Raw genomic sequence first — 72,089 nt, forward strand, 5'->3', positions numbered from 1 at the left:
GAAACCATAATACTTGCCGAAAAACGGAAGAGATTTTAGAGGTAAGACGAATGTGTTTGCATTTTCTGAGATAAGTTATACATTGATCAAGTCAAATGGGAATTTCATTAGTAAAAAAGGGGAGTTACAAGGAGAGTTTAATGCTTAATCAATTTCCAACGGTTAAGATAATCAATATTGTAACGGACATAAAATTCTCCGTAACAATGACAATCAAAATGGATATTTACCAAAAGAAGATGTGGGCCCACGACCCCCACGCATGACCCTAGCCCGAGTTCGACCCGTTCAACGTGCGTGTGTGAGTGTGTCCACCAAGACCTCTCTTCCATTTTTTCAAACAAGTAGTACACTCAAACCCCATATATGAAGAAGTTGGTATTTTATCAATGTGGGACATGTACCCCTTTCAATTTTCAACTCTTTTCTTTTGCATTTCCTACAAGAGTAACGTTCTATGTTTGATACAAAAGACATACTGAGTAAAGCCGACAGATTAACTAAATCGGATTTAATTGAAACAAAATGATTCACAATGCCCTTCTTTCAGCTTTATACACTCTGAAAATCATACCAGCAGAAGAAAATAAAATGAAGAATTCCCAGATTTTTTTTTCCTGTCAAACATGTAATCCTAGTCATGGAAAGCTGTGTTCTAAGAAACTTTACTTTTCTTGCCACTCCAACCATGCACTCTAAGGTATTGCCAGAAAAAATAGAAATTTAACAATTAAATGAAAGAATGACAAACTTTCTCTACAATGGTGTTTTCTCATGTACGCTTGCTAGCTTGTATACTCTCTCACTGAACTCTCTAAGGATTCATGATCTTCTCCGCCAAGTTCTTTAACCATCGAACCACTTCTGTATATCCTGAAGGTTGGTAATGAGCTAACACCCTCGGATTTTACCAAGCTCTGATAATCTTCAACTTCAACCTGAATGCGAGGAAAAAGATTGAAATTCAGATGATCATTGCAGTTCTTGCATTATGGCAATGGAGTGTATACTAGAATAGATCAACTTTGACTCAACCTAAATGACTCGGTTCTAGTGTATACCATGTAAGACTCTGTTCTCTTCACCTTTTCCTTATTGCTTATTAGATTACATCAGATCAGATCAGACCAGACCAGGAAAATCAAAAGACACTCACAAGAAGCAATAAGACCAAATCAGACCAGACCAGATCAAAAGTTAGATAAATCAGACCAGACCATGTGAAGAGAACAAGGCCTTAGTCTAATAATAGTGCAACATCAACCTAAGTGACTCAGTTCTAGTGTATATATAAGACTCTGTTCTCTTCACCTTATTCTTATTGCTTATTAGATCATACCAGATCAGACCAGAAAAAGCAAAAGACACTCACAAGAAGCAATCAGACCAAATCAGATCAACAACTAGATAAATCAGCCCAGACCAGGCGAAGAGAACAAGGCCTTAATCTAATAGTGCAACATCAACCATTCAAAATTTGAGACGGACCTTGAGGAATTTTATGGTTGGGTATCCCTTGCAGAGTTGTTCGATGAATTGCAGTGTTTGTCTGTCACCTGGCTTACTACAGAACAATGCCACTGATAAACCTGCTCCAAGTTTAAAATGTTCTATCATATATACAATTTGAACCCTAATTTAAGGACTTTTATACATAATTGAGAAAAGAAGGAAAAAAAAAAAAACAGTGTATAACATCCAATTTACCAGGCCAGGATATCACATTTCTGAAGTTCTCTTCACTTTGGATTTTAACAAGACCATCATTCCCAAATCTTATGTTTAATACATCTTCTCCTCGCTGCTTCTTAACCTGCGTCTCTGCCTCAAAAAACGCCTTCATAATGTCCTCGTCTCCCGGTGATTCTTGCAATAGTATCTCATAATCTCTTGCAGCAGGTTCCCATTTTTGCAACTGACAATATCACAGTAAAGCAAAATTCAATCACATGCTCATAGCCTGTAGTATAATCCTTAGCACCAAAAAGACGCCTTCTTATGTTGGAATAATACATGGTAAATTCCATACGACTCTGTGAATTACTCGAGCATTACCCTTCTCTAATGTGCCAATTACTCAACTTGTTCATTGTTAAACAGGTAGTATGCCATCATACATAATTAGGAATAAACTACAACTAACCTATTCCCTCCGTTCCATAATGATGTTCCAATTTAGAATTTTGACACAATTCACAATTGAAGAAGTTCTTCTAAATTATTTGCAATCATCATTATCATTACCCAATTGCCTCAAAAAGGCTCCCGCAACAATCGGGGTAGGGGGGTCGGACGTACACAACCAGTTGTTTCCAATCTTCTAAGTTATTTGTAAAACATAAGAAAATATATATTCATATGAGGCCTTGTTTGATTCGTTTTAATGAGTACTTTAATCGTATCAAAATTTATAATTTTTTCTTCTAATGTATAATTAGACATATAAATAATACAAAATGTGCATTGGCAAACGTGAAAAGTAGAAATTAGAAAATCGTTATGGAACGAAGCGATTAGAACACTGGAAAAGTATGTGAAAGTCTGCAAACAATTTCTGTTCTTAGGAAGCATAAACAAGAGAAAAATCCCGTACCTTAACACAGCAGTCGGCTCTTCTAAGTCTAGCCTTAGTATAAGAGGGACGTGCGTTAAGTGCAGCAGTACAGTCCTCAACTGCTTTCTCAAACTGCCTGAGTTTGGTACGACAAGCAGCTCGGTTGCAAAGCAATACCGAATTGTATGGATCATGCTCAAGCCCTTGGCTATAAGCAGTACAAGCTTCTGAGAATCTGCCGTCTTTGAACATGTCGTTCCCATGAGCTCGAGCAGTCGACACAGCTCGGGCCCTTCGTGTTACTATGCCCACCTCTCTGTTAGATGGGTTTAATCTACCTGCATGTTGGATTGCTTCTGTTGCAGCATCAAACCTGCAATGCCCTTTTAAGAGTTTAAGAACTACTTGGAACATATTTTCAGTAGTTACACTCCTAAGTCCTAAAGTTTTGATAGTTTCCGCCAAACAAAGCCTTAATTGATTAATAGCTGTAAACATGGTTGTAGCTTAGATCTACATTATGATTTATTATTACACCCTTGAGTGTTTGTCTTAGGCTATGTTCTATTCACCTTATTTCCACTTTTTTCAGGAAAAATAAGTCCAGTTAAGTTCAGGAAAAATAAGAGTCACCCAAATTCCACAATTTAGAACTGAAATAAATACCGATAAGTTTAAATAAGTTCATATAAGATAAGTTTAGGAAATAAGTGAAAATCAATGAATAGAATGCACCCTTAGTTAACTTTTACGAGTTTTCACATACAATTTAGAAAAGAATCAATAAGATTAATTTTTTGTTTTAGTGAACTTGTGAAAAATGAAAATAGAAAGAAAAATACGGAGTAATACAGTAGCAGATTAGCACAAAAGGTGTAAGATTAAGACAGGAGTGGGTGTTTGATTGAATAACAATAACAAAATTTAGCCCCTGGTATTACAGAAAGTTAAACAGCCGCATCAAAACGAAAATGGATTTGACAGTGACGGATTTTTAATATTCAGATCAGTTGCTTGCTAATCTTGGTTGACAAGTTTATGAGTAAACCAAATAAAGCAAGAACTATTCTGCATGACATAATCATCTAGACCAGTTTTAAGCCTTGTTGGTGTGATTAGTTGGGATTATGAAAAATTAATTTCACTTTCTTCAACCAACATTTTGAGCTGTCTTACAATACGTGGTTAGCATAATCATCATGGCTAACAATAATCAATGCTACTAATTGACTTTTTTGGTTTTAAATAAAGCATTCCTTTTTACCACTCTTTTGTCATACATTAGCAATTGCCTAAAAGAGGGAAAACAACAAAGACATGAAACGATTTAGACTAACCTTCCGGCAGCCATGTCAACTTGAGCCCTGATCACTAACAACATAGCATTCCCTGCAGGGCCAAAGAACCTGGTACATTGATCCACATCTAATTTTGGACCGTTTTCCAATGTTGTTACAGCATCTTGAGGCCGATGGAGCTTTAAATATGCCTCAGCTTGCAATGCGAATATCTTTGTTCAAGTCATAAACCATCATCGTTGTTAAAAATTTACATTGGACTTGGGCTCCTTTTGGTAGGGTGTAAAACGTTTTCATGGAAAACGATTTTCCCTTTTGCCAATCATTTTAGGTTGTTTGGTTTGGCATGGGACGGAGAACAATTTTCCATAACTCCCTCAAATGTGGAAAAAAAATCTATACTAATATATTAAAAGGCGTTTATGAAGACGTATATGTGTCACGTATATCCCCTCCTTATTATACAACCAAAAAGTTATGTAGCAAGGATCGAACATCAAACCTCGTGGATTAAAGTTTTACTTTCTACCATTTTAACTAGCTACAATGTATGTTATATTTTCCCATATAAATGTAAAATACAATTTTAAAATTGGGCACATTTTTACAAAAAGTAAACCCCACTAAAAGTAAAACCGGAGCAACGTCCGGGCCACACACTAATTTTCCATTTGAAATTGAGGTAAACCACTTTTCACCTGACCTCCTTACCTCCCTCTCACTTCTTCCCCTCAATCTTCACCATCTTCTCCCATTTTCTTTTACGGAACCACACAAAGGAAAACTAGTTTGGAATTGTGTTTTCCATTAGAAAATGTTTTTGCACTGAAAACGTTTTACACCAAAACAAACGGAGCCTTAACTAATCAGTAATGTTAACTCATTGCAAAAAAAGATAAAGGGTGCTAACCATAGGTGCAGAATCTGCTCCGGCAGCTATGGCATTAGCAGATTCTCTAAGAACGGTGTGCCAATCCTTCAACCTCTTAGCATCCTCGCACTTCTTCAGGTGTGCTAGAATAGCCTTTGCTTTACTGATTGTATCTGGATCAGCATCTGGTCCTGCTTGTTTGAAGTGAGTCATAGCCTTTTCTGCTTCTCCTAATCTGAAGACATTTCACATGAAACACATATCCAACAATATAATAGAATCAAATTAATCATATTGTAAATTACCTTAGATAAAGATTAGCCAAACGATGGTGAGCCCTGTGGTAATGAGGTTCAATACCAATGGCTTCTTTGCACTCAAAAACAGCCTCTAAAAGTCGACCAAGTGCTGTCAATGCAGCACTCTTATTACTCCGGTAGGAAGCCTTAGACGGGTCTAAATCAATAGCTCTTTCATATAAAGCCAAGGCTTCAGCAAAGTTGCCATTCTTGTAATCTTCATTCCCCAATATCTTCAACTCCTCAGGGTCCATCCTACAAGACAATGCTCTGCATAACGAAGTCGCACCACCTGTTACAGTCCCTGCATTTTCTATCTGTTTCTTGTTCACAATGTTTCCCATTACACTATTTGAATATTTTGATGAAAAGTTATTATTATTGTTATTATTATTAGGAGGTGGAGGAGTTTGGTATTCTTCTGGCTTGCCATTGGAGGCTGGTTTTGTATATGTATAAGTGGTTCCACCAGGCTGCCTCAAGTTACCCAAACTACTATGGACCATCACATTGCCTGATGAAACTCGAAGAAGATTAATCCCTCCTCGGCCCCTTTGGTGCTCGGCTATCATCATCTCTAATTCACCTGATATTCCCATCGATTCCTTTGGAGAAATCTTCCTTGTATTATTATTATTACCATTACTTTGATTCTGATTCTGATTCTGATTTTGTACTGGTGCTGGTGCTGGTCTTCTACCATGTTGTTGTTGTTGTTGTTGTCGAATAGGAGGGACTTTCTGGTGAGGTTTAGGGCCAGGGCGGGTGGAGGAAGGTTGAGGGGACGTCACACAGTTAACAGCATCGAGGTCATCAAAACTGCCTCGTCTCTTCTTGGAATTGTGGCCAACACTAGGAATTCTTTTGGGGCTGTCGACGTCAATGAGGCTATCATTTTGGCTATGGCTAGGAAGAGAGCCTGTCGATGTGGTTCTTCTAGGCCAAAACTTTTTCCCTCCTCCAAAAACAGCCCCAAACAGACCACATCCTGATTTCTTTTGATCTGGTGATGAAGCATTGCTCATGTTTTCTTCTTGGGTTTTGTTGTCAAACAACATGTAACGACCACCTATTTTCGACGCCTTTCCGAATCAAACAACCCCATCTATTCCACCCTACTACAGGAAGAATTTCCAGCATCCATGCATGTAATTATGTATGTAAAACCGTGAATGAAATGATATGAAATGAAATGAAAAGAAAAGAAAAGGATGAGAAGAAGACAACCCTCCCTTACAAAGTAGGGATGTTCATCTTATGTAATTATATCTGTCATCTCATCTCAAAAATACCAAAAAAATAACAAAAAGGAAAAATGTCAACTTTAATTCCTTTGATTTTCTCCTAATTTGATCAGCTTTTTATTGTTTGTTGAAGATATGCAACAAAATATTGCAATGCAAGAGATGGAAAATAATAACGGAAGGGAAAAGGTGGGAGCCAACTAAGGATTTGAAATAATAAATAAAAATATAATAATTCCAAGATTTTTGCCCAAAAAGGTTTTTACTTGGGGGATTTTCTATTTAATATAAATTAATTATTGTAGTGTAATGTAGTAATATTAACTTTATTTTTTACCCCCTAATTCTCTTTTTTCCTCTATTGTCAACTTAATTTCCATTTGGTTTTTTTTGGAGTTGGTGGGTGGGAAGGAGAAAAGCCAGGAGACCCAGTCATAGGAGAAAATCAGGATCTCTAGATTTTTAGAAACCCAAATTTTATTTTAAATAAATAAGAATACTTTGATATTAAAAATAAAAAATAAACAGCCCCATAATTTTTGGTGTGGGTTCCACGTTGTCCTCAAATTACATACAGAAAATTTAGGGAAAAAAACAGATGTGATACGCAAATTTGATGTTCGAGAACTTCCACATAAGACTATAAGAGTGCCAACTTGGAATCAAGTACCTACTTACCAGCCACGTCCGGATCCTCTAAATTTGAGTTTGAACTCTATAAGTTTCTCTAATCTTAAACCCCCATCACTATTAATAGAAATTAACGGCAACAAATAAGGGGAAAAAATCTCACCAATTTAACTGATCCTAAACGCTCGTGGTAAAAATAAATACTCATAAATGAATCTTCTTGAAATACTACATTTTATTTAATTAGTGTAAATAAACCACGGAGGACGTCAGTAGTTTTCATTTTTTCACCGTGTTATGTTATTTTTGATCATCCAATGTAATTTTCGTTCCAGGAATATGTCCAACATAACAGTTTCAGTCTCTATAAGGCCAATATAATCCTAGTTAATGTTCAGTTGTTTCTTTTTCAATATCAAACAATTATGATGTGTCTTACCATATTAAACGATTTCTTGCCAAAATATTATGCCCACATTAATCCCATCTTCAGTTGGCCACATTTGGCAATATGATTTCTTACCATTTCCATCATTCATCATTAAAATCATTAATCCTCACTCATTAATCACTATCCCTTAACCCCCATCCACTCGGCGACCCTCCGTTGGACATGGATCTCACGTTTTCAGGTGCAACCTACCACCCAGATCCAAGACCCGCACTCTCAAAGACACTCCACCACAAGCAGACAAGGTGGCGCGAGTGTCACACGCAATTTAACAATCCACATCCTGTTGCTGTCCACACCTAGATAGACACGGTGAGAACAACTGCAGAATATTGAGCATCATTTTCATTCTACCAGAACCCGACCCAACCTTGAACAATCAAAACAATCCAATTATTGTTGCGAGTTGTCAACGTTCAAAACTTAAACAAGTTGAATCGTTTATACTTCGTATTTGACAACGTTGAATATTTCAATAACAATTAAACATTACCATCTGAAAGGAATCAAGAGCAGTCAAGTCACTAGATAAACAATACTTGGTAAAACCAGGATGATTAGAAAACTCTACAATGGGATATAATGGGTCAATGCCGTAAAGGGAAAGTTCTCTATAATATTATATAGCAACTGAAATCACATATGATTCGTCTTTTTACTTCCTTCAACCATCGTTTATGAGATGGCAACTAAAAAAATGCCTTCAAAGATTCTTTCTGCTAATTATTTCAGAAAACAGAAACTTAAAAATCTAAGACCCAGCCACGCCGTCCAAAGTCTAGTCGGGAAGCTTCTGAGAAGCTAAAATCAGAAAGGTCGAAAGATCTATCAATAAGATCATCACCTAACTACGAGCTTGTAGCATCCGAAATACTTGATCCCATCACAAACAGTATCTTTTGCCTCCTAAAGAAACCAAAAAAAAAAAAATTGAATGAGAAGAATAGAAATAAAATTATAAAGTACGAGTGAGAATACACAGGGGCTTATATCTGGAGTTCTACTGAGGCAGATATAAATATATTCCCTCCATCCTATATTTATCATCCTATTAAGGCGTAAGTTAAGAAAACTTGTAGGGATGTAAAAGTGATCAAATGTTTTAAAAAAATATTAGAAAATGGACAAAGAGAGAAAAATGACCGATAACAAAAAAAAATGGTAAGAGAATAAGGGGCCCATATCACATTAGATGATTATTATGTTTACCAGTGTACGTAACAAGAAGACAACTATGCAATTAGGGAGTATATATAAAATTTATCATTCTCCCATTAAATACCTTCGTCAACCATCCCTTGGTTGATAGGACATCTCACCAACATTGACATTTCATAAACAAAGAATTGGAAGTCAAGACCAGGCCGTACACTGTTTTGCAACAACGTGCAGGTCAACACTATACCATAAGCAGATAATTTGAAGGAATTGCAGACAGATCTACATTGTGAAGAAAGAAGTGCCAACTCGCATTCCAACACAAATGAACACCAGAGCATTATTTTGGAAACGACTGAGACACACAAACAAACATCCTTTATGATCAGGTCAATTGCATCAGCAATTTACATGTAATGTTGATACCAGCTATTATTCTGGAAGGCTTCACGCCAGAGAAGAAACTAAAACGCTATTTACTTTTTCTTTCCCCCAAAAAGAAAGAAGTCCATTTGCATGAGTGGATTGATGAGATTGATGAAGTCCAGTCGAAACTAACACCTAGGAAGTTAAAAACTTAAAACGCTATTTACTTTTTCTTTCCCCCGAAAAGAGATTGATGACTTAAAACTCCTCAACTCTTGCCAAAAGAGAAAAAGCCAGCCTGCTTAACACAAGTCAAACTTCCCAAGTTTGGAAACAAGTGTATCTAGACAACTCTGTACAACTTCTTAAGTAATTGAATCTGACCTTAGGCTATTTAATTTCCTACTTATGTACTCTACTTTCCCACTGCTGCCTATGATTTCTGAATATCATTCTTTCAGAAATGAAAATGACATGATCAACTACCCAACAAGCTTCTCGTTGTCGGTACTTGGTAGTGCAAATGTAAAGATATCAAATTTCCATACAAAGATTACCTAATTTCCCTTTTAACATATTCAGCCACATACTGAACTCCGCAATTCCTACGTTTCTGGAAAATGCCATTTCTTCATCTGCTCACTCCCTGCCATATCCCTTGTATTGTTTACATATTCATGCAATTTTCGATATCATATGAAAATATTGCAACCACTAGCCTGCAAAAGCTTTCATCCTACACATCCTTATGAAGTTGACACTAAAACCTCTGATATCTTTATCCCCAAACCTAAGAAAACGTAAATAACCTTGCTTTAAAATGGGAGTCACTCGTAAGTTTTAAGGAAAGGTACCTAAGTATACCTATTTCAGTTAAAAAGATATACCTGGAAGCAAAAAAAAAAGACAGAAAAGTGAAATGCTATTTATAGAACTTCTGCAACTTCGGCCTGCCACCCACCCACCCACCCCTATACTCCAACCTCCTACCCTGTTCAATAAATGTAAGATGCATTCTAAACTATAGAGTCTTTAAAAATAGCGAAGTATCTCTCATTTTTCAGAACTTGCTAGGGCAAGGGTGTAACTTTATCTCTAAGTTCAACTTTAGTCTATTTTCTATTCTGAAATACATAATCCTACACTTCCCTGATCCAAGACAGGTATATTCAGCACGCCTCGCATATAGAAACTCAAATGTCGTGTAAAGAACTTTCGAATCACAGCATCACAGGACTTCAATTCGACTTGTTAGTTTTTTATACCTTTCTGGTCAAAACCACAAGTACTTGAGTGCAAAATACACTAATCCACTCATGCAAAGGACTGCTTATCATCCATACTTTATACAACCAGCGCCAAACTAGTGGATGCAGATTGTAGAGAGATTTTAATGAACAAACCATGAACTACAGTTCTCACACAACAGTATAACCCTCTAAGTTCAAGCTACTTGTAAAGACCATGCCAGCCAAAAATTTTAAATGCTTCGGAACAGGGATCCTTAAATTCCATGAATCCTAATTTAATACGGCACACGTGTCTATACCCAAAAAGAATATACTCCCGCAAGAAACTTAAAGACAGGCTTGCCATGTTATTTCCTCGCAGTAGAAAAATGAATAAAAAAATTACATATACATGATAGTCAGTCAACTACCCAAAGAAAACATCACTCTTACCTCTAGCCCCTCTAGGAAGATTTAGCATAGTATTTTAAGTGGCACTTTTCTTCAACTCCTTGTCTATAGCTTCTGCTAGCTCTGTGGCACTATACTCTACTCCAAAGCACCTCATTATTTCCATGTTTGGGCTCATCAAATACCTACACATTCCATCACAAATCACAATCATGAAAATGCAATCCCATTGATACAAACATACAATATGGAATGGAAACCCTTAGAGAAAATAAGTTTTACATATTATGAGAAGATTCAATAAGATAGTCACTCCCGTCCTCTTCAATCTTCTTAAAAAATATCCGATACTCCTGTGCTACTTGCCTTATAGAGTTAACAGATCCAGTTAACCCCACTATTCTTGGATCAAACTCTGCATTCTTGAAAAATGAGAAATAAGGCATTAATTGTAAGCTAATTTCAGCTCTCCATATATACAGTAGAAAATAAAGGATGGAGACAGTAAATGGAATAAGAAGATTCACCTCTAAGATAACTTTTTAGCTGTGAAGGAGAATCACGCTGAGGATCAATTGTGACAAAGACAGGTAGAAGCTTAACATTCCGTTTTGACTCTAGTGACATAAAATAGACCATGTCAGAGATTTATCACAATCAAGAATGAAAAGGCATTAATTTTAAGGTGAATGCAACGAACCTAATATGTCGACGGCCTTTGCCATTTTCTGCACTTCTTCTGGCCCCACATCTGGTGATGATGTATAACCAAAGTACAAGAGCACCCAGTGTCCTTGAAGATCCCGTTCAGTAACTATTTGACCCTCAGTATTAATCAAATTAAGACCACCAATAGCAGGCCCCTTAACCGGTATTTCTTTTTTTGATCCTTCACCTGATGAATGGGAAGAGGAAAACGACAGACTTGTTAATAGAAAACATTTCATTTCACTCCTCCAGTTAGCTCTATTGTATAATGCATAAGTGGCTCAGTTTGAATAGAAACAGACAGCAAGTCGTGTTTGCCACAAATCGACTTGATCTTGATGTTATCAACAAGTGTATGTGAAGCTACCCTTTCGGCCAGATTTTTACTACGTAATGAACTCAAGGAATGGTAATGAAGTTTGTGGCTAATTCTAGACATGCCAGGTGCACATCAATCATAACACATCTCCATAAGCAAACTTCTTCAAAAAAAAATTATTATCCCTCGTAAATACTATTACTACCGCAAAAAAGATGTGGAGAATACCAATGAAAAAACACAAAGTGACAGTAAGATACCTCATATCAAAATGCACATAATTTTAGTTGTCATTACCTTAATAGTTAATACAGTACCTCACACCGCTCCTATCAAGTGGGATCATTTAGGTGATGTCAAAATAAAGCACGGCTGATTGAGCAAAGTCTAAAAGTATAGGAATACTTATAATGCTAAGTCTATAACAGAAAACTCGTGCAAATCAGTTAACCATACACTTAGAAAAGGAAGAAAATCATTTGATACTATGTGTTCATCCTAAGCCAACACAATTCCAACAAGAAAAGTGTCTGACCCCAAAGCTAACTTTCAGTCTCTCAAATCTTCTGTTCAAGGACAGTGAACATATATTTAAAATGTAATAGTTGATAGTTATTGCATCAGCATTCAAAGTGGTCAATAACTTTGCTATAGAATTCTAAAGTGAAAAATACTACAGAGTACTATAGAAGTATTCTTCTCATTCATGTTTAGTAATAAATACTGTATATCTACAACAATAAATAAAAAGACACAAGCAAAGAAAAAAAAGCTAAAGCCAGAAATAATGATGTGCACGTGGTATAATTTATGGAAGCAGAGATTTTTCAAGTCGAACGTATGCAAAGTATTAGTGAATTAACCACAGAATTAGAGGAAATCCTTCAAACCTTCTCTCATTTTCAAGACTAAAGTTACAAAATTTACTCCCTCTATCCCCAAAATATTGTCAAAGAGGAATAAAATATACTGGCCTCAATCTGCCAATCATTGATGATGAGGTTTTACAGTAGACATAGTATATATCTAAATAGTCATCAAAATATAATACAATAAAGCAATGGTGTGAATGTGTGTGTGAGTGTATCAAATACCTTTCTGGATTGCTCTTCTCTCATCATTGTAACGAGCATAACCAGCCACTCCAAGCAAAGCAACAGGCTGAAAAATTTATTTAATTCAGGCAGGATGAGAAACCTTCAGACACAGAAAAAATGACAAGCAGAGAAAGCAATCTAAAAACAAAAATTATGGTAAAGATCCGCAACAAATAAAAGCCATGCTTGACACTATATGATGAGTTTAAGATACATACAATAGCAAGAACTATCAATGACTTGTAGTTAGTAGTCTTAGTACTTGGACATGTCTCTGACAGTAATTTCTGGCCATTTGGTTTTTCAGAAGTGTGTCTTGCGGATTTAGAATAACCACGAAACTGGCACCTTTTTTGTGGATCAAGCCTAATCACGAAAAAGAAACATCTTAGTTACTTAAAGATAGATACAGAGGTAGAGCATCATATATCAGAACCTATACTAAGCTAAATTCATCTTGTAATGCTTTGAATCAGATCATCAAACAGCAGAAATGAAGATGAAAATGAAGCCATGAAAGAATTTAATGAACTAGAATAGGCAACAAATAGAGGTCACATTGTTTAACATTGGTGGGTAATCATGAGTTTGCTCTATATTGCAGGGGAAAACAAACTTTTCAGACAACATGACCAGAAAAATAACCTGGGTATTTAGAGAAAATTCTAATGATAAAACAGAAATGAATAGATAACGGATAGTCTAGAAAGAGCGCAAGTCCGAACTACAACCTACTAATAACAATCCAATTTTGTCTAGTAAGCATGACAAAATCTCAATTCATCTCTAAAAGAGAGCTGCAACTTCAAATCTCAACAAAATAGCAGTGTTCTTTGCCGCAGAAATGTCTGAAGTGTACATTCTTCAACCACTGATGGCAAAAGATCATGCAAAATCTATAAAATAAAACATAAAAAAAGGAAAACTTCCAAACCATGAAAACATTCAGCTAATAGCTAGAGGAAGTAAGCTGAACACGACCAAGTACCAATTCACCAAGCCTTTTACTCATTTAAGGGTTTTGGCATTATACATACTCTGCTGAAAAAATATCATACCCCGCGCGCAGAAGACATAAATTATGATGAAGAAGAGCAGCTGCTCCAATATAATTCAAAGACTTTGAATTAGGAGTACGGCTCTAATCTAGTCCCATTTGAACCTCTGAAGGGAAATCATGTCAAATTTGAATATCAGACCCATAAATTCACATATGCAGTCATTGTATACGTAAAGAATTTTCATCATGACAGATTATGAAGAACGGGTTGCTGATTTGGTTCACTGACTAGTTACTACATGTCTACATATCTAGATTTCAATCAGATATAACATATAGAAGAGTAACTGTTGAGAAATGAGAATAAGTAAAAGTATAAGGGGGAGAGTGTGTCCCTCATTGAAAAACTATACAACCTATAGCACATAAGGCTCGTGCAGTAGTACCCTACAACATATAGCACATAAGGCTCGTGCAGTAGTACCATACAACCTATAGCACATAGGGCTCGTGCAGTAGTGCATTACTCCAACAACTAGTAAGACCTAAGGTGGAACCTCACTTGGACTTGTATATAATCAAGACGCCGTCGAATTTTGGTCATTATCTATATTAACCAAGAAAATGAGATGAGCATCTTTGATTGTCACAACGGATTTTCAAGTTACAAATTTTCCAACCCACAACCTCTTGTAGCTTGGATGTGTCAACCAATGTATAAAAAGGCTCAAGGCGCAACAAGGCGATTTGGAGTTCCCAGCGCCTTAGGCGCGCCTCGGTGCGCCTCATTGAAGTGAGGCGCCCTAATAAAAAGTGAAAAAAAAAAGTGAAAAAATGGTATGTCTCTTGGTAAGTGCGCCTTTTTTGCGCCTTTTTGCGCCTCAAAGTGCGCCTTTTTGCGCCTTAGGTGCGCCTCATTGAAGTCGCCTCGCCTACACAATAAAAGGCGCTGGCTCCAATCGCCTTGCGCCTCAGAGCCTAGGCGCGCCTTTTTATACACTGGTGTCAACATGTTAATCCTTCCAAGCTTTACACTCACAAGGTGATTAATTGGTCCAAAACTTGGATTCTACCAAGCTAGTCTCTCTACAAAGCCACTTTGCTTCCCAAAGCTACAACCTCAATTCTACTCCATTGGTCAAGCTACAGGCTTGGAAAATATGGAATTTGCAAGCTAGTCCTATTTCACTGCCATTGTGGTTGCTATAAGCCTATAACACAATTAAAAATTGAGTTACAACGATGGTAACAAAATACGGACCAGCTTGCAATTTTCATATTTCGAAACATTCTAAGCTACAAAAATAAGCCTGAAGAGCTCAATATCATTTGCAATTTTGCATCATACAGCAAATGATTCTTGCAATTTGTTAGCAACGATAAGAGGCGGATTACTCCTCACTGCATTGCATTTGTCACAACGGAAAAACAACTACCTCGTCGCATAACCAGCGAATTACCAGCGACAGAAAAGTTTGACGAAAACTAACAGCAAATTCATACTTCTACAGACCAGACTCGTGGAATTGAGTCTAAACAAATCGCCTAATTACTCTCTTATAACCTCCAATCAATCACAAACCCTAATTTTACACAAAAATACGCAAAGTTCTATTAGAAGGCGTGTAAATTAACAGTAGCAACACAATTAGTTTCAAACAACACTTCCGAGTTCCTGACCGTCAAAACAAGCGAAAATACAATGTCGAACACAAAATTGAAGTAGAATACTACATATTATCATGATTTTTTAAGAAATCGAACATAAAAATGAATAAAAAGATAGAGAAAGGAAGATGATGACAAACCGTTGAAGTAAATTGACCGCCGGCTTCCAACGAACTCTGAGAGAAAGAAAAGCTGACCTAAACATTTGATCACCAAACTACGAAATCAGGGTTTTACAGAAGGAAATAAGGAAGTGATATTGCCTAAGAACTGGAAATTCTCATGGAAGGTTTGTGCGGAGAGAACCAGAATGCTGCATTTGAATCAATCCTCTCTCTCCCTCGCTTCCGTGGTTCACTCGGTCGCTGTGTTGAGGAAATTGAGTAGCGTTTTTTGTTGGGTTGTTGAGTTTTTCACTTTTTCTTGAGAAAGGATTCACCTTGATTTGGCGGCAATTTGATAGAAACATTGGGCCTTTTACGAAGCATACCCCTCTTTTGTTTTTGTTTTTTTTCTTTTGTGAGATCACCATTGTTTTTGTTTTTTTTGGCAATAGGACTAGCAAAGCAACTAAACAGAACAATGAAACCACAAAATGAAGAAACTAAACCGAGCAACTAAAATAAAATTAAAACCGATGACATAAAAGCTGGCGACGACAAGTAGAAGTAGCCAGGATGTGGATATGGGCAGGGTAAACTAAACGACGAGAGACTTTACGAACGAAAAACCAGTCCAAGTCATGAAGGACGTCACAAACATGATGAACTAACCAGAGAACAGAAACTAGACATGGCTGAGGCCAAGAAAGCAAACCTACTAAGAGCGAAGAGTCCGAACAAAGTAAAACTCGAGAATAGCCCCGCTTGACTGCCATCTGAACACCGTGTAAACAAGCGGTCAACTCTGCCTGAAGCGCGGAAGCCAGAACACATGCCTGGGACCCACCTGCCACATGGGACAAGGTAACCGGGTCCTGAAGAATCCAACCAATCCATGCTTCATTAGAAGTAGACATCCACAAGCCCCATCAGAAATAAGGAAAATATCCGCAGTTGCTACAGAGAAAGGAGATGACTCGGAAATGGGAGCAGGAGGCCCTATCCCCCGATGACAAAGTTGAGAAGCCTTGGAGTGACGGTGGAGAAAACGAACCTCGGAACACCGAACTCTCCACCCATCCATGACACTTTTAAATTCTCCCGGATCCCACATAGCATCACGAAATCGAGCATGATTACAAAAAACCCAAATAGTCCAAAGCATAGAAATGAAACTATCTAATAGACCTAAAGGAGGAGATGAAAGATTAGCAACAAACCTAACACACCAGTGAATAAACGAATTCGAAGAAAATGAAGGACGTAACTTAAGGAGAGGACTAGAAGACCAGATATGGAGAAGCAAAGGACAATCCCGAAATAGGTGAGAATCGCTTCCAGGCTCTTGATGACATAAAGAACATAATGGATCAATTGGCATCCCCATTGATAAAGAGAGGCAGCCGATGGCAAAGCATGACGCAGAAATTTCCAAAGGAGAAGCTTAAACCGGGGAAGAATGTCCAAGCCCCAAAAATGTTTCCACCAAGAGGAAGAAGGTGAAGGAAATAATGCCCTTGGTCCAAGTATGCATTCTATGATAAGTCTAATAAATGCGGTTCAGTATTAATTAACAAGTTAATAATTCAGTGAGATCAAGTGAGCTGAATGCCTAGCTAGAGGCCGCTTCAGTTCAAGTGGAATTAATGATATTAATCCACAGCTTACTCTTGACTGAACCCGTAGGGTCACACAAATAGTACGTAAACGGATCAAGTATTTAATAGCATTAAATACTCCATCTATGAATATTCGGAACCGACGGATCTTGGTTTCAGTGGGAGCTAAGATCGTCACAGGCAAGGAATGAATACTCCGGAAACGATGATATTGCCGAAAACGGAAATATGGATCGTATCGGAAATATAAAATATTATCCAAGTCGTAGATGTTGCCGGAAACGGAAACATGGTACGTGTCGGAAAATATTATCGGAAATGGAAATATTGCCAGAATCGGAAATATTGCCGGAAACGGAAATATTGTCAGAATCGGAAATATTACCGGAATCGGAAAATAATTCCGGAAACGGAAATATTAAATATTTGTTCGAAACGGAAATTAATTCCGGAATCGAAAATATTAAATATTGTTCGTATCGGAAATAAATTCCGGAATCGGAAAATTTAATCGGAAGCGCATCGTACGAATAAGCATCGGACGAGGCCTGCCGGACGAGGCCCAGCACGAAGCCAGGCCATCGCCCAGCAAGCCAAGCGCGCCGCACAAACAGCAACGCCAGGCCCAGCGCAAGGCCAGGCCCAGCAGGCTGCGCGCAGCGCGCAGCGCGCACAGCGCGCACAGCACGCACAGCGCGCGCAGCGCGCGCGGGCGCTGAGTGGGCTGCTGCTCGCGCGCACGAATGGGGCCCATCGTGGCTGCCGTGCGTGTGTGTGCAAGTGTTTGTGTTCGTGCACGTTTCCTAAAACATGCAGAGTTCGGTTAATGATTAAATTCCTAATTCTATTTGATAAATTAATTAAATTAGAGTTCTTGTAGGATTCTAGGTTTGATTAATTTGTATCTGAATAGGATTTCGATTCCCTTTCCATACCGCTATAAATATGAGGCTAGGGCTCACAATTTATAACACAAGTTTCAAAGTATTCAAAGTGAGTTTTTGAGAGAAAAATTCAGTCACACATTTGCCTATAAAGTGCCGAAAATAATAGTACCTTAAGGGCGATTCTAGTTGGTCAATCTTAAGGCGGATCCGGACGTGCTGTGGACTATCTACGGAGGGACGACACTTGGAGTCCTAAAGACTTGTTCTTGTTCGGTTCGGGCGCAGCTAGGGAAGGCACGCAACAAAGAGTATGCATCTAATCTATGCTAAATGATTATGTGTAAATAATATGTTTTCCTGGGTTTATGGTTTTTCCGCATGATTTATGAATTGTCATATGTATCATAACCTAACAGTGGTATCACGAGCCCCTTATTATTTTCATAATCTAAATTGCATGAACATGGTTAAATATTACAAATTTGCAAGAATTAAAAGGGTGATTAATTTTCGTAATTGTTAATTAATTGCAAATTGCGTTTATTTAATTATACGTACGCAGTTTTCGGCAGTTTCTTCGTTACTCATCCGAATTGAGTGATTTTTGTGTCAATTCCGCATGTAAAAGGCATGTCAATGCCGAACCCAGAATTCTCAAATTCGAAGCCTAACTATGACTTTTCGAAGGTTTTAGTTTTTCGAATGCAAAATTTCGTAAATTTAAGATGTTAAATTAAATATTTGCGATTCTTGTTGATAAATCTTGAATTTTTGATTGACCTACTGCATATGTTTAACAAGTTTGAATGCCTAGTCTTGTTAATTATGCAATCTAATTTGTAATTATGATTAATTTGTTGAAAATTAGAATAATTTAGAATTAATTTGATTTTCATAATTAATTGTAATTTAATTAGAAACCTATGATTAAAAACCACCATAAAAATTGTAAATTTACGATAAATTTTAAATTTTTATGACCTAGACTTGAATCCATAACAATCGGAAATCAATTGGATAATAAATTTTCGATTTTTCGCCCTAAAATTATGAAATTAATATTATTTATTAATTTGTCATTAATTTTAAATATAAATTTTAAATTTTTATGCGATTCGTTCATATAACTTGCACACACGAAGCAATGGACGCTTCGTGTTACCCTTAAGGGGTGTTGTATAATGCGGGCATGCGACGACGAGCAAGGGAGCTCGTCGCCCATGCGGCACGAATGCAATGAGCAAGGGCGTAGTGCACGAGCACAAGGCAGCAGCCCTGCCTTGTGTCGTGTGCCACGACCAATGGACGAATGGGCATGGGCGTAGGGCGAGCCAAGGCAGTCGCGTGTGGGCAGCAAGCGAGCTGCGCCACAACGCGCGCTGCCTCGCACAAGAGCGCGCAGCCTCGCGCGCAGCGAGCGCAAGCTCGCGTGCCACGAGCGCTGCGCCTAGCATTGCTCGCGCGCACAGCGAGCGATGTCGCGCGCCCAGCGAGCGATGTCGCGCGCCCAGCGAGCGATGGCTCGCGCGCCCAGCGAGCGATGTCGCGCGCCCAGCGAGCGATGTCGCGCGCGCACTGCGAGCGATAGCCCGCGTGCGATGAGCGCTGGCGCGCGCAGCGAGCACCAATGCGTGCGGAGGCTTGCGATAGGGATGCAGCAGCTATGCGACGAGCGCATGGGCTGCGCGCACATGGCCAGCAATGGCTGTGTGCGTGCGGCCCATGGGCGTGCAACGCGTAGGATGTTTGCGTTACGATTAGATCGTTTTGAATGTTTAATTTGAAAATTTTCAGTTCACGTAATTTTAATTAATTTTAAAATTAATAATTTAAATTATTTTCTTGGATTTTAATTTTGAATATTATAATTATAATAAATGTTATTTATTCTAATTATTTTACTAAAATTAAAAGCATGAATTAATTTAAATACGACTGAAATTAAATTAAACTTTTTGGATTCAATTATAAATTTATATGAGCTTTAAATTTTAATTAAATTTGTATGTTTCCGGTTAGACTAGAAATACATTTTTATGTTTAAAATTGGTAAAGCATATGAATTTATTGGTTTAAGTGGGAGCGCTTTTTAGTCATAAACTCTTGATTAGGTCTACAAATCCTTAAGGTTAAAACAACTTGATTAGAATTAATAAGGACTGAATAATTGGTAGATTATTGGTGCCCTTGATTAATTGCTGCAAATGTTTACGTGATGCATAATGTGTTTTACTAACCAGCTATGTGGGCCATTCATGATAATGAATGGGTGAATGGTATATATTGTATATGTACTGTTTTGCAGGTTATGAAGTGACTAGTATGGCCCAAATAGGATAGAAAATATGGTCTGCGTACCATTAATTTGAATGTAATTGGTCTAAAGTACCAAAGTTATTTTTCAATTCAAATATGGTCTGCGAACCATCAAATAGTTGTAATTAGTTATAGCTTATCCTATTTGAAGAAAATGGTGCCTCCCACGGAGATTTTCAAGACGGACTTTGAAGTCAAAGCTTCAAGATGAAGTCGGGCCATACTAGATCACAAATATCTTATGCATGTTTTAAGTTATTTATTGTTTTAAATATGTCTTAAAATGCATGAGATCAAAAGCTTGATTATGTTGCATGATTAAGGATTTTAGTTCACTTAAAATCTAACCAACATAGTAAAAGCCTTAAGTTCCAAACTTAAAAATTGAGTTAAAAGGTGCCATGCCAAAATATACACTTGCTTGGATATCCTTTACATCAATCTAGTAATAGTTTTCGCTCAGCGAGGTGTTACTTATTGGTCCTAAAGGGGCAAGGTACACAAATAATTGTGAGTACATGTTAGTTTTGGTGAAACTCAACGATATAAGTAAGGAGTCCTTTTATGTCGTGGCAAATTCGATAGGTTTACCTAATAAGTTCTTAGACGTACCTATCAACCAAGAATAGTTTCTAGACTATTAGCAAAAGGCTTTTGCTTACCTAAGATGTTCTAGGATTAAGTCGACAAACTGTGCTTAGTTCTTCAATGATTTTAGGATCTTGGAATCATTTTATTCACACCTGCCGGAACACATAATTTGAATAAAATGCTTAATAAACATTGAATTATGCATGTATGCTAGAATTTAAGTTTATTAAGAGAAACTGTGAATGGTTATTTATTTGTTTATTCTTTTCAATTGTAGTTTTTAATATGGCAAACAACAATTCATTCAACATTCGATCAATTCTCGAAAAGGAGAAGTTGAACGGGAAAAACTTCCTTGACTGGCAAAGGAACTTGCAAATAGTTCTTATGTAGGAAGAAAAGGAGTATGTCCTAGATGAGGCGATGCCCGAAGCTGCAGGCGACGGGGTCACTCAGGCAGCCCTCAATCGTTGGATTGATGCCAACAAGGATGTGAAATGTCTAATGCTCGCCACCATGAGTGCGGATCTGCAGAAAACGTTCATCAACTCAGATGCTTTCACAATCATCAGTGAGTTGAAGAACATGTTCCAAGATCTGGCTCGAGTCGAAAGATTCGAGACTCATAGGCAAATTCTTGAGACCAAGCTTAAGAAAGGCGAGCCCGTAAGTCCACATGTTCTCAAAATGATTGGACTCATTGAGAATATGAGTCGGCTGGATCAGCAATTTTCTCAGGAAATGGCTATAGACACCATCCTCCATTCTCTTCATAGCGGGTATGATCAGTTCAAACTGAACTACAGTATGAATAGTCTGGACAAAACGCTCACTGAGCTTCACGGTATGCTGAAGACCGCTGAAAAGACGCTCAAAAGTGATAAGCAGGATGTGCTTATGGTGCGTGGGGGCAAGTTCAAGAAATCTGGAAAGAAGAGGAATGCTAAGAAAGGTGGCAACAAAGCCAGCCCAACTAAGCAAACTGGCGCCAAATCTGCAAAGAGAAAGGTCAGTCAACCCACTTCTGAATCCGAATGCTTCTACTGCAAGAAGAAGGGGCATTGGAAGAGAGATTGCTTGAAGCTAAAGGAAGATCAGAAGAACGGAACAGTCGTTCCATCTTCAGGTATTTTCGTTATAGACTGTATACTTGCTAATTCAACTTCTTGGGTATTAGATACTGGTTGTGGCTCACACTTATGTTCCAATCCACAGGGACTAAGAAGAAGTAGAAAGTGAAGCAAGGGTGAAGTCGACCTACGAGTGGGAAATGGAGCACGGATTGCTGCATTAGCTGTAGGAACTTACTATTTGTCGTTGCCCTCCGGGCTAGTTTTGGAACTGGAAGAATGTTTCCATGTTCCAAGTCTTACTAAAAACATCATTTCAGTTTCTTGCTTAGATGCTAAGGGATTTTCCTTTATAATAAAAGACAATAGTTGTTCGTTTTATTTTAAAGAGATGTTTTATGGATCTGCTAGATTAGTCAATGGACTTTATTTATTAGATCACGACAAACAAGTATATAACATAAATACCAAAAAGGCCAAAGAGGATGATTCAGATCTCACCTATCTGTGGCATTGTCGATTAGGCCATATAAACTTGAAACGCTTAGAAAGACTTCAAAGGGAAGGAATTCTAGAACCATTTGACTTAGAGGATTATGGTAAATGCGAATCATGTTTACTTGGCAAAATGACGAAGCAACCTTTCTCTAAAGTTGGAGAAAGAGCAAATGAACTATTGGGTTTAATCCATACAGATGTATGTGGACCAATGAGTACAAGTGCTAGAGGTGGTTTCAGCTACTTTATCACTTTCACTGATGACTTCAGTAGGTATGGTTATGTCTACCTAATGAAGCATAAGTCTGAATCCTTTGACAAATTCAAGGAATTTCAGAGTGAAGTAGAGAATCAATTAGGCAAGAAGATTAAGGCACTGCGGTCTGATAGAGGCGGTGAATATCTGAGCTATGAATTTGATGACCATCTGAAAGAATGTGGAATTCTATCAGAATTGACTCCTCCTGGAACACCACAATGGAACGGTGTGTCAGAACGGAGGAACAGAACCTTGCTAGACATGGTCAGGTCAATGATGGGTCAGGCCGAACTTCCATTAGAATTTTGGGGACATGCACTAAATACAGCTGCACTCACTATAAATAGAGCTCCGTCTAAAGCTGTCGAAAAGACTCCATACGAATTATGGTTTGGAAAGCCTCCAAATGTGTCTTTTCTTAAGATTTGGGGATGTGAAGTATACGTCAAACGATTAATTTCAGACAAACTTCATCCAAAATCTGACAAATGTATCCTTGTGGGCTATCCAAAGGAAACAAAGGGGTATTACTTCTACAATACATCTGAGAACAAAATGTTTGTTGCTCGAGATGGTGTCTTTTTGGAGAAGGATCACATTTCCAAAATGACAAGTGGGAGAAAAGTAGACCTCGAAGAAATTCGAGTCGAACAACAAACTCTAGAGAATGCTCAAGATGACATTCAGGATGAAACTCAGAGATCTTTAGAAGAATCTGGTGAGAATCATGGTCAATCTAGAAATGTTACCCCGCGTAGATCGCAAAGATATAGATCTCAACCGGAAAGGTACTTAGGTATTTTGACGAACGAGAGCTATGACATTCTATTACTTGAAAGTGATGAACCTGCGACTTACAAGCAAGCTATGACGAGCCCTAGATCCAAGCAATGGCAAGAAGCCATGCAATCTGAATTAGACTCCATGTCTGAAAACCAAGTATGGGATTTGGTCGATTTGCCAGATGGCTACCAAGCCATTGGAAGCAAATGGGTTTTCAAACTGAAAAAGGACAAGGATGGGAAACTTGAAGTTTTCAAAGCTAGATTGGTTGCAAAAGGTTACAGGCAAGTCCACGGTGTGGATTACGATGAAACCTTTTCACCAGTTGCAATGCTAAAGTCTATTCGAATAATGTTAGCAATCGCTGCATATTACGATTACGAAATATGGCAGATGGATGTCAAAACTGCTTTCTTAAACGGCGTTTTAACAGAAACTGTGTTTATGACACAGCCTGAAGGTTTTGAGGATCCAAAGAATGCTAAAAAGGTATGCAAGCTAAAGAAGTCAATCTACGGATTGAAGCAGGCATCCAGGAGCTGGAATATACGTTTTGATGAAGCAGTCAGTGACTTTGGTTTCATCAAGAACGCGGACGAATCTTGTGTATACAAGAAGGTCAGTGGGAGCAAAATTGCTTTCCTAGTATTATATGTCGACGACATATTGCTTATCGGAAATGACATTCCTATGTTGAACTCTGTCAAGATTTGGCTTGGGAAATGTTTTTCGATGAAGGATCTAGGAGAAGCACAGTACATATTGGGCATCAAGATTTACAGAGATAGATCTAAAAAGATGATTGGACTTAGTCAAAGCACTTATATCAATAAGGTGCTTGATAGGTTCAAGATGGCGGACTCCAAGCGAGGCTACCTACCCATGTCTCATGGAATGACTCTAAGCAAGACTCAGTGCCCAAAAACACTTGATGAGCGTAGACGAATGAATGGGATTCCATATGCATCATTGATTGGTTCAATAATGTATGCTATGATATGTACACGCCTGGATGTTGCGTACGCACTCAGTGCTACGAGCAGATACCAGTCAGACCCAGGAGAGGCGCATTGGACTGCTGCCAAGAACATTCTGAAGTACCTGAAAAGGCACAAAGATGACTTCCTGGTCTATGGTGGAGATGATGAATTAATTGTTAAAGGCTATACGGACGCAAGTTTCCAAACCGACAAAGATGATTTCAGATCACAGTCTGGGTTTGTCTTCTGCCTCAACGGAGGAGCAGTAAGCTGGAAAAGTGCTAAGCAAAGCACCATTGCGGATTCTACAACTGAAGCGGAGTACATTGCTGCACATGAAGCAGCAAAGGAAGCTATATGGCTAAGGAAGTTCATAGGAGAACTTGGTGTAGTCCCCTCCATTAAAGGACCAATAGCCCTGTATTGTGATAATAACGGAGCTATTGCACAGGCAAAAGAGCCTAGACACCACCAGAAAGTCAAGCATGTACTTCGTAGATTTCACCTTCTACGAGAGTTCGTTGAAAGAAAAGAAGTCGAGATAAGCAAAATTGGAACTGATGACAACATATCAGATCCATTAACTAAACCTCTGCCGCAGGCGAAGCACAACTCGCACACTGCAGCTATGGGAATCAAGCATATTGGAGAATGGCTTTGATGTCTCTGTTTAATGTTTTAAAGTTTTAGAGTTTAAGTCTTTGTAAAACATTATTGGTTAATCATTCACAATAAATGAAAAGAATTCATTTTTCCATTTAATTTGTGGTTTATTAAATGATGAGTCCCTTCAATTTGACGATATATTCAAGATAGACTGTCAGGACCAGTCCTGTGACTAAGAAATGTCTATCAAGTGAACTTGAATGTCAAAGGTTGAAAATGGTCCCTAATCGGAGTTTTCTGTAAAATTGGAGGCATAGAAAACGTTAGACGATTAGAATGCAAGATGACTAGTAGTTCTGTTTCTTGAACTATGTGGACATGGCAATGTCATAATCATTTGCATAGATACTTACTTTGGGAAGACTAGTATCGGACGAGACCTATGAAACTTTACTGTAAGAGATGAAAGTCTGTCATAAGTAAATTTCATTAAATTATTAGACACTAAATCCTCAATACCTGAGTGATTTGAAGATTACTTGTTTGAGAACTGGTTGCTTTGACGTTGACCAACCGTCGCACCGTAAAAGGAGGCTATAAAGGCAACACTCAGGTAATCACCTATCAAACGAAGTCTAATCTCAAGATCGCAAGATTGGGATTGTCCTCCCATAAATCGGGATGAGATGCTTAAAAGTTGTACAAGGCCACTCGGAGAGCTAGAAACTGTGAAATGCATGGCCGTGCTCGGATGAATCATAGGCTATGATTATCTGTTTATTTGATCAGTTGAACTCTGAAACCGAGGAACACCTCTGGACATAATAAGGATGACAACTCTTACCTTATGTTCAAGAGCAAGCATCGAGCGACAAAGGAATTAGGAAATGCACACTTGTCCCTAAGGACAAGTGGGAGACTGAAGGGAATAATGCCCTTGGTCCAAGTATGCATTCTATGATAAGTCTAATAAATGCGGTTCAGTATTAATTAACAAGTTAATAATTCAGTGAGATCAAGTGAGCTGAATGCCTAGCTAGAGGCCACTTCAGTTCAAGTGGAATTAATGATATTAATCCACAGCTTACTCTTGACTGAACCCGTAGGGTCACACAAATAGTACGTAAACGGATCAAGTATTTAATAGCATTAAATACTCCATCTATGAATATTCGGAATCGACGGATCTTGGTTTCAGTGGGAGCTAAGATCGTCACAGGCAAGGAATGAATACTCCGGAAACGATGATATTGCCGAAAACGGAAATATGGATCGTATCGGAAATATAAAATATTATCCAAGTCGTAGATGTTGCCGGAAACGGAAACATGGTACGTGTCGGAAAATATTATCGGAAATGGAAATATTGCCAGAATCGGAAATATTGCCGGAAACGGAAATATTGTCAGAATCGGAAATATTACCGGAATCGGAAAATAATTCCGGAAACGGAAATATTAAATATTTGTTCGAAACGGAAATTAATTCCGGAATCGAAAATATTAAATATTGTTCGTATCGGAAATAAATTCCGGAATCGGAAAATTTAATCGGAAGCGCATCGTACGAATAAGCATCGGACGAGGCCTGCCGGACGAGGCCCAGCACGAAGCCAGGCCATCGCCCAGCAAGCCAAGCGCGTCGCACAAACAGCAACGCCAGGCCCAGCGCAAGGCCAGGCCCAGCAGGCTGCGCGCAGCGCACAGCACGCACAGCGCGCAGCGCGCACAGCGCGCACAGCACGCGCAGCGCGCGCGGGCGCTGAGTGGGCTGCTGCTCGCGCGCACGAATGAGGCCCATCGTGGCTGCCGTGCGTGTGTGTGCAAGTGTTTGTGTTCGTGCACGTTTCCTAAAACATGCAGAGTTCGGTTAATGATTAAATTCCTAATTCTATTTGATAAATTAATTAAATTAGAGTTCTTGTAGGATTCTAGGTTTGATTAATTTGTATCTGAATAGGATTTCGATTCCCTTTCCATACCGCTATAAATATGAGGCTAGGGCTCACAATTTATAACACAAGTTTCAAAGTATTCAAAGTGAGTTTTTGAGAGAAAAATTCAGTCACACATTTGCCTATAAAGTGCCGAAAATAATAGTACCTTAAGGGCGATTCTAGTTGGTCAATCTTAAGGCGGATCCGGACGTGCTGTGGACTATCTACGGAGGGACGACACTTGGAGTCCTAAAGACTTGTTCTTGTTCGGTTCGGGCGCAGCTAGGGAAGGCACGCAACAAAGAGTATGCATCTAATCTATGCTAAATGATTATGTGTAAATAATATGTTTTCCTGGGTTTATGGTTTTTCCGCATGATTTATGAATTGTCATATGTATCATAACCTAACAGAAGGAACATAGAACATCGAAGTGACCCCATGAGAATCACGAAGAAGCATTGCATAAGCCGAATGAACCGAAAATCTTCCGTCCTGAGAAAATTTCCAATACATGAAATCATCCATTACCGAGGAAGGATGCTCCAGAGCCAGGATACAACTGGAAACATTATCAGGGAAAAGATGGTGAATCATACTGTGAGAGGGTCAAAAAAGCACGAGGCTAATGTGTGACCTCGTCCCTCGTGGGTGTGACGCTTCTTTTTGTCAAATCAAGTGTAATTGGATTTCCTGTGAGTTTACATCCAATTGACTAGTAATATAGGAGTCGCCATTCAGTTTTTAACGACAATGAGAAAAACTGACAAAACCCGGTTATCGTGACATAAAGGGAGTGCAATTATGTTTGACCACGACGGCCGTAGGTTCCCTTGTGATCCCTGGTGGTGGGGATCGCTCAACGTACACCCGCAGGGTAGAGATTGAGGGTTCGGGGGACTGTAACTACCGAGAGGAGTACTCGCTCTTCGATAACTCCAGAGGCAGGATATCCTTACTAGCTCAGCATAAATAATTGAAGGGACATGCGTTAACTATTAAACTAATATGAGTTGATTTTAACAATATGCAACATACAGTACTAGATCGAGCGCGATTATCTGATTTAGATTGTTTTAAGGGACCTAGCATGATAATCTAATTTCCCAAAAATATCATATTTATTAAGCGTGATCGAACAATCAGATTTAGTTAGTTTAACAGTTCATAAAAGGGCGAGGAAAGCAATTAAACCATGGAAAAGGGACACATTACGACGCACCCTTGAGAGGTGCGTCACGGTTCTCAGAAAACTAACCACTTTGACTTTGCTATTTCTCCTTTTATTTAACGAATCTCAAATTATGGGACGGGATACGTTCTGTTCGATTTATGGATCGATTGCGACAGAACGCGTGATCAGTTTTGCAGCGTGAGGCTTAGGCTTAGGGGTTCAGAGTCAATACTCAGAATAATAATTGTGTGTTGTTGTGTTTTCACGTCGAACTTAAGGCCCTATTTATAGAAAAGAGTTCGTGGAAAGATAGAATTGTAGAACTCTAATCCACGAGGAATTAGGAAAAAACACGTACCAGGTATTTTCAGCACCCAGGTCTGGGCGCCGAAGATTTCGGCGCCCAGAACCAGGCGTTGAAAATAGGGTCTGGGCTGTTTTCTTAGTCAGATTCGGATTCCTAGAATCCGGAGTATTTGAGATTTAATTGAGTCTTTTAGTGCGTATTAACCTTGTGACGGGATGCGCCTGGGCCCGTTACGAACTCTAGGCTCGTTAGGATTTTAATTAATACGTGACTCTTATTTTCGAATCATATTAGGAATAGGATTCTCTCGTAATCTCTATCTCATTTAGGATTTATGTTGGAGTGCAACACCTAATTCTGACAGGTTTCTATCTTTTATGACTTGCCACTTTTAACAACTACCCATTACGGCAGTTACTATTTTTAGCAGGTTTCCATAAATAGCAGGTTTCGGGTGAAATGAAAAGGGGAATTGAGATTCGTTATTTTATAGGAGATGCGTTGTCCAGTGGAGATTTATGCTTTCATCATCGAACCTTCCCTTTCGGGAATGGGGACAAAAGTAGGTATCTACAGTTAGCCCCCACTTTGACTGAGTCTTGGAATAAGACGATGGTCAAAGTATTAGACGGAGTGCGTCGCACAAGCCATGGTGACCTGTTTTGGCGAGGGTCTCACGAGCCCCCGAGTGATAACATTTGACTTAAGGGTCATCACTTGAAGTGTCGACATATCCCTCACGTGTCATTGGGATTTGTCAACGGATAGTATAGAAACTTCCTCACTTTGTCATTGGAAGGATCTAAAGGTGCGCAGAAACTCCCTCACTTTGTCATTGGGAGTAGCTACAGATGTTTTCGAAATCAAAGCTATAAAGTGTAATTGGGCCTGGCCAAGCCCAATCACGAGGTAAAAAATGTTTTTTAAAGATTCTCATTTTCAGGGTTAGCTAAACGAGAAAATTCCCTTGTTTTTATGGGACGTAAAACGAAGGAAAATCCAGCACATCGCTCTTTTTTTTGGAAAAAACGGAAAACCAATCTTTGGAAAAAGGGAAAGCTACTCACATCGTTCTTTTTTGGAAAAACGGAAAACCAGAAAAAGTTATCGCTGCAGCGACTAAGGACCTGCGCAGTTAGTGACGCAGACCCCGCCGGCTAAAGATGGCGAGCCTGTCCGCTAAGGGTGGACACCCCGTCCGATAGAAGTGGACGAATCTATTTTTGAAATTTGAAAATAAGGACCTACGCGGCTTGTGACGTAGACCCCGCCGGCTAAAGATGGCGAACCTGTCCGCTAAGGGTGGACACCCCGACCGATAGAAGTGGACAAATCTATTTTGAAATTTGTTTTGTGTTCATTTTTTTTTGAAAATAAGGACCTACGTGTGTGAGGGGGTCGAAAAAGCGCGAGGCTAATGCGTGACCTGTCCCTCGTGGGTGTGACGATTCTTTTTTATTCAATCAAGTGTAATTGGATTTCCTGTGAGTATACACCCAATTGACTAGTAATATAGGAGTCGCCATTCAGTTTTAACAACAATGAGAAAAACTGACAAAACCCGGTTATCGTGACATAAAGGGAGTGCAATTATGTTTGACCACGACGGCCGTAGGTTCCCTTGTGATCCCTGGTGTGGGGATCTCTCAATATACACCCGCAAGGTAGAGATTGAGGGTTCGGGGGACTGTAACTACCGAGAGGAGTAATTCGCTCGTCGATAACTCCAGAGGCAGGATATCCTTCCTAGCTCAGCATAAATAATTGAAGGGACATGCGTTAACTATTAAACTAATCTGAATTGATTTTAGCAATATGCAACATATAATACTAATTCGATCGTGATTATCTGATTTAAATAACATTAAGGGACCTAGCATGATAATCCGATTTCCCAAAACTAACCACTTTCACTTTGCTATTTCTCCTTTTTATTTAACGAATCTCGATTATGGGACAGGATACGTTCTGTTCGATTTATGGATCGATTGCGACAGAACGCGTGAACAGTTTCGCAGCGAGAGGCTTAGGCTAAGGGGTTTAGAGTCAATACTCAGAATATATTATGTGTTGTTGTGTCTTGTTTCACGTCGAAACTAGGGGCCTATTTATAGGGAAGAGTTCGCGGAAAGATAGAATTGCAGAGTTCTAATCCGCAAAGAATTAGGAAAAGAGACGTACCCAGGTATTTTCAGCGCCCAGGCCTGGGCGCCGAAGATTTCGGCGCCCAGAGCCAGGCGTTGAAAATAGGGTCTGGGCAGTTTTGTTTTGTCAGATTCGGATTCCTAAAATCCGTAGAGTTTGAGATTAATTCGAGTCTTTTAGCGCGTATCAATTTTGTGACGGAATGCGTCTGGGCCCGTTACGAACTCTAGGCTCGTTAGGATTTTAATTAATACGTAACTCTTATTTCCGAATCCTATTAGGAATAGGATTCTCGCGGTTTTCTATCTCATTTAGGATTTATGTTGGAATGCAACACCTAATTCTGACAGGTTTCTATCTTTTATGATTTGCCACTTTTAGAAACTACCTTTTACGATAGTTACTATTTTTAGCGGGTTTCCATAAATAGCAGGTTTCGGGTGAAATGGGGAATCAAGATTCGTTTATTTTATAGGAGATGCGTTGTCAAGTGGAGTTTTTATGCTTTCATCATCGAACCTTTCCCTTGCGGGAACGGGGACAAAAGTAGGTGTCTACAGTTAGCCCCCACTTTGACTGAGTCTTGGAGTAAGACGATGGTCAAAGTATTAGACGGAGTGCGTCACACAAGCCATGGTGTATGTGACCTGTTTTGCGAGGGTCTCACGAGCCCCCGAGTGATAACATTTGACTTAAGGGTCATCACTTGAAGTGTCGACATATCCCTCACGTGTCATTGGGATTTGTCAACTGATAGTATAGAAACTTCCTCACTTTGTCATTGGAAGGATCTAAAGGTGCGTAGAAACTCCCTCACTTTGTCATTGGGAGTAACTACAGATGTTTTCGAAATGAAAGCTGTAAAGTGTAATTGGGCCTGGCCAAGCCCAATCACGAGGTAAAACGTTTTAAAAGATTCTCATTTTCAGGGCTAGTTAAACGAGAAAACCCCCTTGTTTTATAGGATGTAAAACGAAGGAAAATCCAGCACATCGCTCTTTTTTGGAAAAACGAAAAACCAATCCTTTAATTTTTGGAAAAAGGGAAAACCAATCCTTTAATTTTTGGAAAAAGGGAACACCGATCCTTTAATTTTCGGAAAAAGGGAAAACCGATCCTTTAATTTTCGGAAAAAGGGAAAACCGATCCTTTAATTTTCGGAAAAAGGGAAAACCGATCCTTTGATTTTCAGAAAAAGGGAAAACCGATCCTTTGATTTTCGGGAAAAAGGGAAAACCGATCCTTTGATTTTCGGAAAAAGGGTAAACCGATAAAAGTTATCGCTGCAGCGACTAAGGACCTGCGCCGTTAGTGATGCAGACCCCGTCCGCTGAAGGTGGGCGAGCCTGTCCGCTGAGGGTGGACCCCCCGTCCGATAGAAGTGGACGAATCTGTTTTGATGTTTTTTGAAAATAAGGACCTACGCGGTTTGTGACGTAGACCCCGCTGGCTGAAGATGGCGAACCTGAGGGTGGACCCCCCGTCCGATAGAAGTGGACGAATCTGTTTTGAAATTTTATTTTGTTTTTTTTGAAAATAAGGACCTACATGGTTTGCGCCGTAGACCCCGCCGGCTGAAGATGGCGAGCCTATTTTAAATTTGAAGACTTTATTTTTCGAAAACTGAGGACCTGCGCGGCTAGTGACGCAGACCCCGCCCGCTGAGGGTGGGCGAGCCCATTTTGAATTTCTTATTTTGCCTATGTAGAAGAGCTTTTGGTGATTACAACCTGTTGGTGGGTCGTAATATTTCCTGATTAGATGTGTCCTATAAGTGGGTCCACACTGTGTATATTTTTGTTTAACGATATTTTATTATTTTTTTATATATATATTTTTTTTCAAAATACCGTTTTTTTTTGGGATAGAAATATCAAGATATCGGATATCTTTACACAAAATAGGGGAGTACGCGTGCCCGACAACGAATATTCGCTGTCTGGGAAGCATTTTCAGCGCCCAGGCCTGGGCGCTAGAATTTCTAACGCCCAGATCTGGGCGTTGAAAATGCGAAAGGGGGTGCTGGTCTTTAAATTCGCGGACCGTCTTCTTCCTTTCCCATTTCCACCATTTTCGCTCAAACTCTTCACTTCTCTCTACTGATCTTTGCTCGTTTCTTTCACTTTTCTTCACGAGTTCTACTCCAAATCACTTCCTAATCTTCCCAATGTAAGTAATTTTCAATAATTTTGAGCTTTTTTTTTTTGTCAATTTCAGTATTTTTGTCAAGTATTTTCGTGCATGAAATTGATTTGGGGGTTTTTGATTTTGTGCCCCTTTTCTTCAATTAGATAGTTGGAAATGTTCCACATAACATGTTAATTAGTTTGTGCATGTTAATTTTTGCAAGTATGTTGATTTTCGTTGAATTTGGGCATTTTCATGCTAGCCCCCAAGTATACCTACGAATTTAGTGTTTTCTTATAATGTAGGTGTTCTTGGTATATTTCTTGCGTTCCTCATAATTCATGAATGACAAATTATGGGAGAATTTTGATTTTGCTGGAGTTAATTTTTATTTAGGGAATTTTGCTAAGTATGAACTTAGTATCATGTTTTTAGGGAACAAAAATTGTATGACTCCATTTCATGAGTGAAATGCACTCTTCTTAGGGATCGGTATGAGTGCCGATTTTGTCAAAGGTATAATGCCTTGTTGTATTGTTGATCAGCATGTCTGACGAGTCGTTACCCCCTCCTGGTGGCCACGAGGCGCGTGGCATGACGCGTCAGTCTACTGGCCCGGGTCCCCTATGGGTGGGCCCTGAGCTTTACGACGGTCGTGATCTGCACTATGACCTAGAGCACCATGTGACTTCCCGCCTTCACGCGAGGAGAGAGACTACAGTTCGCGGCTATGGCGCAGCGACGAGTGAGACCGTTTTTAGCTATCTGAGCTCGGACGCCCAGGCCTTGATGAGGGCGAGCTCACTGTTTCCGGTAGTTGAGACCTTCTGGGAGATACTGCGGCTCAACATCTCCCTGTCCTTTCTGCGGTCGTTCATGAGGTGGTGGTGGGATACCACCAACACCTTCCATTTTCCTTGGGGCGGGATGACGATCACTCCTGAGGACTACACAGCTTTGACGGGTTTGACCTTTACAGGGAACCCCGTTCGTCTGAGGTCGGACGGCCCATCGCCGACTGTTGCTGAGGGTACCAGGCTCCTGGGCTCGTGGATGGGTAGTAGGTTACCTTCGTACCAGCCCCGTGGGACACCTTTCGCTGACCTGATGTGGGCTTTGGAGCACGGGGTAGAGGAGTCGCCTTCGAGACAGGCTCGGCTGTTCTACCTCCATTTTATTACTTCCACTTTTCTATCGGGTCCGACTGACACCTTTGACCCGAGGTGGATAGGCATGGTGGAGGACGTGTCTACACTGGGTGACTATCGCTGGGGCGATTTGGGCTATGCGACGCTTGTCGGCCAGATGAGTTTGTCGGTGCGCGTCTCGGACCCGAGTATACGTCACTTTGTGATTACATTAGCGGGAGTGCCGCGTTTGATCGAGGTATGTGCCTAGACTTTCTTTTGTTTTTCTCGCTTTTACCCGGCCTCTTTTTTTTAACGTTTTATTATCCTTTTCTTTTGCAGCTGTGGGCCTTTGAGCACTTACCCTGGCTGGCTCCCCGAAAGGGGCAGAGGCCTTTAGAGTTCCCTGCCGGTCGCCGTTGGGGTTGGAAGAAGAAGCTGACAGTGCGTCCGCCGCCCGATACCGTGTGGGATCTTATCCGGGACGGGAACCCTGAGCATGTACAAAATCTTATCCTCTATCTCGTATTTCGTCATTCTTTTCATGTGCGAGATCTGACTGCGTTTTGTATAAAAACAGGTGGTTTGGACCCCATGGCTCTCTTTTAGGGGTACCCATGCTTCGGTCAGGGAGAGTTATGCCCTGAGCCAGATGCGGGTCTCGTTCGTTGGCCGCCGGGACCCTGTCTGGTACCTGGGAGAGCGGTACGTATGTAGACGGTCGGGGTTTTTTCGGTGCCCAGGCCTCCGCCTGCGACCATGCTGTCTACTCGCTCGATAGGCGAGTCGTGGAGGGTCCACTCGAGGACTGGTGTGCCGGCGACAGAGTTGGTGATAGAGGGAGCTAGCTATTACCAGTTTATCCAGGATTCTCTTCGTCTCCCGGAGCCTGGCGCTGTAAGTTACCTCCTCTCTTTGTATTGATTTTAGTGTTTTCATGTTCGTGCCCATGTGTTTATGCCTACTGTGTTTTGTGCAGGAGGGTCCTGACCCTTTGTTGGGGGGATGGGTGCTTCCCGATGCTCGGATCTCGTATACCGGAGAGAGTGGATCCGAGATTGTGGAGACTTTCCCGGAAGACCGGGTTTTCCATGCTCCGCTCCCTGAGGGAGTAGAGGCGGTATGCACTTTTCATTTGTGTACTCTCCTTTATATTTTTTCTTTCTTTTTTTACTGACATTCTTGTTTTAGGTTCCGGCCCGTACGGCCAATGCGATGGTGGGGGTGATCAACCGGTTGAAGTCCGCGTTGGTTCGAGCTCGGCCTGCACTTTCTTGCAGGAGCCCCCACTCTACTCGGGTAATGTGCCCTCTCTTTTTTTCTTTTGATCTGTACCTTTGGTTTGGCTTTCGGTTATTCACTCTCTTTTTTTGTCCCTTTTTGCAGACGGCTATTGGGCGTGCTGGGGCCGACGACGCGGGTCCCTCGGGCGGGGGACACGGTCGTCGCGAGAGAGAGAGAGCACAGCACTCGCCCCTACGGCATCGCCGTTCTGACGCGGGGGTGAGTTCTTCCGGGGAGAGGTCCGAGCCGGAGCGTAGGCGGCGTTCCGTGTCGGTGGCCCGAGAGCCTAGCCCCGAGTTGCAGTCGCAACCTCATTTTTGGGGTGACTCTGGCTGGGGTCCCTCATACCACGGGGAGTGGAGTGGATGGACCGGCGAGGCTTGGAGACATGGAGCCGATGACGAGTCTTAGGCTTACCTCCTGTTTTATACATATTCATTCTTGTGTTCCGCATGTATATATATATTTTTTGCGATTTTTGGTGCAAGAATGTTTTGAGCCTTCCGTGGGCTTTGTTTTAACATATTATAGCAATATTAGCTTCCTAAACCAACGACGAATTTTTAAAAGGAAAAGACTTTCGTAAAAATAATGAGTTCATATAAGAGTGCACATATATTTTTAGACTAACCGACTACTTGGGGTATTACATATGCATGTTCGCTATTTTTGTTTTTTGCCGACTCGTGTCATACTCCTTTGTTGGGCTTGTTCCTGGAAACTCTTGTGGCTTTTTCATTTTATTTGGTCATGCCCGTGCATGGGTTAGGGTAGAGTGCCCTTTGCAATATCTTTTCTTCTTGATGCGTTGCATGACTTTATTATTTTATAATTTTTTATTGGACCGAATCCTTGAGAAGGATTGCCTACGTATCTTGTCAGAATCAGGTCGCGCGTAGTTCTAGCTTTTTGAATTTTTTTTTTTTGAAAGGGTGTTCATTACTCGTCTGCTTCCCCCCCAAGTGTTCGTGGTTCTTTTGAGGGTTAGAAAAAGGAGTACGAACACTTTGTAGAAGCGGGAGGGTAGGTGGCAAGAGAGAACAACGCCCGATTTAGGGCGAAGGAAATATCGGCGCCCAGGCCTGGGCGTTAGAAATAACAGCGCCCAGTCCTGGGCGTTGAAGTTTTGTCCTTCGCTTTTTCTACTTTATCGAGTTTTATGCCGTTTGTTTAGAGTAATGCGCAGAATGTTTGCTTATGAGTTTTAATGTGTTTTATTAGATGCCTTAACTCCGGACTGAATTTTATTAAATATAGTACTTTTTCAATTGGTCTAAGTTCGTGAGGTTAGCGAATTCCGCTCCATCTATGTCGGCTAGTTGGACTGCTCCGCCAGGTAGGATGGTCTTTACAAAATATGGTCCTGTCCAGTTAGGCCGGAATTTTCCTCGAGGGTCCGTAGTAGGTGCGCGGACTTCTTTTAATACAAAATCGCCTTCTTTGATGTTTCGAGGTTTGACTCTTTTGTTGAATTGCCTTGCGATGCGCTTTTGATACACTTGCACGTGATGTAGAGCTCTCAACCTCCGTTCGTCTAAAAGGACGAGTTCGTCGTACCTAGCTTGAACCCAATCAGCTTCGGGTAGCTTGCTTTCTAGGACGATCCGGAGGGAGGGAATCTCCAACTCGACCGGTTGGACTGCTTCCATTCCGTATACCAAGGAGTAGGGTGTTACTCCAATGGAGGTGAGGATTGAGGTTCGATAGCCCCATAATGCGAAGTGTAATTTGTTGGGCCAATCCTTATAATTTTCGGCCATTTTTTCGATTATGACTTTAATATTTTTGTTGGCCGCCTCTACCGCGCAGTTCATTTGCGGCCTGTAGGGAGAGGATTTATGGTGTTTGACATGATATTTTTTGAGCAGGTCTTGGACTTCGGCCCTGAAGTGGGAACCTTGGTCACTTATGATTTCATGTGGAACCCCGTATCGACAGAATATGTTCTTTTCTAGGAATCGGGCGACATGTTTGGCTGTTAACTTTGCATAGGCGACTGCCTCTACCCATTTAGTGAAGTAATCAATTGCAACTAAAACGTACTCGTGTCCCCCTACGCCTGTTGGTGTTACCTTGCCGATTATATCTATACCCCAGGTGGAAAAGGGCCATGGAGAAGTGAAGGTGTATAGTTCTGAGGGAGGTAAATGGTTAAGGTTACTGAAGATTTGGCATTTTGGGCAAGTTTTTACAAAGTGATGGCAATCGGTTTCCATAGTGGTCCAATAGTACCCTAAGCGGGATATTTTTCGGGATAGCATTTTTCCGTTCATATGGGGTCCGCACACGCCGTTATGGTATTCTTCCATTAGTCTTTGGGCTTGGTTTTGATGGACACAAAGTAACTTGATTTTATTCGGCGTGTATTTGTACAGTTCTCCCAAAATTATGCTATATTGTGAAGCGAGGAGGCGCAGGGCCTTTTGTGCTCGCGGGGAAGTGTTTGGGGGGAATTCCCCACTTGTTTTGTAACGAAGGATGTCCGTGTACCATGGTTCTTCCTCGTTGTTTTCAGGTTCGGAGTCTATGGCACAACAATAAGCCGGCTCTTTCCTTCGCTCGACCCGAAGGGTCATTCCGTCCCATTCATTCGGGATGTTGAGCATTGAAGCTAGCTTCGCTAGTGCATCCGCGAATTGGTTGTCGTCTCTTGGCAAGTACGTATACTCGATTTTTTCAAATTTCTCGACTATTTGGTCCAAGTGAGCTTGATATTTTGAGAGACTAGTGCTTCGGACCTTCCATCTTTTGGATATATGGTTGATTATTAGGGAAGAATCCCCGAAGACTTGTGGGTATTTGACTCCGAGGCTAACTGCGGCCTCTAGCCCAACTATGCAGGCCTCGTATTCGGCGGCATTGTTTGTGGCCTCGAAATCAAGTTTGACGGAAATTGGTATATGGGCTCCTTCGGGACTTACTAGGAGAACTCCGACGCCGCATCCTTTTTGGTTGGACGCGCCATCGAAGTATAGTGTCCAATAGTCGTCTTGTATCATCAAAAGTTCCTCGTCGGGGAGGAGGTAAGCTTCCGGGGTTTCCTCATTCGTGGCATGTTCGGCCAGGAATTCGGCTACCGCTCTTCCTTTGATTGTTTTTTCCGGCATGAATTTTAGGTCAAATTCTGAGAGCATGACTTGCCACCTGGACAGGCGACCACTCAGGCGGGCTTTTCGAACACGTATTTTAAGGGATCTAGTTGTGACACTATATGAACAGTGTGGGCCAATAGGTAATGTCTGAGTTTTTTGGATGCCCAGACGAGGGCGAGACAGGTTTTCTCAAGTTCTGTGTATCTCGTCTCGTACTGTATGAACTTCTTGCTCAAGTAGTAAATGGCTCGCTCGGATCCATGTACACATTGTGAGAGCATAGCTCCTGCTGCAGTATCCGTGACAGTTAGGTATAGGCGTAAAGGGATTCCAGGCAAAGGTGGGGAGAGGACGGGTGGCTTGCTTAGGTATTCTTTGATTTTATCGAAGGCAGTTTGGCATTGTTCATCCCATTCGGCCTTTTCTTATTTTCTTAATTTTTTGAATATTGGCTCACAAGTCATAGTAAGCTTGGAAATGAACCTACTAATGTATTGCAGCTTTCCTAGGAAGCCCCTTATCTGTTTTTCAGTTTTTGGTGGGGGCATTTCGGTAATGGCTTTGATCTTAGATGGGTCAATCTCGATTCCTCGCGTACTAACAACATATCCTAGCAATTTTCCCAAGGTTACCCCGAACACACATTTTTGTGGGTTTAGTCTCATGTTATATTTCAAGATTCGGGCGAAGAACTTTTTAAGTGCCGGGAGGTGACCGCGCCGGTCTTTAGATTTGACGATCATGTCGTCCACGTAGACCTCGATTTCTTTATGTATCATGTCATGGAGTAACGTGGTATTTGATAGGTGGCCCCCGCGTTTTTCAAACCAAAAGGCATTACAGTGTAACAATATGTTCCCCAAGGGGTAATGAAAGTTGTTTTTTCCATGTCTTCTTCTGCCATTAGTATTTGGTTATATCCGGCGTACCCGTCCATAAAGGAGAGGAGCGCGTGTTCTGCGGTGTTGTCTACTAGTATGTCAATGTGAGGTAAAGGGAAGTCATCTTTAGGATTGGCTTTATTGAGGTCTCGAAAGTCTACGCACATTCGCACTCGTCCATCTTTTTTAGCTACGGGGACAATATTGGCCACCCATTCTGGGTAGTTGGAGACTTTTATAAAGCCGGCGTCTAATTGTTTAGTGACTTCTTCTTTTATTTTCAAGGCTATCTCTGGTTTGAGCCGCCGTAGCTTTTGTTTTACTGGCGTCATTTTGGGATCTAGCGGAATTTTATGCTCAGCGATTTCTCGATCTATTCCCGGCATGTCTTTGTAGGACCAAGAAAAGACACCCTCGAATTCCCGCAAAGTGGAGATTAGATCGGCCTTTTCAGTGGGAGTTACGGTGAGGCCAATTTTAATAATTTTAGGATTTTCTTCTGTTCCAATATTTACCGATTCTGTGTCTTCAATTATAGGAGTTTTGAGTTCTTGTTCATTTACAGCTTTTATTAGTTCGGTATATTCCTCTTTTGGCTCTTTTTCGTGCTCATTAGTGGCGAGACATTCTGCATTATTACTCTGATTTTTAAGTGGCACATACTCAAAAGTTTTGTTTATCTTATTAAAGTCATGAAGCATTACATCAAAAAGATCTCCCGGAGTAGAGATTTCCGGGTCTAAACTATTTTTGGGAGGGGTTACAATTTTGCTAGGTTCGGACTCGGAGTCAGACTCGGATTCAGACTCTAATTCTTCGTACATCGGACCCTCTCCCGCAGATGTCTTGAACTTTATCCCACGAGCATTGGTCCATTTGAAAGTCTTGCGCCACCCTCGTTGGATTTGGTCATCTTTTGAGGGTGATGGAGCGATCAACTTAGTAGGATCGAACACTTCATCTTAGAGAGCTAGTGCCATAATTTCTGTTTCTTTCTTCGCTCTTTTCTTTTCTAACCCAAACAATAGCCCGAAAGCATGTGAGTTAGGGAGCGTTTTTGGCATATCATGGTTCTTTGGGGCGAGTGGCCTTTGAGAACGTAAAGGGTCGTGTCCCAGAGCATGCATCTCTTGGGTTTGTGCGACCTCTAGGTACAGATGTTCGGGATATGCTTCTTCCATCGTGTTTCTTGATGGCTATCACGGGCAAGTACTCAGGGGCCCTGCATTATTGTTGTGGAGTAGGAGACACATTAGTTTGTTTCGTGAGTCGATTTTTAGGCATTCTATGACTACCCTTAAGTCGGACTAGTATATTTGGACTGTTATGTGTGCACTTTAAACTCTTTATGTTTTTGAAAATCTCTGCCCGTGTGACATTCATGATTATTTGCATGGTCGACTTTTAGTGTCGAGCATTGCCGTCGTAGGAGGCCTAACAACGACGCAAAGAGTTATTAATTTTTCGCGAGTCGCTTTTGAAATCGAGTGCTTTTCTTACGCCCTCGTAGCAATTCCTTTTTTATGGATATTTTTTGCTACGTATTTTCTTTTTTGCTTGGGCACCGAGGCTGCTGCGCCTGACCAGAAAGCCAAGCAGCAACTTCAGCGCCCAGCAGTGGGCGTGGGAAATTTTGGCGCCCAGCCAGGGGCGTTGAAAATGCATCCCTGGCTGGTTCTCGTTTTCTGTTTTCCGTTTATGCGACTTCGATTTGCGTGCTTGCCTAATAATTAACGTCCTTTACGCGTAACAGCGTTTGTGGGATTCGTTACAGGCCATCCCGAGCGTCGCTTATTTTGTGGCGATCATTCGGGTTTGCGGAACACGTCTTTCGGTATAACTCTTTGGCAAATTAGTCTATGAATGTTTGGGCAATTTTTAAGGTCATTGGTTTTCTAGGATAGTTTGTCACACACAATCACATATTTCGCTACACATAACTACATTACAAACATGGATTTGAAAATTAAATATGCCACGTAGTTTATGATAGGCTTCTATGGGTAGTTTATTTGCGCCTGGCTTGGTACCGCTTCTATCATAGATCCAACACATGCTCCGGTCGAGGTAGTGTCTTCAACAGACGAATTTCGCTCAAGAGGCCAACTGCAAGTGCAAGCCAAGGGGGCAGGCAGGCGAGAGGGACCTAATGGGCGAGCGATTGGGTTCGGGATAGGTGTACTACCTGCACAAGTACCGAGTGGGAAACATGCGCGGCGTATGCACCCCCCTATTGGCGAAAAAAGGTATCCTTAGTCCCAACTCCCGAGGGAGCCGAGATTCGTTATGATGTTCTGCCCGTTCACATTAATATGCTGATTTTCTGGTCGTCCCAACTTGATGGGGAAATAAACGCGGGGTAGGATCGTTTCACCCTTCGGCTATTTTGATTACCTACAAGCACGAGTATTTCCTTCACTATCCCCAGTGGAGTCGCCACTGTGAGGGGGTAGAAAAAGCGCGAGGCTAATGCGTGACCTGTCCCTCGTGGGTGTGACGATTCTTTTTTATTCAATCAAGTGTAATTGGATTTCTTGTGAGTATACACCCAATTGACTAGTAATATAGAAGTCGCCATTCATTTTTTAACAACAATGAGAAAAACTGATAAAACCCGGTTATCGTGACATAAAGGGAGTGCAATTATGTTTGACCACGACTGCCGTAGGTTCCCTTGTGATCCCTGGTGTGGGGATCTCTCAATATACACCCGCAAGGTAGAGATTGAGGGTTCGGGGGACTGTAACTACCGAGAGGAGTAATTCGCTCGTCGATAACTCCAGAGGCAGGATATCCTTACTAGCTCAGCATAAATAATTGAAGGGACATGCGTTAACTATTAAACTAATCTGAATTGATTTTAGCAATATGCAACATATAATACTAATTCGATCGTGATTATCTGATTTAAATAACATTAAGGGACCTAGCATGATAATCCGATTTCCCAAAAATATTATATTTGTTAGGCGTGATAGAACATTCAAATTAGGTTAGTTTAACAGTTCATAAAAAGGGCAAGGAAAGCGGTTAAATCATCAAAAAAGGGACACATTACGACGCACCCTTGAGAGGTGCGTCACGGTTCTCAGAAAACTAACCACTTTGACTTTGCTATTTCTCCTTTTTATTTAACGAATCTCGATTATGGGACAGGATACGTTCTGTTCGATTTATGGATCGATTGCGACAGAACGCGTGAACAGTTTCGCAGCGAGAGGCTTAGGCTAAGGGGTTTAGAGTCAATACTCAGAATATATTATGTGTTGTTGTGTCTTGTTTCACGTCGAAACTAGAGGCCTATTTATAGGGAAGAGTTCGCGGAAAGATAGAATTGCAGAGGTCTAATCCGCAAAGAATTAGGAAAAGAGACGTACCCAGGTATTTTCAGCGCCCAGGCCTGGGCGCCGAAGATTTCGGCGCCCAGAGCCAGGCGTTGAAAATAGGGTCTGGGCAGTTTTGTTTTGTCAGATTCGGATTCCTAAAATCCGTAGAGTTTGAGATTAATTCGAGTCTTTTAGCGCGTATCAATTTTGTGACGGAATGCGTCTGGGCCCGTTACGAACTCTAGGCTCGTTAGGATTTTAATTAGGAATAGGATTCTCGCGGTTTTCTATCTCATTTAGGATTTATGTTGGAATGCAACACCTAATTCTGACAGGTTTTTATCTTTTATGATTTGCCACTTTTAGAAGCTACCTTTTACGGCAGTTACTATTTTTAGTGGGTTTCCATAAATAGCAGGTTTCGGGTGAAATGGGGAATCGAGATTCGTTTATTTTATAGGAGATGCGTTGTCAAGTGGAGTTTTTATGCTTTCATCATCGAACCTTTCCCTTGCGGGAACGGGGACAAAAGTAGGTGTCTACAATGTGGTTTGCGCCGTAGACCCCGCCGGCTGAAGATGGCGAGCCTGTTTCATTTTGTTTTTTGAAGATTCTATTTTTGGAAAATTGAGGATCTGCGCGGCTAATGACGCAGACCCCGCCCGCTGAAGGTGGGCGAGCCCTGTCCGCTAAGGGTGGACATCCCTGAATTCGTTTTTTTCTTGATTTGGAACTCGCGTGGTTCGTGGCGCGATCTTGCCTGATCGAGGTGGGCAAGTCTCTATTTTTTGTTCATTGTGATTTCTTTTGAGATTTCCTCTTTATCCATTCTTCGTAGGAGCGAATTCTTCCGAGGGATGCTCGGATTTAGTTGTAACCTGAACGTGGGTTGACAACGGATTTAGACGGACCTTCGTCTTGCGACCGTCTGCTTTCGTGGTTCTGAGCTAGTCTTTACGGCTCGATTTTTGCCACTACTTGGTCTTTGATCAGAGGACCACGTACAAGTGTCAATGACGACCCTTTTCTGAGGTCGAACCTGTTCTTTTGAGATCATCCAAACATGGGACAGCGTATAGCGTAGCCTGGGAATGTGATTTTGATTGTGCGCTTTTGTTGGAGTATACTTTCCGCGAGCCCCCAAGCACTTGGGCTTTGTTAGTCATTTTTCGCATAACGTCTTTTAATCATGTTTGGGGTCGTGCTCGTATGTGCGAGCGACCTTTCATAGTGGTGTGCTATTTTGGCGAAGTCATGGGGTGCGACTTCAGTCTTCGGGTGACGAGGTTTAATATCATTCGGTTTAGCTTGGCCCGATTTAATCTTTTGACAGACAAACATTTTTTATTTGAGAAACCAACGACTTAACAACATTTTTTGGTGTTTTGAAGAATGACCTTGATATTTCATATTTGTTTTGAAAAGTGTACATATATGTTTCTTGAGACAAGTCTAAGTTTCGACCAAGTTTTACCATTTATTTTTGCTATTTGGGAGCTTAAAGGTGCTTTTGGGCTTGATCTTAATTGTACATAGGGCCTCGTGTCTAGCAACATGGTTTTAAGTCTTTTCCTGTTCCGTGTTTTGTGAAATCTGGGCCTTGGGCTGCATTTTCGGCGCCCAAGGCTAGGCGTAAATTATTTCGGCGCTCAGCTTCGGGCGCTGAAAGTCCTTTCCTGGTGTGAGGGGGTCGAAAAAGCACGAGGCTAATGCGTGACCTCGTCCCTCGTGGGTGTGACGATTCTTTTTATTCAATCAAGTGTAATTGGATTTCCTGTGAGTTTACACCCAATTGACTAGTAATATAGGAGTCGCCATTCAGTTTTTAACAACAATGAGAAAAACTGACAAAACCAGGTTATCTTGACATAAAGGGAGTGAAATTATGTTTGACCACGACGGCCGTAGGTTCCCTTGTGATCCCTGGTGTGGGGATCTCTCAACATACACCCGCAAGGTAGAGATTGAGGGTTCGGGGGACTGTAACTACCGAGAGGAGTACTTCGCTCGTCGATAACTCCAGAGGCAGGATATCCTTACTAGCTCAGCATAAATAATTGAAGGGACATGCGTTAACTATTAAACTAATCTGAGTTGATTTTAGCAATATGCAACCTGTAACACTAGATCGATCGCGATTATCTGATTTAAGTAGCATTAAGGGACCTAGCATGATAATCTAATTTCCCGAAAATATTATATTTGTTAGGCGTGATAGAACAATCAGATTTAGTTAGTTTAACAGTTCATAAAAAGGGCGAGGAAAGCAATTAAATCATCGAGAAGGGACACATTACGACGCACCCTTGAGAGGTGCGTCACGGTTCTCAGAAAACTAACCACTTTGACTTTGCTATTTCTCCTTTTTATTTAACGAATCTCAATTATGGGACAGGATACGTTCTGTTCGATTTATGGATCGATTGCGACAGAACGCGTGAACAATTTCGCAGCGTGAGGCTTAGGCTAAGGGTTGGAGTCAATACTCAGAATATGAATTGTGTGTTGTGTGTTCCTTTCACGTCGAATTTGGGGCTGTATTTATAGGGAAGAGTTCGTGGAAAGATAGAATTGCAGAGTTCTAATCCACAAAGAATTAGGAAAAAATACGTACCTAGGTATTTTCAGCGCCCAGGCTTGGGCGTCAAAGATTTTGGCGCCCAGCTCTGGGCGTTGAAAATAGGATCCAGGCAATTTCAGCGCCCAGGGCTGGGCGTTGAAATTGATGTTTGGGCTGTTTTCTTAGTCAGATTCGGATTCCTGAAATCCGTAGTGTTTGAGACTTAATCGAGTCTTTTAGTGCGTATCAATTTCATGACGGAATGCGTCTGGGCCCGTTACGAACTCTAGGCTCGTTAGGATTTTAATTAATACGTAACTCTTATTTCCGAATCATATGAGGAATTGGATTCTCGCAGTTTTCTATCTCATTTAGGATTTATGTTGGAGTGCAACACCTAATTCTGACAGGTTTCTATCTTTTATGACTTGCCACTTTTAGAAGCTACCTTTTACGGAAGTTACTATTTTTAGCAGGTTTCTATAAATAGCAGGTTTCGGGTGAAATGAAAAGGGGAATTGAGATTCGTTTATTTTATAGGAGATGCGTTGTCAAGTGGAGATTTATGCTTTCATCATCGAACCTTTCCCTTTCGGGAATGGGGACAAAAGTAGGTGTCTACAGTTAGCCCCCACTTTGACTGAGTCTTGGAGTAAGACGATGGTCAAAGTACTAGACGGAGTGCGTCACACAAGCCATGGTATATGTGACCTGTTTTGCGAGGGTCTCACGAGCCCCCGAGTGATAACATTTGACTTAAGGGTCATCACTTGAAATGTCGACATATCCCTCACGTGTCATTGGGATTTATCAACGGATAGTATAGAATACTCCCTCACTTTTTCATTGGAAGTATCTAAAGAGGCGTAGAAACTCCCTCACTTTGTCATTGGGAGTAGCTACAGATATTTTCGAAATCAAAGCTATAAAGTGCAATTGGGCCTGGCCAAGCCCAACCACGAGGTAAAAATGTTTTTAAAGATTCTCATTTTCAGGGCTAGCTAAACGAGAAAACCCCCTTGTTTTTATGGGACGTAAAACGAAGGAAAATCCAGCACATCGCTCTTTTTTGGAAAAAACGGAAAACCAATCCTTTTAATTTTTGGAAAAGGGAAAACCAGAAAAAGTTATCGCGGCAGCGACTAAGGACCTGCATGGTTAGTGATGCAGACCCCGCCCGCTGAAGGTGGGCGAGCCTGTCCGCTGAGGGTGGACGCCCCGTCCGATAGAAGTGGACGAATCTGTTTTGATGTTTTGAAAATAAGGACCTACGCGGTTTGTGACGTAGACCCCGCCGGCTAAAGATGACGAACCTGTCCGCTAAGGGTGGACACCCCGTCCGATAGAAGTGGACGAATCTATTTTAAAATTTGAAAATAAAGACCTACGCGGTTTGTGACGTAGACCCCGCCGGCTAAAGATGGCGAACCTGTCCGCTAAGGGTGGACACCCCGTCCGATAGAAGTGGACGAATCTATTTTGAAATTTGTTTGTGCTTTTTTAAAATAAGGACCTACGTGGTTTGTGACGTAGACCCCGCCGGCTGAAGATGGCGAGCCTGTTTCATTTTGTTTTTGAAGATTCTATTTTCGAAAACTGAGGACCTGCGCGGCTAGTGACGCAGACCTCGCCCGCTGAAGGTGGACGAGCCCTGTCCGCTAAGGGTGGACGCCCCGCTCGCTGAAGGTGAGCGAACCTGAATTCGTCTTTTCGATTTGGGATTCGCGTGGTTCGTGGCGCGATCTTGCCCGATTGAGGTGGACAAGCCCCTATTTCATTTTTCCTTGTGATTTCTCTTGAGAATTTCTTTTCTTCTTCATTCTCGCAGGAGCGAATTCTTTCGAGGGATGCTCGGATTTAGTTGCAACCTGAATGTGGGCTGACAACGTGCTTAGACGGACCATTGTCTTGTGGTCATCATCTTTCATGGTTTTGAGCTAGTCTTTATGGCTCAATTTTTCCACTACTTGGGTCCTTGATTGGGGGACCATGTATAAGTATCAACGGCGACCTTTGTCTTGAGGTCGTAATCCGGTTTTATCCTTTGAGGTTATCCAAACACGGGACTTCGTACAGTGTAGTCTGGGAATATTAACTTTGCACACTTTCTTTTGAAATATATATTTTCTTTCGAGCCACCAAGCACTCGTGCTTGGCGGTCAGTTCTTGTCAAAGAGGTTCTTTGGGGATACGCATTTTGTAATGTCCTTAATTGTGTTTGGGATCGTGCTCGTAAGTGCGAGCGATCTTCGTAGTGGTGTGCTACTCTTGACAAAGTCGTGAGGTGCAACTTTCAGTAAGGAAATTGGCAATTTTCGAGTCAAATGGATGCGGCAGGGCCCAATAGAAGTTAGGGCCTTTTTTTTTGAGCCTGGGTTCATTTTCGGCGCCCAGGCCTGGGCGTTTGAAATAATTCACGCCCAGGTGGGGCGTTGAAAGTGTTGTTTGGGCTGGTCTTTTGATGACACAGTTGGCCTCTTGTTCATTCGTTTATTTCACTTGGAAGTTCTATGTATTCTCTTTTCTTCTGTTTTTTTTCTTTGTTTTTAGAACGTGATGATTTTCTTGAGAAGCCGTAGCCGATTGGTGGACTACGGTGCTTGTCGCTTTGGGGCGATTATTTTAAGGAACTGTTGTTCTTAAGGCGTACAGTTATTGCGATAATTGGGCGAGTCTATATGGCCCGAGGAACATACCTTGAGGCGTAAGACTTTGACCGCTCTTGTTGTTGTATATTTTTCCTTTTAAACGCGTTCGTGAATGTTCGATACTTAGAATGATGATATGTACGTGCGAACGAGCGTTCATAGAATGGTCGTTGTGTGCGGTTCCATTAATCGGTTTGCTTGAATCATTTTTTTTTTGAGCAATGACTGATTTCGAATAGTTTGCTTAGAAGCTTAGTTGGGTTCAGGCCTATTCACGAGGTGGGCTCAAACATCGTGCCCTTTCGATTGTTCAGACATTTGCTTCTACATTTATTTTTCTATGGTTGTTTCGTAGCTTGGAGCCCCCAAGTATGCATGTTAGGATGCTTCCTTTTGGCGTACGATTTTTGTAGGTTCTTTCGAGAAAGATGCCTTGGGGTTTCGCTCGTGTAGGTGCGAGCTATCCCTGCCGTGGTAGGTAATATTTTGCTACCCTTAATCCTTAATGTAGAAGTCGTGTGGCTTGCATTTTGAATTTGGGCGATAAGTAGTCTTTGCCTCTTACTCATTTTTTAGACTTGTACCGTGGGATGGTTGAATTTATGGTGCGACGTAGGCTTGTGTGGCCTAACAGCGTGTCTTAGAACATTCCTCCAGGTGTTGGGATATCATTATTATTTTTTGCATTGGAGTACTTCCTCATGCCTCGTTCAGGTGTTCGAACAAGTGTAGCACCTTCTGCGTGGGCGTGCACGGCTTATTACTTCGTTCGATGGGAGTATTCATAGATGTTTCTTTCTTGTTTTTATATCAGGGCAAGATTTAGCAAGCAGAGATATTCAGCGCCCAGGCTGGGGCGTTAAAGATATCGGCGCCCAGCTCTGGGCGTTGAAAATGATTTCTGGGTATATTTTGACGGTTCTTATCCTTGATTTTTCTTTCGCTTTTGCCTTGGAACGAGGTAGACTGTGTAACGGACGCTTATAGGGCGAGCGTTAGGTGCAGTAGTGTGATCGGAGTTTTGGTGACTCGCGATTTTCAGTTACCCTTGTTAGTGGGGTGACTTTATATATTCTAAGTAGTGCTTAGAATTTGGGAGGGGTTGTAGCCATTCTAAGGTTCGTTTTACACGATTAGAGCTTAGGATTGTGCCCCTATGATGTATGTATAGCATTAGCGTCGAGAATTTGCGATAAAATTGTCATTTCGAGCATTTTTAGAGTGTTTTTCTCAATCCCCCAATTGTAGCTACGGGATTGTCTTGGTGCTATAATGCTTGGCATACGTTTTTATGCATTCATGGTGACATGGATCATGAATAGTTTGAACCAGACTCGTTTAGTGCGAGGTACGTTCGAGTAGTGATTTGCTACTTCTCTTGTAAATGTCGTATTGTGCGACATTGCTATGGTCAAGGTAGTCACATGTTGAAGTGTGCCTTGACCAAAAGCTAGGTGCCTTTCTTTACCCATAATCATATTTAGAAATCTTTTGACTCACTTGCAACATTGAGATAAACGCATACTTAGCTTAAACCAACGACACTTTATTATGTCGACCAACCACTACCGGTCAATTCCGCTTTGAGGAAATCTTTGAAAATCATTTGAAAATCATTTAAAATCCGAATCCTACTGTGTACAATCCGAGGTGTCCTAAGTAAGTTGACTTATAGAAGGGTTCGCACAGGATTACTTGAGTGAATCAAAATACTGTTACGATTTTTGGAATGCTGTCTAAGGATTTGCTAGAGGCCAGGGTGCAGGCGTCAAGATACACTTGTGCCTGTTTGGCATATGCTTTAGGCTTTTAGGGCCATCTTTTCCAGAATTGCGGGAATATAAACCGTTTTCTAATCGACTTAGATTCACTTGGTGTATGTCTGCACAAAAGGTCAAGGTATACCTAGTTCTTTCCCTAGCTCTTTCATTTCAATTTTTAGCCCCCAGTTGCTATTATGTCTTCCCATTAACGATGTTTTTAGATTTCGATTTTAGATGCCCGTGTCATATGTCTGAGTAGGGTGATCCTTGGTTAAGTGCCAAGTCCTATTGACAATGTCTGTTTTTTTTTTCAAAGGGGATTCGCAAGCATTTGAATTACCATGAACAGGTGCCCTGAGTTCGAAGGAACAATGGGGCAATGCCGTAGAACAATTCTCTTTTTTTGCAAGCTTAATGCCTTTATTACTTGTTGGCGATCATGACTGTGTCTAGTGGTGAAAGAAGGTCTTTTAAGCGAACGACTTATGTCTAGTGGTGAAAGAAAGTCTTTAAGTGAGTTAGTTCGCTTTAGGGAGGGTCAAGTTGAATACTTTAGAGGTCATGGACGTTTGCGCTAGCCCCCATTCAATTGAGGCAAAGCGATCTTTTGAGTCTTGGCTAAGTTCCTAGGAGTGTGAGTGCTCCTTCTGGCAAGGGTACGTGCCCTTTATTATTTTCCGATGTGTGCTCATTTTGGCATCTTGACGACTTGGATTCTTTCTTTGACTTAAATTTTCTTTCGACTTGGATTGCAAGTAATTAAATTTCAATAAGGGACTTCTATTTTTTATTCTTGTTTTTCTATAGGCTTTAATATTTTTGCAAATTGGTTGGACCGAATCATGGATTGCCTACGTATCCGCCTTAAATAGATTTAATTTGGAATCAGGTCTTGCGTAGTTCTTAGCCTAGAAAATGGTTTCTTAGAATGCCGAATTCGATAAGTATGTTCTGAGGTGGAAACATATTATTTGAAACGGTAGAATAAGTAAAGTCTATTATTTATTTTTAATCTGCTGCCTTGCGTAAGCCAAAAATTTGTTTTATATTTTTTTGAGTACATGTATTTTTTTCTTGGTGGTACGTATATCTGAATACGTGATGTACCCCCCCAAGTGTTCGTTATTTTTCCGTGTATGTGCGGATAAAATGACGAGCACTTCTGGACAAAATTTGGCAAGCAGAGAGATTCAGCGCCCAGGCTGGGGCGCTAAAGATTTCGGCGCCCAGCTATGGGCGCTGAAAATGACTTCTGGGAGGATCTTTTTTGGTGCGCTAAATGCTTCTTTTTCTTTTTAGACGACCTTTAAAAGGCGCTTTGCAAAGTTTTCTTTTTTATTATTTATTATTTTTTTTGTACTTTTCATTTGTCTTTTTTTTTTATTCGTGACTCAAGACGGTTTGAAAGACGGGTTGAATGAGATAGGATAAGTTGTATAGGTATTAGTCGAGCACGAGGATTGCATCAACCAAGGCCAATGAATAGCATGGGGACAGCTCAAGGGTATAGGATGTATCCACACAAGTTATATGGTCATTATGCTAATGGTGGCGTAAGAACAGGTTTGGGTTTTGGGAATGATGGGCATGACGCACGTGTCAATGGCTGTGCGTGGTTTGCGGTTGATAACAAGTTCAAAACAAGAGTTGAGGTAATGGTTTCTTGGGTTATGGCAATGAGAACATGGATGGGTTAAATGAACTGAACAGGGACCCCAGATCTAAGAGCATAAGGATTGGAAAGGGTAGACATCGTAGAATTTTATGATTTGGATTGGTTGACTCAATTCTTTTCCTTCGTTTACTTGGGTAGATTTCGTACTTTGGGAGGTACGGGCTAAGTATTTCATGGCTCTTTTCGCTCTCCCTTTTCTCTTTCTCTTTTTTCTTTTTGGTTGGGATTTCTCCCCAACATAAATCCTTCAATCAATTTTTTGTTTGGGCTAAAAGGTAGATGGTTGTGGTCTTTGAGTCACGAGGCGAGATTGAGTGAGCCTCGTTTGGTAGGCCTATAGTGGACCTCTAATTTTAGTAGGCCTAGGGTGGACCTTTAATTTTAGTAGGCCTAGGGTGGACCTTTTAATTGTCTTACTTTGCAAGCGTATTTAGTCGTTTCTTAAAATGTGCAAATAGCGTAGATTTAAAATGTTATTTTTACCTTATTGAAACTTAACGAAAGAATTACATCGAAAATATTTTTGTTTTTTTTTTTCAGACTCCAGTTTCTGGGATTTAATTGGAAGTCGTGATTTAGACTCGAACTTTCATTAATTTTCTGATTATAACCCGTGTATGAATACAAGGAGGTGGCCTAGACTCAAGATAATGACATGGCGTAAGCCTATAATAGTTGACCAAACGACTCTCAGACTTAGGCTAATTGGACCATACCTTTCGTTGGTTGACACTTTAGATTTTAACCCTTGGATGTTCATTTGTCATGCGCCATTTTGCTTAATGTTGGCAAGGTAGTTAGTTGGGGAGATCGAATTTTTATTTTTGCAAGACTAGAATCATTAGTGCGGCTTCTCTCTTAGTGTGTATTGCTTTACCCCAATGGTAGCCTTATGGTATGCCGATTTGGGTATTTTCATGGTTGGTCATGTTGCATTCATGGAAAATCTTTTAGTCCGTACTTAGTAGTATTTCAAGGAGCGAGCAATTCGAGAGGACTATGATAGTCGTGACCCAATGTGATTATAAGCCTTGGGGCCATTAATCTTTTCTTTGCCAATGGTATTAACACCTTAGGTTCACTTTGGGGGTTGTGCGACTATGGGGGAATGATTTCCAGAATGTGACCGTTTCCATTTTGCAAATACTATAATATATTCTTTTTATTGGTGAGAGAGAGTATTGAGGCCGTGGATTCCTAGCAAGGGATGACAATTACATATGGGTGCTCATTGATTTAAATGTTAGGAAGGGAGACTCAATATGGTTTAACCTTTTAGCTTGCAGAACGACACCAAGTATTAGGACCAATTCTATGGATAAGACAATTAAGACTTAGGATTTAGATTGTACTTTGGCATAGCCTAGTCTAGACTCGGATTTTTTTTTATTCGAACATTATTTTTCCTGAAAACTTCATTTGAACATTATTTTTTGAGTACTTTTCCCATGTGACATTCGAGGTTATTTCAATTAGCCTGTTCGGTTTTGGTGCCGAGCATTGTCGTCGTAGGAGGCCTAACAACGACACAAAGTGTTATTTTATTTTTTACAAGTCGCTTTTTAGAATCGAGTGCCTTTTCATACGCCCTCGCAGCAAGTTTTTTCAAAAAGCTTTTTTTTCTACGTATATATTTTTTTTTATGCGCGGGCACCGAGGCTGCTGTGCCTGACCAAAAGGCCAGGCAGCAACTTCAGCGCCCAGCAGTGGGCGTGACAAATTTTGGCGCCCAGCCAGGGGCGTTGAAAATGCGTCCCTGGCTGGTTCTCGTTTTCTGTTTGCGTATACTTTTGTTTTTGCGACTTTAGTTTTGCGTGCTTGCCTTATAACGTCCTTTACGCGTTGTGCAGCATTTGTGGGATTCGTTACAGGCCATCCCGAGCGTCGCTTATTTTTGTGGCGATCGTTCGGGCTTGCGGAACCCGTATTTTGGTACAACTCTTTGGCCAATTGGTTCATGAATGTTTGGGCAATTTTTAAGGTCGTTGGTTTTCTAGCATTATTTGTCTAGCATTATTCGTACGCACAATCATAACATAGTCACATAGTTCGCTATACATAACTACATTACAAACATGGATTTGAAAATTAAATATGTCACGTAGTTTATGATACGCTTCTATGGGTAGTATTTGTGCCTGGCTTGGTACCGCTTCTATCGTAGATCCAACACATGCCCCGGTCGAGGTAGTGTCTTCAACAGACGAATTTCGCCCAAGAGGCCAACCCGCAAGTGCAAGCCAAGGGGGCATGCAGGCGAGAGGGACCTAATGAGCGAGCGATTGGGTTCGGGATAGGTGTACTACCTGCACAAGTACCGAGTGGGCAACATACGCGGCGTATGCACCCCCCTATTGGCGGAAAAAGGTATCCTTAGTCCCAACTCCCGAGGGAGTCGAGATTCGTTATGCTGTTCTGCCTGTTCACATTAATATGCTGATTTTCAGGTCGTCCCAACTTGATGGGGAAATAAACGCGGGGTAGGATCGTTTCACCCTTCGGCTATTTTGATTACCTACAAGCACGAGTATTTCCTGAAGGAAATAATGCCCTTGGTCCAAGTATGCATTCTATGTTAAGTCTAATAAATGCGGTTCAGTATTAATTAACAAGTTAATAATTCAGTGAGATCAAGTGAGCTGAATGCCTAGCTAGAGGCCGCTTCAGTTCAAGTGGAATTAATGATATTAATCCACAGCTTACTCTTGACTGAACCCGTAGGGTCACACAAATAGTACGTAAACGGATCAAGTATTTAATAGCATTAAATACTCCATCTATGAATATTCGGAACCGACGGATCTTGGTTTCAGTGGGAGCTAAGATCGTCACAGGCAAGGAATGAATACTCCGGAAACGATGATATTGCCGGAAACGGAAATATGGATCGTATCGGAAATATAAATATTATCCAAGTCGTAGATGTTGCCGGAAACGGAAACATGGTACGTGTCGGAAAATATTATCGGAAATGGAAATATTGCCAGAATCGGAAATATTGCCGGAAACGGAAATATTGTCAGAATCGGAAATATTACCGGAATCGGAAAATAATTCTGGAAACGGAAATATTAAATATTTGTTCGAAACGGAAATTAATTCCGGAATCGGAAATATTAAATATTGTTCGTATCGGAAATAAATTCCGGAATCGGAAAATTTAATCGGAAGCGCATCGTACGAATAAGCATCGGACGAGGCCTGCCGGACGAGGCCCAGCACGAAGCCAGGCCATCGCCCAGCAAGCCAAGCGCGCCGCACAAACAGCCACGCCAGGCCCAGCGCAAGGCCAGGCCCAGCAGGCTGCGCGCAGCGCGCAGCGCGCACAGCGCGCGCAGCGCGCAGCGCTCACAGCGCGCACAGCACGCGCAGCGCGCAGCGCGCGCGGGCGCTGAGTGGGCTGCTGCTCGCGCGCACGCATGGGGCCCATCGTGGCTGCCGTGCGTGTGTGTGCAAGTGTTTGTGTTCGTGCACGTTTCCTAAAACATGCAGAGTTCGGTTAATGATTAAATTCCTAATTCTTTTTGATAAATTAATTAAATTAGAGTTCTTGTAGGATTCTAGGTTTGATTAATTTGTATCTGAATAGGATTTCGATTCCCTTTCCATACCGCTATAAATATGAGGCTAGGGCTCACAATTTATAACACAAGTTTCAAAGTATTCAAAGTGAGTTTTTGAGAGAAAAATTCAGTCACACATTCGCCTATAAAGTGCCGAAAATAATAGTACCTTAAGGGCGATTCTAGTTGGTCAATCTTAAGGCGGATCCGGACGTGCTGTGGACTATCTACGGAGGGACGACACTTGGAGTCCTAAAGACTTGTTCTTGTTCGGTTCGGGCGCAGCTAGGGAAGGCACGCAACAAAGAGTATGCATCTAATCTATGCTAAATGATTATGTGTAAATAATATGTTTTCCTGGGTTTATGGTTTTTCCGCATGATTTATGAATTGTCATATGTATCATAACCTAACAGTGGTATCACGAGCCCCTTATTATTTTCATAATCTAAATTGCATGAACATGGTTAAATATACAAATTTGCAAGAATTAAAAGAGGTGATTAATTTTCGTAATTGTTAATTAATTGCAAATTGCGTTTATTTAATTATACGTACGCAGTTTTTCGGCAGTTTCTTCGTTACTCATCCGAATTGAGTGATTTTTGTGTCAATTCCGCATGTAAAAGGCATTCTAAAATTTTGACAAAAATAGTATTTTTCTGCCGAACCCAGAATTCTCAAATTCGAAGCCTAACTATGACTTTTCGAAGGTTTTAGTTTTTCGAATGCAAAATTTCGTAAATTTAAGATGTTAAATTAAATATTTGCGATTCTTGTTGATAAATCTTGAATTTTTGATTGACCTACTGCATATGTTTAACAAGTTTGAATGCCTAGTCTTGTTAATTATGCAATCTAATTTGTAATTATGATTAATTTGTTGAAAATTAGAATAATTTAGAATTAATTTGATTTTCATAATTAATTGTAATTTAATTAGAAACCTATGATTAAAAACCACCATAAAAATTGTAAATTTACGATAAATTTTAAATTTTTATGACCTAGACTTGAATCCATAACAATCGGAAATCAATTGGATAATAAATTTTCGATTTTTTCGCCCTAAAATTATGAAATTAATATTATTTATTAATTTGTCATTAATTTTAAATATAAATTTTAAATTTTTATGCGATTCGTTCATATAACTTGCACGCACGAAGCAATGGACGCTTCGTGTTACCCTTAAGGGGTGTTGTATAATGCGGGCATGCGACGACGAGCAAGGGAGCTCGTCGCCCATGCGGCACGAATGCAATGAGCAAGGGCGTAGTGCACGAGCACAAGGCAGCAGCCCTGCCTTGTGTCGTGTGCCAATGGACGAATGGGCATGGGCGTAGGGCGAGCCAAGGCAGTCGCGTGTGGGCAGCAAGCGAGCTGCGCCACAACGCGCGCTGCCTCGCACAAGAGCGCGCAGCCTCGCGCGCAGCGAGCGCAAGCTCGCGTGCCACGAGCGCAAGCTCGCGTGCCACGAGCGCAAGCTCGCGTGCCACGAGCGCTACGCCTAGCATTGCTCGCGCGCACAGCGAGCGATGTCGCCCGCCCAGCGAGCGATGTCGCGCGCCCAGCGAGCGATGGCTCGCGCGCCCAGCGAGCGATGTCGCGCGCCCAGCGAGCGATGTCGCGCGCGCACTGCGAGCGATAGCCCGCGTGCGATGAGCGCTGGCGCGCGCAGCGAGCACCAATGCGTGCGGAGGCTTGCGATAGGGATGCAGCAGCTATGCGACGAGCGCATGGGCTGCGCGCACATGGCCAGCAATGGCTGTGTGCGTGCGGCCCATGGGCGTGCAACGCGTAGGGTGTTTGCGTTACGATTAGATCGTTCTGAATGTTTAATTTGAAAATTTCAGTTCACGTAATTTTAATTAATTTTAAAATTAATAATTTAAATTATTTTCTTGGATTTTAATTTTGAATATTATAATTATAATAAATGTTATTTATTCTAATTATTTTACTAAAATTAAAATCATGAATTAATTTAAATGCGACTGAAATTAAATTAAACTTTTTGGATTCAATTATAAATTTATATGAGCTTTAAATTTTAATTAAATTTGTATGTTTCCGGTTAGACTAGAAATACATTTTTATGTTTAAAATTGGTAAAGCATATGAATTTATTGGTTTAAGTGGGAGCGCTTTTTAGTCATAAACTCTTGATTAGGTCTACAAATCCTTAAGGTTAAAACAACTTGATTAGAATTAATAAGGACTGAATAATTGGTAGATTATTGGTGCCCTTGATTAATTGCTGCAAATGTTTACGTGATGCATAATGTGTTTTACTAACCAGCTATGTGGGCCATTCATGATAATGAATGGGTGAATGGTATATATTGTATATGTACTGTTTTGCAGGTTATGAAGTGACTAGTATGGCCCAAATAGGATAGAAAATATGGTCTGCGTACCATTAATTTGAATGTAATTGGTCTAAAGTACCAAAGTTATTTTTCAATTCAAATATGGTCTGCGAACCATCAAATAGTTGTAATTAGTTATAGCTTATCCTATTTGAAGAAAATGGTGCCTCCCACGGAGATTTTCAAGACGGACTTTGAAGTCAAAGCTTCAAGATGAAGTCGGGCCATACTAGATCACAAATATCTTATGCATGTTTTAAGTTATTTATTGTTTTAAATATGTCTTAAAATGCATGAGATCAAAAGCTTGATTATGTTGCATGATTAAGGATTTTAGTTCACTTAAAATCTAACCAACATAGTAAGAGCCTTAAGTTCCAAACTTAAAAATTGAGTTAAAAGGTGCCATGCCAAAATATACACTTGCTTGGATATCCTTTACATCAATCTAGTAATAGTTTTCGCTCAGCGAGGTGTTACTTATTGGTCCTAAAGGGGCAAGGTACACAAATAATTGTGAGTACATGTTAGTTTTGGTGAAACTCAACGATATAAGTAAGGAGTCCTTTTATGTCGTGGCAAATTCGATAGGTTTACCTAATAAGTTCTTAGACGTACCTATCAACCAAGAATAGTTTCTAGACTATTAGCAAAAGGCTTTTGCTTACCTAAGATGTTCTAGGATTAAGTCGACAAACTGTGCTTAGTTCTTCAATGATTTTAGGATCTTGGAATCATTTTATTCACACCTGCCGGAACACATAATTTGAATAAAATGCTTAATAAACATTGAATTATGCATGTATGCTAGAATTTAAGTTTATTAAGAGAAACTGTGAATGGTTATTTATTTGTTTATTCTTTTCAATTGTACTTTTTAATATGGCAAACAACAATTCATTCAACATTCGATCAATTCTCGAAAAGGAGAAGTTGAACGGGAAAAACTTCCTTGACTGGCAAAGGAACTTGCAAATAGTTCTTATGCAGGAAGAAAAGGAGTATGTCCTAGATGAGGCGATGCCCGAAGCTGCAGGCGACGGGGTCACTCAGGCAGCCCTCAATCGTTGGATTGATGCCAACAAGGATGTGAAATGTCTAATGCTCGCCACCATGAGTGCGGATCTGCAGAAAACGTTCATCAACTCAGATGCTTTCACAATCATCAGTGAGTTGAAGAACATGTTCCAAGATCTGGCTCGAGTCGAAAGATTCGAGACTCATAGGCAAATTCTTGAGACCAAGCTTAAGAAAGGCGAGCCCGTAAGTCCACATGTTCTCAAAATGATTGGACTCATTGAGAATATGAGTCGGCTGGATCAGCAATTTTCTCAGGAAATGGCTATAGACACCATCCTCCATTCTCTTCATAGCGGGTATGATCAGTTCAAACTGAACTACAGTATGAATAGTCTGGACAAAACGCTCACTGAGCTTCACGGTATGCTGAAGACCGCTGAAAAGACGCTCAAAAGTGATAAGCAGGATGTGCTTATGGTGCGTGGGGGCAAGTTCAAGAAATCTGGAAAGAAGAGGAATGCTAAGAAAGGTGGCAACAAGGCCAGCCCAACTAAGCAAACTGGCGCCAAATCTGCAAAGAGAAAGGTCAGTCAACCCACTTCTGAATCCGAATGCTTCTACTGCAAGAAGAAGGGGCATTGGAAGAGAGATTGCTTGAAGCTAAAGGAAGATCAGAAGAACGGAACAGTCGTTCCATCTTCAGGTATTTTCGTTATAGACTGTATACTTGCTAATTCAACTTCTTGGGTATTAGATACAGGTTGTGGCTCACACTTATGTTCCAATCCACAGGGACTAAGAAGAAGTAGAAAGTTAAGCAAGGGTGAAGTCGACCTACGAGTGGGAAATGGAGCACGGATTGCTGCATTAGCTGTAGGAACTTACTATTTGTCGTTGCCCTCCGGGCTAGTTTTGGAACTGGAAGAATGTTTCCATGTTCCAAGTCTTACTAAAAACATCATTTCAGTTTCTTGCTTAGATGCTAAGGGATTTTCCTTTATAATAAAAGACAATAGTTGTTCGTTTTATTTTAAAGAGATGTTTTATGGATCTGCTAGATTAGTCAATGGACTTTATTTATTAGATCACGACAAACAAGTATATAACATAAATACCAAAAAGGCCAAAAAGGATGATTCAGATCTCACCTATCTGTGGCATTGTCGATTAGGCCATATAAACTTGAAACGCTTAGAAAGACTTCAAAGGGAAGGAATTCTAGAACCATTTGACTTAGAGGATTATGGTAAATGCGAATCATGTTTACTTGGCAAAATGACGAAGCAACCTTTCTCTAAAGTTGGAGAAAGAGCAAATGAACTATTGGGTTTAATCCATACAGATGTATGTGGACCAATGAGTACAAGTGCTAGAGGTGGTTTCAGCTACTTTATCACTTTCACTGATGACTTCAGTAGGTATGGTTATGTCTACCTAATGAAGCATAAGTCTGAATCCTTTGACAAATTCAAGGAATTTCAGAGTGAAGTAGAGAATCAATTAGGCAAGAAGATTAAGGCACTGCGGTCTGATAGAGGCGGTGAATATCTGAGCTATGAATTTGATGACCATCTGAAAGAATGTGGAATTCTATCAGAATTGACTCCTCCTGGAACACCACAATGGAACGGTGTGTCAGAACGGAGGAACATAACCTTGCTAGACATGGTCAGGTCAATGATGGGTCAGGCCGAACTTCCATTAGAATTTTGGGGACATTCACTAAATACAGCTGCACTCACTATAAATAGAGCTCCGTCTAAAGCTGTCGAAAAGACTCCATACGAATTATGGTTTGGAAAGCCTCCAAATGTGTCTTTTCTTAAGATTTGGGGATGTGAAGTATACGTCAAACGATTAATTTCAGACAAACTTCATCCAAAATCTGACAAATGTATCCTTGTGGACTATCCAAAGGAAACAAAGGGGTATTACTTCTACAATACATCTGAGAACAAAGTGTTTGTTGCTCGAGATGGTGTCTTTTTGGAGAAGGATCACATTTCCAAAATGACAAGTGGGAGAAAAGTAGACCTCGAAGAAATTCGAGTCGAACAACAAACTCTAGAGAATGCTCAAGATGACATTCAGGATGAAACTCAGAGATCTTTAGAAGAATCTGGTGAGAATCATGGTCAATCTAGAAATGTTACCCCGCGTAGATCGCAAAGATATAGATCTCAACCGGAAAGGTACTTAGGTATTTTGACGAACGAGAGCTATGACGTTCTATTACTTGAAAGTGATGAACCTGCGACTTACAAGCAAGCTATGACGAGCCCTAGCTCCAAGCAATGGCAAGAAGCCATGCAATCTGAATTAGACTCCATGTCTGAAAACCAAGTATGGGATTTGGTCGATTTGCCAGATGGCTACCAAGCCATTGGAAGCAAATGGGTTTTCAAACTGAAAAAGGACAAGGATGGGAAACTTGAAGTTTTCAAAGCTAGATTGGTTGCAAAAGGTTACAGGCAAGTCCACGGTGTGGATTACGATGAAACCTTTTCACCAGTTGCAATGCTAAAGTCTATTCGAATAATGTTAGCAATCGCTGCATATTACGATTACGAAATATGGCAGATGGATGTCAAAACTGCTTTCTTAAACGGCGTTTTAACAGAAACTGTGTTTATGACACAGCCTGAAGGTTTTGAGGATCCAAAGAATGCTAAAAAGGTATGCAAGCTAAAGAAGTCAATCTACGGATTGAAGCAGGCATCCAGGAGCTGGAATATACGTTTTGATGAAGCAGTCAGTGACTTTGGTTTCATCAAGAACGCGGACGAATCTTGTGTATACAAGAAGGTCAGTGGGAGCAAAATTGCTTTCCTAGTATTATATGTCGACGACATATTGCTTATCGGAAATGACATTCCTATGTTGAACTCTGTCAAGATTTGGCTTGGGAAATGTTTTTCGATGAAGGATCTAGGAGAAGCACAGTACATATTGGGCATCAAGATTTACAGAGATAGATCTAAAAAGATGATTGGACTTAGTCAAAGCACTTATATCAATAAGGTGCTTGATAGGTTCAAGATGGCGGACTCCAAGCGAGGCTACCTACCCATGTCTCATGGAATGACTCTAAGCAAGACTCAGTGCCCAAAAACACTTGATGAGCGTAGACGAATGAATGGGATTCCATATGCATCATTGATTGGTTCAATAATGTATGCTATGATATGTACACGCCCGGATGTTGCGTACGCACTCAGTGCTACGAGCAGATACCAGTCAGACCCAGGAGAGGCGCATTGGACTGATGCCAAGAACATTCTGAAGTACCTGAAAAGGCACAAAGATGACTTCCTGGTCTATGGTGGAGATGATGAATTAATTGTTAAAGGTTATACGGACGCAAGTTTCCAAACCGACAAAGATGATTTCAGATCACAGTCTGGGTTTGTCTTCTGCCTCAACGGAGGAGCAGTAAGCTGGAAAAGTGCTAAGCAAAGCACCATTGCGGATTCTACAACTGAAGCGGAGTACATTGCTGCACATGAAGCAGCAAAGGAAGCTATATGGCTAAGGAAGTTCATAGGAGAACTTGGTGTAGTCCCCTCCATTAAAGGACCAATAGCCCTGTATTGTGATAATAACGGAGCTATTGCACAGGCAAAAGAGCCTAGACACCACCAGAGAGTCAAGCATGTACTTCGTAGATTTCACCTTCTACGAGAGTTCGTTGAAAGAAAAGAAGTCGAGATAAGCAAAATTGGAACTGATGACAACATATCAGATCCATTAACTAAACCTCTGCCGCAGGCGAAGCACAACTCGCACACTGCAGCTATGGGAATCAAGCATATTGGAGAATGGCTTTGATGTCTCTGTTTAATGTTTTAAAGTTTTAGAGTTTAAATCTTTGTAAAACATTATTGGTTAATCATTCACAATAAATGAAAAGAATTCATTTTTCCATTTAATTTGTGGTTTATTAAATGATGAGTCCCTTCAATTTGACGATATATTCAAGATAGATTGTCAGGACCAGTCCTGTGACTAAGAAATGTCTATCAAGTGAACTTGAATGTCAAAGGTTGAAAATGGTCCCTAATCGGAGTTTTCTATAAAATTGGACGCATAGAAAACGTTAGACGATTAGAATGCAAGATGACTAGTAGTTCTGTTTCTTGAACTATGTGGACATGGCAATGTCATAATCATTTGCATAGATACTTACTTTGGGAAGACTAGTATCGGACGAAACCTATGAAACTTTACTGTAAGAGATGAAAGTCTGTCATAAGTAAATTTCATTAAATTATTAGACACTAAATCCTCAATACCTGAGTGATTTGAAGATTACTTGTTTGAGAACTGGTTGCTTTGACGTTGACCAACCGTCGCACCGTAAAAGGAGGCTATAAAGGCAACGCTCAGGTAATCACCTATCAAACGAAGTCTAATCTCAAGATCGCAAGATTGGGATTGTCCTCCCATAAATCGGGATGAGATGCTTAAAAGTTGTACAAGGCCACTCGGAGAGCTAGAAACTGTGAAATGCATGGCCGTGCTCGGATGAATCATAGGCTATGATTATCTGTTTATTTGATCAGTTGAACTCTGAAACCGAGGAACACCTCTGGACATAATAAGGATGACAACTCTTACCTTATGTTCAAGAGCAAGCATCGAGCGACAAAGGAATTAGGAAATGCACACTTGTCCCTAAGGACAAGTGGGAGACTGAAGGAAATAATGCCCTTGGTCCAAGTATGCATTCTATGTTAAGTCTAATAAATGCGGTTCAGTATTAATTAACAAGTTAATAATTCAGTGAGATCAAGTGAGCTGAATGCCTAGCTAGAGGCCGCTTCAGTTCAAGTGGAATTAATGATATTAATCCACAGCTTACTCTTGACTGAACCCGTAGGGTCACACAAATAGTACGTAAACGGATCAAGTATTTAATAGAATTAAATACTCCATCTATGAATATTCGGAACCGACGGATCTTGGTTTCAGTGGGAGCTAAGATCGTCACAGGCAAGGAATGAATACTCCGGAAACGATGATATTGCCGGAAACGGAAATATGGATCGTATCGGAAATATAAATATTATCCAAGTCGTAGATGTTGCCGGAAACGGAAACATGGTACGTGTCGGAAAATATTATCGGAAATGGAAATATTGCCAGAATCGGAAATATTGCCGGAAACGGAAATATTGTCAGAATCGGAAATATTACCGGAATCGGAAAATAATTCTGGAAACGGAAATATTAAATATTTGTTCGAAACGGAAATTAATTCCGGAATCGGAAATATTAAATATTGTTCGTATCGGAAATAAATTCCGGAATCGGAAAATTTAATCGGAAGCGCATCGTACGAATAAGCATCGGACGAGGCCTGCCGGACGAGGCCCAGCACGAAGCCAGGCCATCGCCCAACAAGCCAAGCGCGCCGCACAAACAGCCACGCCAGGCCCAGCGCAAGGCCAGGCCCAGCAGGCTGCGCGCAGCGCGCAGCGCGCACAGCGCGCACAGCACGCGCAGCGCGCAGCGCGCACAGTGCAAACAGCACGCGCAGCGCGCAGCGCGCACAGCGCGCACAGCACGCGCAGCGCGCAGCGCGCGCGGGCGCTGAGTGGGCTGCTGCTCGCGCGCACGCATGGGGCCCATCGTGGCTGCCGTGCGTGTGTGTGCAAGTGTTTGTGTTCGTGCACGTTTCCTAAAACATGCAGAGTTCGGTTAATGATTAAATTCCTAATTCTATTTGATAAATTAATTAAATTAGAGTTCTTGTAGGATTCTAGGTTTGATTAATTTGTATCTGAATAGGATTTCGATTCCCTTTCCATACCGCTATAAATATGAGGCTAGGGCTCACAATTTATAACACAAGTTTCAAAGTATTCAAAGTGAGTTTTTGAGAGAAAAATTCAGTCACACATTTGCCTATAAAGTGCCGAAAATAATAGTACCTTAAGGGCGATTCTAGTTGGTCAATCTTAAGGCGGATCCGGACGTGCTGTGGACTATCTACGGAGGGACGACACTTGGAGTCCTAAAGACTTGTTCTTGTTCGGTTCGGGCGCAGCTAGGGAAGGCACGCAACAAAGAGTATGCATCTAATCTATGCTAAATGATTATGTGTAAATAATATGTTTTCCTGGGTTTATGGTTTTTCCGCATGATTTATGAATTGTCATATGTATCATAACCTAACATTTCCTTCACTATCCCCAGTGGAGTCGCCACTGTGAGGGGGTCGAAAAAGCACGAGGCTAATGCGTGACCTCGTCCCTCGTGGGTGTGACGATTCTTTTTATTCAATCAAGTGTAATTGGATTTCCTGTGAGTTTACACCCAATTGACTAGTAATATAGGAGTCGCCATTCAGTTTTTAACAACAATGAGAAAAACTGACAAAACCCGATTATCGTGACATAAAGGGAGTGCAATTATGTTTGACCACGACGGCCGTAGGTTCCCTTGTGATCCCTGGTGTGGGGATCTCTCAACATACACCCGCAAGGTAGAGATTGAGGGTTCGGGGGACTGTAACTACCGAGAGGAGTACTTCGCTCGTCGATAACTCCAGAGGCAGGATATCCTTACTAGCTCAGCATAAATAATTGAAGGGACATGCGTTAACTATTAAACTAATCTGAGTTGATTTTAGGAATATGCAACATATAACACTAGATCGATCGAGATTATCTGATTTAAGTAGCATTAAGGGACCTAACATGATAATCCAATTTCCCGAAAATATTATATTTGTTAGGCGTGATAGAACAATCAGATTTAGTTAGTTTAACAGTTCATAAAAAGGGCGAGGAAAGCAATTAAATCATCGAGAAGGGACACATTACGACGCACCCTTGAGAGGTGCGTAACGGTTCTCAGAAAACTAACCACTTTGACTTTTCTATTTCTCCTTTTTATTTAACGAATCTCAATTATGGGACAGGATACGTTCTGTTCGATTTATGGATCGATTGCGACAGAACGCGTGAACAATTTCGCAGCGTGAGGCTTAGGCTAAGGGTTGGAGTCAATACTCAGAATATGAATTGTGTGTTGTGTGTTCCTTTCACGTCGAATTTGGGGCTGTATGTATAGGGAAGAGTTCGTGGAAAGATAGAATTGCAGAGTTCTAATCCACAAAGAATTAGGAAAAAATATGTACCTAGGTATTTTCAGCGCCCAGGCTTGGGCGTCAAAGATTTCGGCGCCCAGCTCTGGGCGTTGAAAATAGGATCCAGGCAATTTCAGCGCCCAGGGCTGGGTGTTGAAATTGATGTTTGGGCTGTTTTCTTAGTCAGATTCGGATTCCTGAAATCCGTAGTGTTTGAGACTTAATCGAGTCTTTTAGTGCGTATCAATTTCATGACGGAATGCGTCTGGGCCCGTTACGAACTCTAGGCTCGTTAGGATTTTAATTAATACGTAACTCTTATTTCCGAATCATATTAGGAATAGGATTCTCGCAGTTTTCTATCTCATTTAGGATTTATGTTGGAGTGCAACATCTAATTCTGACAGGTTTCTATCTTTTATGACTTGCCACTTTTAGAAGCTACCTTTTACGGCAGTTACTATTTTTAGCAGGTTTCTATAAATAGCAGGTTTCGGGTGAAATGAAAAGGGGAGTTGAGATTCGTTTATTTTATAGGAGATGCGTTGTCAAGTGGAGATTTATGCTTTCATCATCGAACCTTTCCCTTTCGGGAATGGGGACAAAAGTAGGTGTCTACACCTGGCGAATTTTGAATTTCGGATTTCTTAACGCGTTTCCGAATGGGATCAGGATGTCACTTGATGCGTTCAGCTATATATAGGGGCTAGATACGTCCCTATTTTCCATCACTCTCAATTTCCTTCTTTCTTTGCTGTGTTTTAGTTACTCTTGCTTTCGTCATGTCGATTCCTACTTTCTCACTCCAACGGGTTGTTAGGCGTTGGCTACGGGCCCTTAATCCTACAGAAAAGGCTTTGTTGAAAGAATACCACTTAGAGGCACTTTTAGGCTTACAACAAATTAACATTGACTATAATTTTCTACACGCAGCCCTAAGCTTTTGGGATTACGATCATCATGTTTTTGTCTTTCGGGGCAACGAAATATGTCCTTTGCCAGATGAATTTGCTGCGATCCTTGGTTATCCTACTAATGCTACCCCTGCCACTCCTGGCACTATTGAAGAGAGTAAAACAACCATAGGGGCTTTCCTAGGACTAGATGCTAACATGCTTGCTGAAGTTGTTGTAGGTGTTGAGGTTAATTTGGCAAAACTTGTAAAACATCACTTTAGGCCTAGTAAGAATATGACCGAACAGAAATTGAATATTCGAGCCCTTGTATTTTGCGTGTTGAATCATTATTTGCTGTCGAATAACAATGGTGAGTTCGGTGACATAAGGTTGATCCCCTTGATTAGCCAGATGGAAAGTTGCTATTCTATTATGCCGTTGGTTGTTGCCGAGACTTTGCTGAGTGCGGATGAGCTGAAGAAGGATGCCAAATCTGAATATTTTAAGGGAAGCCCCTTATTACTGCAGGTAATCGATTTTTTTTCTTTGCGCACGTATACGTTTTTTGCATATATATTTTTTATTCGTCCTGCCTTGGGGCTGAGTTTCAGCGCCCAGGGCTGGGCGCTGGAATTTTCGGCGCCTGGTCCTGGGCGTTGAAACTGCGCCCCAGGAACCGTATTCTTTTTATTTTTTATTTTTTTATCGTACCCGTTTTTTTGCAGATTTGGCTCGTGGAACGGCTTAGGCTCTTGGAAACTCCTGCCGATGCTAAACATTATCGCCCTATAGCCTTGGGTAACCGAAAATATTTGCACCGAGGCCAGGACGAGGCCGAGTGGGCCTCCTTTTTTACTCATGGTATCTGTTCTATTAAGTGAGTGGTACCGTGGTGGGGTTTGACTACTACGACGGGGGGTTCTGATGTATCGGTTTATGTTTCCTTGTTGGGGCTATCTCGGCCCACTTATATTTTCCCTTACCGAGTCATGCGTCAATACGGTTTAAGGCAGACTATCCCCTTTTCCGATACGGTACCACCTAAAGTAGCGGCCTTTTCACAAGCACGGGTTCAAGCGTGGGCTAAGTATTATGATGGTCTCCCGCGTTGGGCCGTAGCTACAAATGTCTTTGTGGGTGTTTCTGAAAACTACAAGTTGTGGATGAGCTCCGATGATAAAGCTGTGAGGACCGAGGCTCGAAATGGGGAGCCGGCTGAGCTTTTGATACCTCGTATTCGTGTTAAGTATGAGGGTCCTGATTCTGCCAAACCTCGTACCCATGGTATTAAGACTGTGAAAGCTCGTCCTGATCGAAAGCGAAAGGAAGTTCCTCCCCGTTCCAGTTCCAGGCCTAAAAAGATGCCTAACATGAAGGGGCCTGCTGTTGTTAAAAGAAATGCAAGCTCTCGCGGAGATCGTCGCCGGAACAATGTATGGGTTAGGAAGGCTCAGCCGCCTGTAGAAACAGTGACTAGTCTAGTTGATGATAATAATCCTTCTCCCACCATTGTCTGTGCCCTTGAGGCTGAGCGGGCTATAACTGAGAATGTTTCTGAAGCCTTGGCATCTTTGGAAGTTAGTGTCCAGGAGCCGGTTCTTATGGAGATTGATATAGGGGCAGCGCAGAAGACTGCGAGGGTGGATCCTGCGAACATTGCCCTCTACAAGACTTTATTTGATGATCCGGAAGAACTAGAGTAGTGTAGTTCTTGCTAGGGTGTAGGTGCCCTTTATTTATTTCAGTTGTGTTTGTTTTTTCATTTCTTAGCACTTTGTTTTCCTTCTTATTATTTTTCAATAAAGGCGTATTTTATTTTTCATTTTTTGTTTCTCCTCTTTTTTATACTTTTATATGTCTAACACTTTTTGCACAATTTATATATGTTTTTTTTATTGGACCGAATCCTTGGTAAGGATTGCCTACGTATCTTGTCAGAATCAGGTCGCGTGTAGTTCTAGATAGAATAAAATCTAAGATGCCGGATTTTAATAGATATGCCCTGAGGTGGAAGCATATTACTTAACCGGTCAAATGAGTGAAGTATTATCATTATTTTCGTCTGCCGTTTTTTTTTTTGCCGTAAGTCGCGTAAAAAATGAAATTCGACTATTTTTTGTATGGCTATATTTTTTGTGAGCCTATTTGGATACCTGTACCCCCCAAGTGTTCGTTATTTTTCCGTTATGTGCGGATAAAATGACGAACACTTCTAAAAATTTAGGCAGGCATAGAGTTTCAACGCCCAGGCTGGGGCGTCAAAGATTTCGGCGCCCAGCCCTGGGCGCTGAAATGATTTCTGGCGGTCGCTTTGCTTCACGTGTTCTTTTTTTTCGTTTTAGTGCGTGCCATGCTTTTTTACTTGTATGAAAATTGATTTTGAGGCTATTTCGGAGGCTTTTTTGACTGTTAGCGTGAGATGCATTTTTGTCCGGATTATTTTTTTCTATCCGTGACTCGAAACAGCTTTGAAAATGGAGTTAGGGTGTGGAAGATTCGAATATCTTTTTGTAGGATTTTGAGTGGGTTGAGGTGCGTGTCGCTTTTGAAGGATATGATGGGGTTGCATTTTATTAATTCCCTTTTTAAGCAACATTTGCTTTTGTTTTGGATTTTGATTTCCTTTGATTTCTTTGGGTTGCATGGATTGACTTTTATGATGACACTGGTTGACTTTTTATGTTTTGGGGATATGAAGGGGATGGTGCGGTTTATTTTGTGGGTTTCGGGAATTGGTTCCATGTCACTATTTCAAGACCGAGTGGGTCTCGTTTATTGGGCCTAGAGTGGGCCGCCTCTTTATTTTTGTATTTTGCAAGTACATTTGGTGCTTACTTAGTGTTAGGATAAAATTTTAGGAGAAATATTACGCCTTTATTAATTTGGGAAGTAAGGAAAACACACTGAAATAAACTTGACCTATATTCTAAGGGGTCTTAGGACCATCTAAAGTATTTATTATTATTATTTTTTTTTTTTTACCAATCTAAAGAACTACTAGGCGCTTTTTACTACGGTGCTCTATGTGGCTCAAGCCTTGGGTTTAGTCTCGTAAAACTTTGGTCCTTCACCGGTAATCATCTTGAATTCTATTCCTTTTGCAATGACCCACTGATATGTCTTCACCCATCCGTTCTCGATCTCTTCTAGTGTTGATGCAGGAGCGATTAACCGGGTTGGATCGAAACCTTCATCTTGTAAAGCTAGGGTAGTCATCACAGTCTCGTCCTCCATAGGCCTCGATTCGTTAAACAATGTCCATAGAGCCTGGTCGTCCAATATTTCAGCTGTTTTAGTCTTGGTGAGGTGGGGTGCCTCATCCAAGGTGTGGCAGTCATGGAAGATTTCAAATCCTGGTTTTAGCAAGCCATCCTGAACGAAGGGTTCAGGGAAATCACAACATGGGTGTCCTTCTCCTTCCCGAACGAACATCCCGTTAAGGGTTCTTTGATACGGGGGAAGGAGGGTGGTTTGTTTGGCCTTGTTAAGGCGTAGCCCAGACAGGCGGTCAACAATATCTTCCTCCGTTGGTTCATAGCCTAAGCCAAAGGGAGTAGATTTGTTGGGTAAAGGATGGAATGTGCATTCCTTCCTCCTTATGCCCAATGGGGTTCTAGGGAAATAACCTTGAGCTAACAGCATTCTAGGGATGACTCGGGATGCGTGCGGGTCTAGGAATGCTGGATCATAATCTTCGATGAACTGAATTGCTTCTTCCATTTGAAACCCGTAAAGGTCGTTTGCAGTTTCGGCCGTTCCAACCATAGTACAACTGACGTCGAGAGGAGGGGCGCGGATTTCTAGTATTACCCCGTTATGGTTAAGTTTAACCATCTGGTGCAAGATAGAAGCCACACCTCCTAAGTCATGGAGCCAAGGTCGCCCCAAGAGGAGGTTGAAAGTGGGCTTGATGTCGATTATTTGAAACTCCGTGGTGCGTGCCACAGGCCCGGTTTGTATGGTAAGGTTGATTTTTCCCAATACAGGCCTTCGGGAGTTATCATAAGCTCGTACCCCTTGCGTTGAGGTTTGGAAGTCATCGTTTCCTAGCCCCAAGCAATGGGCGGTTCGCAATGGGCAAACATTAACCGCCGAACCGTTATCTACGAGCGCTAGGGGGATGTTTTGTCCTTTGCATCCGACTACTAGATAGAGGGCTTTGTTGTGAGCACCCCCCTCTTTGGGCAAGTCTTTGCCAGTGAAAACTATGGCCTTTTCTCTGGCATCTCTCGTGACATGGTTGACCAATGAGTCAGGTGTGATATCTGTAGGTACCGAGATGAGGTCGAGTGAGCGAATAAGCTTTTCGCGATGTTCCTTTGAAGTACACATGAGATCCCAGATGGTAATTTCGGCTTTGGTTCTTTTTAGTTGTTTCAAGAGAGGATTTTCAATGACTTCTGCGACGGTGGCGTGCCGTCCATTCGCAGGAGTTTGCCTAACTGGGATATGGTCCATAGGAGGTGGGCGAATATCCGGTTGGTATATCCTTCCGGATCGGGTGAGGTTGTCGACCTCGGGCTCCTGAGGGGTGGTGTCGATGTGAGCATACCCGGGCCATGTTTCAGTAAAGAGGTCCTGGCCCGACACTTGAGATAGGTAAATATCTTCAGCATCATCATCCCACACACCGCACACTTCCCTCTCGATTCGATCCATAGGGACCACAGCGAGTGGTGCACCTTGAGGCGTAATGTACACCGCAGGGTCGAAGTTCTCATTTTCTGGTTGGTCGAGAGAGATGTGACAAGAGCCGAGTGGGCTCTTGTTGTTGTTGGGTTTGCCAACGTTAGGGAGAGGTATCACTTCACCCTCTATCATGTCCTGGATTGTATTTTTTAGGTTCCAGCAGTTTTCGATGTCATGCCCATTTCCTTGATGGAACTTGCAATAAGTACCTTCGACCCAGTATTTGCTCTTGACAGGAGGGTCACGGGTGGGGCCTATAGGTCTCAACTTTCCTTGATTGTTTAGTCTTTCAAAGGCTTGTACCAAAGTCGACCCGAGTGGGGCAAACTTTCGGTCTCGGACTCATCTTCTAGGGCTTCTTCGGGCGGGAGTCTCCTCTACGGCATAGACTTCTTGGCCTTGGGATGTGTTGCCCCAGTTGTAGGTATTGCTTTTGTATGCGGGTTTACTTTGCATTGTTTTTGCGAGATCATCCTCGATCTTTATTCCCACATCATAAACTCATTTGAAAGTGTCAAGTCCCAGGTACCTAAGGTGCTGTCTGTAGGCCGGGTCCAGGTTGTCAATGAATTTTTGGACCAATTCTGTTTCGGGAGGCCTATTGATTAGCTGGGTCGCCTGATCCCTCCATCTAGCAAAGTAGGTTGTGAAACCCTCATTTTTCTTTTGGAAGAGAACTTCCAGCTCGCGCATGGTGACTTGAAAATCCATGTTCGACGAGTATTGCTTGATGAAGACATTGAAAAAGTCTTCCCAAGTGGGGAAGAGCTTAGGGTCCTGGTGATAGTACCATTTGAGCGGCACAGGTTCCAAGGACAAAGGAAAGGCAGGTAAATACATGGACTTGTCCACGCCTTTCAAGTTCATGGCATTCACAAAGCTCAATAGATGATCACGAGGATTGTCCGTGGCTTTAAACTTTGGTAAGTCAGATGAACTAAACTTTTCTGGTAGTTTGCCAGGAAAAGGTTCAGGATCGAGGGAGAAGTACTTGCTCCCCATGGTTTGCTGTAGGACCATTTTTTCAATCCTCTTCTCGTTATCGAGGTCATTTTTGGCTTGTGCAACCGCTAAGGCTTCATTTTCCATTTTCAGTTGGCCCATGAGTTGGGTCATTTGAGCCATCTGGTCTCGCAATTCTTCGATGGACATGTTTGAGGGTGCGAATCGAGGTTGGGGAAGCGGAGATCCTTGAAATGAGGGATGACGGACGGAGCTTGGAGTCACTAAACCTGGTGTTGGCGATGTATCTTCGAGGCGCACTAACCGTTGATTTCCTGATCAGCACCAAGTGGCAGGACCAGTCCTAAGCATAAGATAAGCTAAAGTTTAGGTCCCAAAGTTTCAAGTATTACTTAGTCTAGACTTCGACTCTCTCTATTGGTTTTTCACTCTTTC

The 72,089-nt window shown here is 41.3% G+C and overlaps 2 protein-coding genes across 2 annotated transcripts; both read right to left on the reverse strand.

Moving 5' to 3' along the window:
* Positions 1-526: 526 nt before the first annotated feature.
* Positions 527-7,676, reverse strand: LOC110795578 (TPR repeat-containing thioredoxin TTL1). Its single transcript, XM_022000595.2, has 7 exons — positions 5,029-7,676; positions 4,763-4,958; positions 3,892-4,064; positions 2,594-2,927; positions 1,708-1,915; positions 1,489-1,589; positions 527-938 (listed from the first exon to the last, which is right to left on the reverse strand). Exons 1-7 carry the CDS (start codon positions 6,078-6,080, stop codon positions 786-788), a joined length of 2,217 nt encoding a protein of 738 aa, XP_021856287.1. The 5' UTR covers positions 6,081-7,676; the 3' UTR covers positions 527-785.
* A 267-nt stretch (positions 7,677-7,943) lies between these two features.
* On the reverse strand, positions 7,944-15,765 carry LOC110795579 (protein SCO1 homolog 2, mitochondrial). Its single transcript, XM_022000596.2, has 8 exons — positions 15,444-15,765; positions 12,854-13,001; positions 12,633-12,699; positions 11,212-11,406; positions 11,039-11,128; positions 10,794-10,926; positions 10,554-10,696; positions 7,944-8,253 (listed from the first exon to the last, which is right to left on the reverse strand). Exons 1-7 carry the CDS (start codon positions 15,506-15,508, stop codon positions 10,588-10,590), a joined length of 807 nt encoding a protein of 268 aa, XP_021856288.1. The 5' UTR covers positions 15,509-15,765; the 3' UTR covers positions 7,944-8,253; positions 10,554-10,587.
* Positions 15,766-72,089: the final 56,324 nt, after the last annotated feature.

This window comes from Spinacia oleracea, chromosome 3, assembly GCF_020520425.1.
Source record: "Spinacia oleracea cultivar Varoflay chromosome 3, BTI_SOV_V1, whole genome shotgun sequence".
NCBI classification, from domain to species: domain Eukaryota; kingdom Viridiplantae; phylum Streptophyta; class Magnoliopsida; order Caryophyllales; family Amaranthaceae; genus Spinacia; species Spinacia oleracea.

Bases quoted from the DNA above. Each gene is read 5' to 3' on its own strand.
- LOC110795578 (XM_022000595.2), bottom strand. From the start codon at position 6,080: ATGTTGTTTGACAACAAAACCCAAGAAGAAAACATGAGCAATGCTTCA. The intron at 1,590-1,707 runs GTAAATTGGATG...AACTTGGAGCAG, and splicing joins AAATGTGATATCCTGGCCTG to GTTTATCAGTGGCATTGTTC. The intron at 939-1,488 runs GTCCGTCTCAAA...CCTCGCATTCAG, and splicing joins CAACCATAAAATTCCTCAAG to GTTGAAGTTGAAGATTATCA.
- LOC110795579 (XM_022000596.2), bottom strand. From the start codon at position 15,508: ATGTTTAGGTCAGCTTTTCTTTCTCTCAGAGTTCGTTGGAAGCCGGCG. The intron at 11,129-11,211 runs GTTCGTTGCATT...TTATGTCACTAG, and splicing joins AAAGGCCGTCGACATATTAG to AGTCAAAACGGAATGTTAAG. The intron at 10,927-11,038 runs GTGAATCTTCTT...TCAAGAATGCAG, and splicing joins GCTAAAAAGTTATCTTAGAG to AGTTTGATCCAAGAATAGTG.